The following is a 72089-nucleotide window of genomic DNA, read 5'->3' on the forward strand; positions in this document are numbered from 1 at the left end:
ATGTCTGTGTATAATTGCCTGTTTTATTAACTCTATCAGTGTCTAAATGGGTATGTAAGTGTCTGTAAGGATTGATTAATGGAAGTGTCAGTGAGTGTTCGGGTATGTATTTGTGTGTCAAAGTGGCTCTGTTTGTTTTGTGTACATAAGTGCTGTGTAGGTGTGTGATCAAATGTGTAAAAGCCTCTGTCACCCCCTGACTACATGAGTAAGGTACCCTAAGATTTTCTGAATAGATATATTACTAGCTAAATTAGTCAGTCATTGGGTTTATTCCTGGCTGTATGGTTGTCTACATCTGTTTGTAACAGACTTATTTTTGGATTCAGAAATACTTCTCTATCCCTATGACAGAATTACACAATGTCTCTATGGAGGTGTGGAAAACTATATTACTGCACTGTGTCACTTACTGTCTACCTTTACTAGTACAGTGATGATAGCTGCTTCTATAAAAGTTAAATTTGGTATCTAAGTACCCGTTTGAGTTTTTTCGTACAAAAACTACTATTCAATTATTTACTGTAATAAATCATCTAAATCTACTTTCAGAACACTTTAATGTTGTAGACATCAATGAAAAAGGTGTTGTTACTCTTTACAAATATTTCTTCCTCCTTTATTGACCACTTTACTTTTTCTTCTTTATCATGTATCCTTCCTTTACATTCCCTTTCACTATTGTTGACATCCTACACACTTTCATCTACCTTACATACACACATAGCTGTTCTAACACATTTTCTTTTCTAAAGTAGATAGTAATTCAACTTTCTGTTGAATGTGTTTGTTGGCCTGTATGTTTGCTTGTCAGTATCAGTTAGAATCTCTTCTCACTGAAAATGTAAAATACCCAGCAGAAGAATTGTATACTACTCACATACAAGAGAACAATTAATGGCAACCTCTTCAACTTTGCTTTCAGGATTGCTTAGCCAGAACACAAATCACACCCTTTCTTTCATATTTAATTTATCTTATACTACATCTGAATGGTCAGTGTTTATGACACTCCTCTAAAGAAGCCCAATTTGGCATGGGTTTTTGGGCGAATACAGTTGACTAGCTGTGCAGCTCAGCACAGCTCCCCTGTGTAAATGTGTTGAAGCGGCATCGATTGCTACCTTTGGCTGAAAGCATTCTGGATTGCTGACATCCAGACCTCATGATTGTGCTCTGTGGTGGCAATGCCCTGGGCACAGTGACTGGGATAGTAATGGAAATCTTAATGAAGGATACCTTTGGTAAATTAATTACATTTTTCCATACACTGTCTTAGTATTTTCCAACATTTGGCAAAGGTAGAATTGGAAGTGCTCAACTGAATTCTGTCCACAGACAGAAAAATCCATGAAACATGTGAATAAAACTGTTTCTGCATTACCCAGAGACCACAACTTGGGCTCTTTATACCACAACAATTTATGCATTATTATGGAAGGTATATTTAGAAAAGGTTTTTTTCAGAGCCAATTATTTTAGTAATCACAGTTTATTTTCAATTCCAATATTTTTTAACAAGTTTTAGGATCAGTGGATCCAACGCTTGTTCTCAAAGCAAAAGCACTCCTCCAATGCCTACAATTCATACTACAGTATTTCTCATTAGATAACTGAGTTGTTTCATAAGTTTAACAGTGGGTGTGTCAGTGAATGTGTATGTCTCTGAGTAGGTGCAGGAGTGTCTGTGCGGATCTGTGAGTGTCTTGCAGGTCCATGGGTGGGTCTGAGAACATCTCAGTGAGTCTGTGAGTGGGTGTGAATGTGTCTGTGTGGGTCTGTGACTGGGTGTGACAATGTCTGTGTAAGCCTGTAAGTGGGTGTGAGATTGTCTGTGTAGGTCTATGAGTGCGTGTGAGAGTGTCTGTGTGGGCCTGTGAGTGGCTGTGATACTGTCTGTGTGAGTCTGTTAGTGTGTGAGAGAGTATCTGTATGAGAGTGTCTGTGTAGGTCCATGAGTGGGTGTGAGATTGTCTGTGTGGGCTTGAGAAGATTGTGAGAGTGTCTCTGTGGGTCTGTGAGTAGATGTGACTGTTTCAGTAGGTCTGTGAGTGGATGAGAGAGAGTCTGTGTGGGTCTGTGAGTAGGTGTGAGAGTGTCTGTGTGGATCGGTGAGTGGATTTTTGAGTGGGTGTGAGAGTGTCTGTGAGGGTCTCTGAGTGGGTGTGAGAGTGTCTGAGTGAGTCTGTAAGTGGGTGTGTGGATGGGTTTGTGAAGAGGGTATGTGAGTGTCTGTGTGGGTTTGTGAGTAGGGGGTGTGAGTAGATGGGAGAATGTCTCAGTAGGTCTGTGAGTAGATGTGAGACTGTGTCTGTGGGTCTGTGAGTGAATGTGAGAGTTCTTGTAGGTCTCTGAGTGGGTGTATGAGCATGTATATATTTTTTAATTTGCAGCAGGATCTCTGGATTGGTCGTAGATTTACATGGGGCTGCACTGAGCCCTGTGGTGGATCCAGCATGTGGCAAAATAAAACGTTTGTCTGCAATTGTTGCCCATCATACCTACTTTTGGGACCTATAAAACACAAACATTTAAATTACAACCTACATTTCAGTCCCAGGGACCGTTTCCCGAAACACAAAATGATTTTCCCTCAGGTTACAGCCAGCATATTAGGACTGGATCCGCAAATGATCCGTATCCCTTGATAGCTATACTTATTTTTCCCTTAATATTTCCAAAACTAATGAACAGATTCACACCAAATAACAAAAAGTGCACTTTCCGGACCAAAAGCTACATTTATGCCAAATTTGGTACAGTTTTGGCTGTAGTCATGTCTAAAAATCCACTTTTCCTATGGAAACTAGGTCTTAACTATACCTATTGGCAACTGCCAGCCAGTATGTGTGTATATATATAGTATATGTGTGTGTGTGTGTGTATCTATAGATATATATATATATATATACACACATATATATGTCTGTGTGTATATATATTTTTTTCACTTAAAAAAACCAAAGGTTACGGGGAACGTTATAGTTAGGCTCACATTTTACATATACAAAACCACAGAAATTCACTTACTATACTTACATTTATTTCAAGTATCTATAACTTGTGCACTAAAGTAACCACTAACTCACTCCCCTTCCTTGCACAGTTTTTCTATGCATAACTTTGTGATAGTATCAATAATATTATGAAATATGCATTGAGTACTGTATTATCTGGGGTAATTAGCAGTGCATGGGAAGCACACGCATTATAGTTACATTAGGGCACACGTTGTAGTTACTTGGAATAAGTCTAACTATAACAGGTGAATTTCTATGGTTTTTTTACATTTAAAATGTGAGCCTAGCTACAACTCCCCTGAAGATCTTTGTTTTTTTTAAAGTGAACATATATATGCGGTCAACCTCCTATAACTATCCAATCCAGCGCTATGCACGGCTTGCGATTGCACACAGTGGAAGTTATCTGCAGGGCCTAGCCTGCTGTCAGGCACTGCTGCCAACTCCCTATTGCCATACAAAGTCTGCGCAATGTGTAGCCTTCGACCATGCATGGTAGAGGTTGTCCGTACAGCCTGGCCTTCAGCCAGGCACTGAACCAGCCCTTTATAGCCACAAAAACCCCGCTCCACACATGGCCTTCAGCTGTGCATGGCAGGGGTTGGCCACTGGGTCTGGCCTGCAGCCAGGCAATGCAATCAACCTCCTTTAAGCTCCAGGGCCAAAGGGGGTTGGAGCATAAAGGGGGCAACATTAAATATATATATTTGGGGGGGGGTTCAGTCCCACCAGACCCAGGAACCACCTTGTCCCCGGGCCTACATAATAGGAGGAAATTGGGGGGAGGCGGGCAGACCACCCCAGACACCAGGGACCATCACTTCCCCAGGGCTACATCATAAAAAATCTTAGGTGGGTCAAACAGACCCTCACAGATTCCAGGGACCACCACCTTCCTAGGATGACATAAAAAATGGGGGGACCACACAGATCCCCGTACACCAGGGGACACTACCTCCCAGGGACTACATTTTGGATCTATGTGGGGAAGCCGTGCAAACCCTCCCAGGTCCTAGGGACCAACACCTGCCTGGTACAACATAAACAAATATGTGGTGCCACATGACTCCCGTGCCCCAGGGACCACCACCTCCCTGGAGCTATTCTAATAATACTTAAAGGGAAGTCACAAAGTCCACCCTGGGAGAACCCCACCTCCCCAGGAAAAGATAAAAAAATATATGGGGTCAAGCAGACCCCCTCATTCTTGGGGACCACCACCTCCCTGAGGCTATTCTAAAAATATTTGAAGGGGGGGGTCACAAGCTCCCCCCAGGTTCAGGGGACCACCATCTCCACTGACCCACATTAAAAAAAAATGGGGTGACTGCACGGACCTCTCTATGCCACGGGGACAGCACCTCCTTGGGACTGGATTTAAAAAAATATGGGGGGCCGCACAGACCCCTGCGCCCATGGGACTACCACTGCCACACAGCTATTCTACTAATATTTTAAAGGTGGGGTCACAAGTAACCTCCAGGGAAAGCCACATCCTGGGGCCAAATACTTATTTTATTAAAGAAACGGGGGCCCCCCTCCCTAACCTGATTTGACCCCTGGGATACTATCCCCCAGAGCCTGGCCAAATATACAATAGTGCCAAGGGGACCCATGAAAACCTCTGAGGACCATGGGGTGAGCCTTAAGGCCTGCGCAGTCCCACCGACTTCTGGCTCCTATGAGAGCCAGCAGCTCCCTATGTGCAGGAGCAATATGTTAATCTCTTTCCCTGCGGACATGACAGTGGACAGGGAAGGAGATGAAAACTCTGCTTGCAGCAAGCAGTAGCATTTTGACACCTCCTGCTTGCTGAAAGAGGAGTGTTTGTATTTGCTTAGTGGGAGCTGTCAGCTCAGAATTGATTGCTCCAGGGACGTGGTGGTGGCTTTTAGGAACCCTAGGAGGTGGCCCTGTGCACACACCTCCTTAATTATTATATAGGTCATTCCCCCGGGACCTGGCCCACCAGGGGGCAAATTAATAAGAAGCACAGGAGACCATATTTTGGCAAAATTAGTAGATCCACTATGGATTTTTTCAAAATTTTAAAAACAAAATAAGTTTTTACTTTGGCGGGGTCCCTGTTGGTGGCCAATCAGATATCAGCCCATGGACTGTTGGATCCATGGAGGAGCTCCGTCCCTTTAATATCTTAAAAATTACTAAACTAACTTACACTAAAAGCACTCATTCTGGACCAAGAGCTAGCTTTTTGCCAAATGTGGTGTAATTCCATCCAGCGGTTCAGGCTGCAGTCATATTCAAAATCCCTATGGGAAAATGCACTGGGAAAACACATTTTGGAAACCCCCCTTTTTTTGGCCCTCGCTGTATAGGTCACCCAGAAACTTTTTAAGAGAGCATCTGAACTGACTGTTGTATTAGTTTTGTAAATTTTGTCAAGATTTGTCAAACAGCACCAAAGTTATTTTCAAAATAATAAAACACTTTTCCTATTGAAATTACGTCCTAACTATAACCACCTGTGAGTGGGATTTTTTAAATATATACTTTCAGAAATATTATGTATAATTTGAATATATTTAAATTATTAATGATTTGATACGCAATGGGGGATAAGTCTTCAATGCATATCTGTAATAGTGTATATTTGTACCTAAGTGTAGGAGTAAATTTACATGAGCAAATTTACCTTTGTGACAAGCTTTATTGTTTCTTTTGTTTTAATTTTGTATATCTCACCATATTGTTGATTGTTATGGCTGTATTTTTCTAGCAAGCATCAGTGACTCATAATCTTTTTTACTCATATTATGGCAAATATCGTAGGGCGGAAAACTGAGGAGTTACAGAAATCATTTCTGGAGATTTCACTGAATTATGCAAATGGATGTAAAATGTGCAGCCTGGACAGCAATTTAGCAACAGTAGCATGAGAAGTGCCAAAAATCAGCACAAATGGGACCATACATTTAAGAGTGTGCTGCAATTTGAGTTGATTTTGCTACAAATCAGGAAAAAATCTACTCGAGCAACAGCAAATCTACTCAAATAGCAGCTTCCCTGACCGCATCCGTTCACTTCAGCCAGATTTATGAAATGGCGCCTGAAGGCTCTGCCGTGACTGGAAATAACACTAGGGGTCTGCAAATCTTACTCACAAGTTAGTGGTGTGGAACCTCATGTTGTTCTTGCAAGGCATGAATGGCAGAATTATTCTGTCATGGGCCGATTGGAGGAAATTGGCATGGACTGCACGTTACAAGAGTAACACGGAGTAACCCAACTTCTGCTAATTAATTAAGCAAGAGGAATTATAACTCTGCCCGGGCCTAGTGGAAAACTGGGATCTTTATAATTCTATGATTGCATTACGTTATTTGGAAACGCAGTGTTCACTAACATCAATCTGATCTCCCTACCCTGTAATCATCAAACTGTTCACTTGTGTTATTCACAGCCTCGTTGCCTACTCTTTTGTTCAAGAGTGAGGCTTTGCACTTCCTCTAGTTTGTTCCTATCTTTTTCAGTTTTGTTGAAGATTTGAATGTCATGCCTCTTTATCTTCCAATTTATTTGGAATCATTTCCCTATATCTCTCAAGTGAAATCACTGACAAAATATGGGGTCTGTTTCCCACAAATTTGAGACAAATGGAGTATTCTGTGCCACCGTTATTTCAATGTATGTGGTGAAATTCTATTTTAATTTCTTAAGTAGCCACCGAAATATAGAGGCTGGGACATTGTTGCATTATTTCATACACTGAGTCTTTGTGTTGAATTTGAAAAATGGGTCACTATGCATCTTTTGAAAGTTGTTTTGTTACAATAGCTAAGGAGCAAGCCCTGCCTTTTAGTATGGTAATTCTTTATTGTAGTACCATACAGTATACATGGCAAACAAATAGACTGCACCTTTCACTAGCAGCGGTACAACAATGCATGACTAAAAACTCGGTACAGCATGTAGAGGTAGAAAAGAAAAGCTGCAGTGCCAATAGAATGGCGTTTTCAATAAATGAAATCAAGCAGTATTATACGTGTCTGCATTAATCCTTACTGTGGGTAAATATATACATATAAATCTATATCTATCTACATCTAAATGTATGTGTGTGTGTGTGTTTATGTATGCATATATTATATATAGTATTAAGTATTAGTAGTGTTTATTTATTTACATTACATCACGTTTTATTTATTAAAATCTGTAACATGTACTACTTTAAACTCGATTTATATTAAACAAATCATTTTTTTTGTTAATATATTTTTGAATGATATTAGTGTCTTCGATATTTTTAACACAATGTTTTTGAACTTATCATAATAAGTACAGGAACATGATATTGTGGTAAACAATATTTTGAATACAATATTTTTGTCAATAATATTGTTTACCGCAATATTGTGTTAGTGATCACATCTAAGGGGTACTTTTTATATGCTTCGACAATGGGGAGACCCTTCATTGGTCTCTGCAACCTGTAGTTTTAAGGCTCTCCCCATTCAACTCTTCTATTTAAGTACTGGCTGGTGGCATCTTATTCTTGTTTAGGGTACCTATTTGCACACAGCAAAATTGTTGACTAGCCTCTGGGTTTAAAATTAAGTCCAGAGTCTTGTAACACATAGGGCCACCTATATATTTAATGTTTTGAACTGAAGTTAATGTTTACAAGAGTAACAAGCAGCAGTGCTGTTTTAACCAATCACAAACATTAGAACAGAAATGTATGGTAAATGCTTTTTGAAAACCCTTGGTGCACATATCTTAGAATTGACTGAAGACATTTTCGTTGGTGAGTAAATGATGTTTTCAGGATGAATGTGAAGTACTGCCCTCAGAAGACAACACCAAACACCATATCCCACTTCTTCTTTTGTATTATTTTTCATTTTAGAACCATGTGATGGGAAACCCCATAGCTACTGTCAGAGCTGTCTCTTGAACTTGTCAAATGCTCTGGAAATTGGTTGTCATTGGGCATATTCCCATTGGTCTACTCTTTGGAACACACATTGGAATTGCCCTCTTACTCTTTTTTGAACTGAGGTATACATGAATTCTTTACGGCTGATGTATGTGACTGCAAGCTGCCCACTTCATTTAGGGTCCTGAAAAACTTCTTGCAGCCGGCTTCCCTGCTACTTCACTGTTGGAAACTGGATTATTAGTAAGGACAGATAGGTATCTACACTTAGCAATAGGTGACTAACCTCCACTTAAGGCCAGTCAAGTCTCAATAAATGAATCCCCGAGCAACCCTTGGTAGCTTGGCAACGAGCGACAAGGCTTAACTTAGGAGACAAAGGCCCTCTGTAGGAGTTTGGTGGGTGGAAAAGGCCCCCCATCAAACTACCGCAGGTCAGGAGTCCGCCAGTGCAGTCTCTTTCCCGCTGGCCCTGTTATGAGTTTCCTGCTGGCCCAGAGGGAAACACACAGCAATATTGATACCGGCTCATAATACTCAGGTGGCAATGCCATTGTGTGTCGGGTACACTAGCACCCGTCGTGCACATCACTGTCGGAAAAGCAGACAGTGCTTTGCGTGATGGGGCTGGCCAAGGGGGACCCCACTCTGCCCATACCAAGTGCATGGGCAGTGCAGAGCCCGCTTGGGGCCCCCGCCACCCAGTCTCTGCCATCATTTACATGGCAGTGAGACCACCATGTAAAGGCCAGTGGAGAGAGGGGTCGTAATCCTCAGTGCGCGCTGCTTGCATCGCTACACTGGTGTATTGGGACCACAGGCACCAACAGGCCATCTGGTGGCCATAAAGTGGCGGTGCCGGCAGTCTGACCGTGGCACTTTCACCACTGTTGTAATGTTGTGGTGACCACCTGTGTCATAAAAAGGCCCAAAGTATGTAACTCATATAAAAATCACAAAACAGTTAATAAGTAAAACACAAAACACAATAAAAATCCAACACCAATTTATAACAATAGATTATATTGGTATCTTTAAAACAACAACAAAACAATTAAAATCGGATAAGGGAAATAGGAGATATGAATTTTTAAAGAATTAATGTTCCGCAGCGGATAAGGCAACCCAAAGACAAAACAAGACAACATTGGCCAGTACCAAAAACCCACACCTCCCCCCTTAGAATCCAATCCCACAGCATCCACCCAACGTCCCCAGACCTCTGTCCCCAGGACCTGTCAATCAGCAGTGTGCTCACCTGTACAGGGACCCCAGTCCACACCTCACAGGCAAGACAGTGAGGGTCCTAGAGCCAGTGGCAGTGGCACACCGTTCAAGGGACACAGGCACAGGGGGCAAGGGATGGTCAAGGGACGGTCGGAGGACAGCTGTGCTAGGGTAGGACAGGCCCAGGCAACCTACTGTCTGGGAGGCAATCACTAATTTCCTGGAGGCTTACCAACAATCACAGGACAAGATGGGTCAGGTGATAGACAACATGCAGAAGAACCAGTGGCTGCAGAAGGCACACCACCAGGAGATCAAGAAAGAATTGCAGGCCCTGAACACCACCATAATTAGTATCAGCACCTTCCATCAAACGTTTTGACAGGTGCCATGCCCCGTGATGACGTAGGCAGTGACGTGGGTGCTCTGCACTAACCCTAACAGCTTTACAACGATTGAATGTCTCTGACATTGTGGGTCTGATTTACAGATTCCTCCCGCATTCTGTTTGTTGCAGCTGTTTGCAGGGTGATTTAACAATGCACAATTGTTTATGACTCTGCTCTTTCCTAACTCTTTGTTACTCATTCTGTGACACTTGACGGGAAGCTTTGACAAGTTTGTGCATTTTGTTTTATGGGGTCCTTTCAAAACATCCCACTTCTTTGTTTTTTAAACTCCAACTGCCCGTCCCTTTCTCTGTGTTAGTCAGCCATGAGGCACCCTGCCCATTCACACATACCCTTTGCTCTGCTGAGACAACCAGCACAGCTCTTAACATGCTCCAACAAGCCCCAGTTAGACTCACACATTGTGCAAAATGTTAGAGCTTTAATTTTACATATGGCTTTACACACCCAGATTTACTGTGACAGATCGACATACAGTGCAAGCTGTTAGGGTTGTAATTTTTCACAAACCTTTGACAGCCTGAACATTTCCGGGCACACACAGACACCAGGCGCAGGCTCTTAGGTCTATCAATCACACAGCCATAGACACATGGCAGGCACTGTGATTAATTGACAACCTCGGGCAGGGCACCCACATCATTGCCTGCCATGGCTTGTGCTACTGGGGAAAGGGCCCCAGCCTTCACATCAGAGAAGTTGAAGTGCCTCGTGGACGGGGTCCTACCCCAGTATGGCCAGTTGTATGGGAATCCAGACCAACAGGTGAGTACACCATGGGTATGTTGCATGCGACATGACTGCATGGAGATGTGTGTGTGTGCTGGCAGTGTGTCAGGTGGGGGGTAAGGTTGGTGGCAGCATCAATGCAGTGGTGTGGGTCATGTGTGTGCCCGATGAGGGGAAATGCTTTTTGTGGGCCATATGTGTGACACGCTGAATTGTCAGGTTCATGGTGTACCGTCTTCTGTGTTTCCTCTGCAGGTCAGCGCCCATCAGAAGAAGGGATTGTGGTGTGCCATCACCAAGGACATGCGGATCCTGGGTGTCTATAGCAGGTGGAGCACCCACTGCAGGAAACAGTGGGAGGACCTGAGATGCTGAGCGAGGAAGACTGCGGAGGCCTGGCTGGGGATGACCTCCCAATGAGGAAGGCGTGCCCATCAGAACCTGACCCCCCTGATGGCCCGCATACTGGTAGTGCCCTAGCCAGAGCTGGATGGGTGCGTGAGGGCATTACAGCAGCCACAAGGGAGTGAGTAGAGTGTGTATGTCAAACATCTCTGTTGCCTGGCATTGGACTTGGGTGCAGGGTACTAGTCAGTGGATGCCCCAATATGCCAGTCCAGATATTGATGCATGGTCCAGCTCAGGATAATAGTGTGTAAAGCATGTATTAGATAGCTAGGTAGGTGGGTTCCCATGTCAGGCAGGGCTTAGCTGGTGTGGTGTGGTGTGTAGCTGGCAGTGTTTGGCTCCTAACTGCTGTGGTACTTAGCCAATGGTATGCAAGTGTGGTTCATACTGACCATTTACAGTCTCAATGTGTGACAGTGATGTGTCTGCCATCTGAGATGTTGGTGCTGAGATTGACCCTATGCTCCCTTTCTCTCTCCCCCTCTCTCTCTTTTTGTCATCCTGTCCATGTGTGCATTAGCATCATCTGGTGAAGGAGCAGGGGCACCAGTGAGTGAGGGAGCTGCAGCCCACAAGACCCAGCAGGCAGAGTCCACCGATGCCGAGGGGATCAGTGGGACGGAGAGCGAGAAGTGCACCACAGCGGGGACAGGAGGTGACACCACTGACTCTGATTCGTCCTCCGATGGGAGCGCCCTGATGGTGGCTGACTTCTTTGGGACTACCCTATCTACAGGTTCTACTGTCACCCCCGTACCAGCACCACCCTCCCAGTAGCCCCCCACTGAGTTGCCTGTGCCCCCTCACCCAGGAGGGTTGGCATCTCCTTTGCCCAGGCACCTCAGGCCTTGCCCCAGTCAGCCTTGCTGGCCTCAGTGAGGAGACTATTGACCTCCTGAAATGCATCTCTGTAGGGCAGTCAACCATTGTGAATGCCATCCAGGGTCTGGCATCACAGATGCAGCAATGCAATGCCTTCCTGGAGGGCATCCACAGTGGGTTGCCGGCCTTACAGAGATCATTTCAGGCTCTGGCCTCTTTACTGACGGCAGCCAGTGTCCCTGTTTCATCCATTCCCTCTCCAACTACCACTACCCAGTCCCAGTCTCCTCATCCCACCCCAACCCCCACACACATTCAGACAAGCATGCACCTAAAACAACACACAAGAATCACACAGACAAACACAAGCAGCACACTTCAGTACACAAGCACTCCCACAGCCAGCAGACAGAGCAATACACAACATCATCCACTGCATCCTCTGTCTCCCCCTCCGCTTCCTCCCTCACAGTCACATACTCACTCACACCTGCATGCACTGCATCAACAGTCCCAGATCCTGTCATCTGCACAGCCTTGCCCACAGTCACCACAACAGCAGACCCGCAGATATGCAGTCCACACACCACATGCACAGTCACCACCACCACCTCATGCAGCACACCCACCTTACTTGCAGACACCACCACAACATCCATCCACACGTCATATTTTTCCTCACCCACACTGTCTGCCCCCTCCGGTAACACACACATGCTCACAATAAGACCCCCAACAGCCATCCACCTCACACATGCACACTGTCCATGCACCTGCACCCAATTCCAGCACACCTCCTCCTCCTTCAACCACTCCTTCTACCTCCACTCCCATCCCTCCTCCGGAATCCTACCCCATTGGCCCTAAGAAGCTTTTCCTTGCCTGCCTTGACCCCAGTCCGACTCAGCTCCACCCCAAAGTCTCCAGCTGCCACTAGGGGGCACATGAGTGAAAAGTTGGACCCCACAACATGGACATTCCCCCCAAAATGGAGGGCTAAAGTGCTGCCCCCTCCCAATCAGACTGGCAAGACCATGGGACCACCTCCAAAACCCAGGGCCAAGGAGGCCCCAACGAAGTCCCCGCCCAAGGAGGCCCCCCAGACATTCAAGGCCAAGGAGGCCCCCCAAACATCCAAGGCCAAGAAGGTCCCCCAGAAATCAAAGGCCCAGAAGGTCCTCCTGACATCCAGGGCCAAGGAGGCCCCCCAGAAATCAAAGGCCAAGGAGGCCCTCCAGAAATCAAAGGCCAAGGAGGGCCCCCAGACATCTCTGGACAATAAGACTCCTCAGAAATCCCTCGACAAGGAGGTCCCCCAGAAACCCCTGGACCAGGAGACCCACAATATAGTGGCCATGGAGCAGCATCCAGAACTAGAGGCCACGGGGCAGTATCAATGACCAGTGGGAAGCCAGCCCCCTCCTCATCTTGTGGGCAGGAAGTCCCCTCCAGAACCAGTGGGCACCTAGCCCCCTCCTCATCCTGTGGGCAGCCAGCCCCATCCTCATCCTGTGGGCAGGAACCCACCTCCCGAACCAGTGGGCTAGGAGCCCCCTCACAATGAGTTGCAACCCAACCACCAAACCCTCCCACCCCCTGAGGTGCCTGCCCATTTCCAACATGATGCCCCTGAACAGTGGATTCCGGATGTTGTCAGGAGTCAAATTGGGGCTTGGACTTTGCCCTGTGGGCATTAGTGACTTTGGACTGGCCTTTGGACCTGCATTTATTTATTTGTTCAGTTGTGCATGTTTTTGTATTTTACATATTTATACAAAAGGAATACAGTGGTTGGAACTGTGTATGTGTCCTGCTTTTATTTACTCCAGGGTTCTGTTACAGTTTATTCCTGTGCATGTGTTTCTGGGTGTGTGGTGTGTGTATGGTGTGTGTTTTGCATGTATGTATCACTCTTCCCCCTCCCACCCTTGTGTGCTAGGCGGCTGTACTCACCATCATCGTCTTCATCGGCATTGGTGCTCCAGGACCGCCATGACGTGGTACAACATCGGGAATACTTGCAGTTCAGGTTCCATGGCGGCCGTGGACTCCTATGTGTCACTGGAGGGGAGTGGTTCCTGTTAAATTATGTGTTTCTGCCAAGCTTTTGGTGTCGTAGCTACCGCCCCGGAAATTGTGGCGGTGTGCTATGTCATAATATGGTGGGCGGATCCTTGTCTTCTGCCTGCCTGGAGGTGGCTACCGATGTGTTCGGTGTTCGTACCGCATTGGCGGTTGGTGTGTTACATAGCTGTCTATGGAAGGGATCTCTGCCATGATCATAATTTGGTCGTCATTACCGCCAGCCTGTTGGCGGTGATACCGCCATGTGAACCCTGGCGGTCTTCTGACCATAATGACCATCTAAGTCACTTTTTTGGAGCGTTTTCTTGCCAACATCGGACTTCCCTCCACAGCAAGCAAATTTTGAGTCAACATTGTCTGATTGCCTTTCCAGTAGCCCGTGGTGAAATGCTGGAAGTCTGGGGCTCTGGGGCTTTTCAGTGGGACGAACGAGCAAGTCAGGCTGGGTCGCGGTTGACGTAAGCCGACTTGATTCTCGACAGCAGGTTGATCCCTTTATGGAGCTTTTTTCCAAAAGTTCTCCAGTCTTCTCTAAGCTACGGGATCTTTTACCAGAACGTCTGTGAAGGTCCTTTAAGAGTTTACCGCTCACCCCAAGGTTCCAGATGCTCTGAGTTGCTCCTTGAGGGCTAGGACTCCAACTCCCAGAATGCACCTGGTTCAAATCCAAAAATGACCACTCTCCACTGGTCAGTTGGTCATTTCCTTCAAGTTTTGATTCAGGGGAATCTATTTTCACCTGTAGCAAGTAGGGAGACCCTTCTTGAACCAGTTGAATACAAGCAAAGTCCTTTCAGTGGTGAAGCCCAAGTGTGCAGCTGGTGCAGTCCTTCAGAGTGGAGTGTCCAGGTGGCGGTCAGGGGTCCAGCAGGGTAGTCCTTCTCCTTCTGTTTATGTTCCTTGTAGGGATTTGAGGCATTGGTGCAGCTCTGAAATATTTATCCTTTCTCCTGGGGTGAAAATCAGGAAGGGCCTACTGTCAAATCACAGCACGCCTCTACCACCTTGGATGACCACTTATTGGGAAGTGTGGTAAAAATAAATCCCAGTGAGCAACATTCCTTAAAAATCCAAAATGACAGAAACTGAATTTTGGAGGTTAGGTCTGGCTGAGCCCACCCACTGATGTGGCTAAAAATCCTAAACACACCTCTCTCATTCCCTCTCCTAACCTAATCATGAGGGCACCTAATTGTTTGGGGTTGAAGGAAATGGGGGAAGTTCTGAGCTGCTCCGAATTTCCTTCCCTCCTTTGAATACCAGTTTCACTTTTCTCCTCCATCCTGTTTCACCATCTGTTAAGGCAGATCTCCTCCTTCAGGCACTTCCTTTCAGCCCAGGCCACTTCACAACTCATGAAGGCAGCATGACCAGACTTCCAGAGGCTGGCCAATCAGAGAAGGGCACTACAGAGCTGAAACTGGTAACTTTTAGGACAAGTTCTAAAACTCTTTCTCTGAACTAGTTATATTAAATCCAACAATGGCAAGTTGTGGGATCTATTATAACATTCAGTTTGATACCAAACTCGTAATATCTGGCTCTTATTGTGACTATTAATTAAAATAAAGTAGTCCCATTTAGCCTATCGAGCCTATTCACTACAGTGAGGGAACATTTAATTGGGCTATTGTACCTCACCAGGGCTTATAAAACAATTTTTATAAGGTCCCTGCTTATAGTTACATGGCACCCGACCCTAGGGGCACATAGGGTATACCTTAGGGGTGACTTATATGTAAAAATAAGGGAGTTTAAAACTTTAGAAACACTTTTAATTCCAAAGTCAACTTTGCATGTAACTTTAAGTTAAAAGCAGCCAGCAAGGCAGGCCTGCCTTTAAAATGACCTGGGCACCTCAGGAGCACACTATGGGTGCACCACCTATGATGGGGTCCTTGAACCTACATGCCTTACCATAGACTAGGAACTTTTAGGTAGGTTGACATAGCCCATTATAATTAGCCTGATTTGCATACTCAGTTTACACAAAGCACAGGCCTTGGTACTAGTTAGCAGCACCAAGGGCACCATCAGAGTCAGGAAAACACCAGCCAAAAGTGAATATTTGTGGCAAAAAGTTAGGGGGCCTCTGCAATCAGCCCAGTTTTCTCACATTCACCAGTTCCTATGCAGAAGATAACAGTGAGTGCAAGGCCCGGAGTCTCCTATCCTGCATCATGAGGCCTACATTATATCTCACCAGAGACAGGTCTCTTTGCCCCTATTATTAGATGAATTACGTAGACATTTGTAAACCTCTCTTGAATCTCCTCAAGACCCTCACCAGAGAGGAAGTTGGGTTGTCTGAGAGACTGGCAACTGCATGTGCATTAGACCAAATTGAGGTTCTGCCTTGTATGCACTATCCTCCTTCTGCACCACCTGTGTTCTTTCATCCTTCCGTTGCATTGGTCCAGCATCGGTTATCGAGCTAGCTAACCAGATCCGGAAAAACTCTCATGATTTTGTTTTGAGTCCTGTGTACCTTTGGGCTTGCATCATCAGCTTGAGTCTCTGTACTTAGACGGAGATACTGAGAGGATTTTCCATGACTGAGTCCTTACCGAAGAAGGAAACACAGACCAAAACTGACTGGCAGGATATCTGAACATATGAAATGCACTGAACACTGATTGGCATTTTGAACTGTCTCTCTACCTGACCGTTGACATAAAAGCTGGAATTCAGTTGCCTCCAGATCATTGAACAATTTTGGCTTTGGACCTATCTAGACACTGCCCTGGTAATGTATCCATTGTGTGCAACTGAAGGATGAGGGTTTTTTGCATGGACTGTATTTGGGGTTTAATACAGATATAATCAGAGAGTAGGATAGCCACATTTTTATCAGCATGGGAACAGGTTTATCCTTGAATAAGCATGGATCATGCAGTTCAGGAAGCACCACAGGAGAGTCTGTATGTTTTGTTGATAGAGGTTTCAATAAATCACAATTTATTTGCAGCTTATATTCGTTGTCCGAGGCAGTTGGGTGTTGTGAGAAAGTGAAATATTAGTTGAAGTGGATGGTAGTCTTCTTCAAGTAGTAATTAATCCTTACTATGTGCAGTTAGTTTTCTGTGGCACACAGCAGAGCAGACAGCAGTTGTGGCTCACGTGGAAGGAGCAGTGTAGCACAGGGGGGTAAGTGGTGTGAGGATCCAGTGGGAATAAAAAGAAAAAAAAATTTAACAAAACACTCCCCTCCTCCGTCGCGCCGCGCTGCTCCTCTCCTCTGTTGCTGCAGGCAGGCACAGGCTTCCAGCCTGCCCTGCGGCCAATTCTGATGCTGTTCAGAGCAGCATCGGGTTTGGTTGGGAATGCCCAGCCAGGGCACTCCCAGACAGACTGGGAGCCTGTGCAGGTCCCTTCCAGCTGGCAACTGTGTTGCTGGGCTGGAGAGAGCCTACTGCACATGTGTGTTTTCCCAGCTCCGGACAGCTGGCCAAACACACATGCGCTCTGAGGAGGAATTCTATGCACTCCCCCTCACTCCTCGTCACCTCGTGGCCCCGCCCCTTAAAAGGAAACAATATTGAACATAGTTTATTATTGTTTTCTCGTAAAAGGTTTGCAGCTGCCGCTTCTGGCAGTGGGCGACGCTCCTCCACCCTAATGGAGGAGCTGCACCTGGCAGACAGGCTTAACTTGGGAAATAAATGTAAATAATTTTTCAGAATCAAAACAGTGAATAAGCAGAAAACACAACAAAATACAACACCCACTCAGGCTGAATCTGAAGAAAGTCTTATCATTGTTGGGCAGGTGAGTACGGGATTTCAGATTTTATGGGAAGTTCAAGGCTCGAGTTGTCAACAGTGAGAAAATTCAAAGTGGGCAAAGTCCAAATTCTGTGTGCAGGAAGGACTTGTCGACCGTCCACTGCTCCTCAATGTCAACCTAGATAGAATGCTTTTATCTTCTGATTTTTCTGATAGTCAAACGTATTTTATCCGGGCAAACCAGCAAGTTGAGTCTGATGCAATGGCTACAGCTTGATGGTGGTCTGGTCGTAGCATCTGGTTCTTTTTGCAAAATGTTCGGAAAAAGTATCTAAGTATCCAGTTGTGCAGTTAGTGTAGGAGAGGAGTACACTGTAACATCAGCCAAAGGTCTACTTGGGGGTTAAGACTTACTCTCCTAGAAGCCACCAGCAGAGTCCAGAGAAAATTCAGTTGTGACTGGTCGGCAAGAGTCAGCAAAATCTTGGGTTTCTTGCAGTTTTTGTGTCCCTGGAGCTTAAGAGGAAGCTAGACAGCTAGCTATTGGAGTCCTGGGTTCAAGCCCTGGAGGTTTCTCTCCACAGCTTACAGTAGGTAAGGTCCTCTTTCTACAGTACAAATGGTTCAGTGGGTGCAGTCCTTCTATCTCTCTCAGCTCCAGCACTGTTCTGAAGAAGGTTCTGAAGAAGATACCCAGGTACCCACTGGCACACCCACAGGCCTCCCTGTCAGCCAAGTCCCTTTTTTCCCATGTCCGTGAACCATTCATACTTCCCAGTAGGCTACCAGGTGAAAGTTAATGATTAACTCTGAAAAGGCCACTAGAGGATGAAATGTAGGTAAATGCCAACTTTTGAAAAGTGGCAAATTCAAAATAGCAATTTAAAAGCATAAACTTCACCATCAGATTGAATGTTAAATTGCTATTAATTTGAACCATTAAATCATTTGCTCTAGGTATTCCAAAAATGAGGTTATGCATTATGTGTTATAATGTAACCCAGTGATTTCTATGGGAGACCCAGTCTTCCCATACACAATAAAACACGACTTTGGAGTTATTTCACTGCCACACCATTTAATATTAGGTACACAAGGCCTACATTTAAAATAGCCATGCACATTGCCTGATTGGCACTTACAGCCTACATTCTAGGATGCTGTCGCAGTTCTAGAGTCATATTTTACATGGTCACCTTGGTGGCGGCACTATTCGTGCTGCAGTCCACTAGTGACATATAACTGAAAGGCTCTGGGACCACTGGGTACAATATACTAGGGATGTATAGGTAAGTTAAATATATCTAAAAAAAATTGGGTGATCATACAAAAAGAGGAATCTTTTTACAGGCGCCCAATAACAATCATTGTACTATTACATTTTGGAAATCTCAACCAACTAGTTTAAGGCAGAGTACACCCCACCCTATGCAATGGCATTCTGTAATGGGCACTCTTGCTCTCCTCCCTGAGTTTGGGCTGATAAGAAACCAGTCAGAAACAATTTCTAGGCTTCTGCTCTAGAGGGAAATCTTGTTTAATTACTTCAGCTGGGATACCAAGACAAACGACGGTTAAAGAGGAAGAAATATTGAGTGGGGCTGTCTTTTGAGTGTCTCTTTAATACTCAGTCGTCCCTCATCAAACATTCACCACCTTGTTTCTCTGCATATATCAGTCTATGTGCAGAAATGCTTGATGTCCATTGTACACTGAGCATAGATGCCTCTGTATACCTCATAATGTACGTATGCCTGTCTGCTTGTCTTTGTTTATTTTGGTGCGTAAATGTCTATTTATTTTTGTACATAATAGCCTTTCATGTATTTTTTCTTGTCTGCATGAGAGTCTGTCTGATGGCACAGGCTCTCTTGACAAGCCTGTTCTAAGGAAAACAAATTTTGCTAGGCGCTATTTAAGTAGCTCACTCTGTTGTCTTTAAATGTATAGTAAACTGCGCAGGCGATAAGTATCTTCTCTTCCATGTGCTGCTCACAATCGCCGGGTGCAGCCACTCTAAAGTCATTATGCACACAATGCGGTCTTAAAAGTGGGTCACTCTTGTTGCCAGGTCTAGCGCAGGGGTAAAAGACCACGAAACCCCTCAGTAATTAAACAATCAAAAAGAGAAAGAAGCACTGCACACCCGGAGACTCCAACAGCCAGTATTGTTTAAAGGTCATGCAACAATTAACACCACGATGCGTTTTAACATCAAATCTTTCTCAAGTGGTCATAGTCATTGATAGTTACACGAACAGGGGCAGAGGGGGATATAGGAGTTTTATGACCTTCTCAGAGTCCTTAGGAGTCAGTGGGACTGATAGTGATTCTAAACCACTCAGCACCAGATCAGGTTCACGTGACCCAGTGGTAGCTACCAAGATCAAGCACAAGGGTTTGTTTTTTACAGGGTGGTTGATGGGTCACCCACGGGGGAGATGCCAGGACCAGCCGTGGAGCAGGGACTGAGGCAGGGAAAAGAAGGCAGAGGGAGAACAGGGGCAGGAGATCTGTACAGTTCCAGCAAGAGAACCAAAGAGAGATACAGACATATAGCCAACACTATGGATGGTGAATCTTTCCAAACTAAGTCCAACTGTGAACCTCTCTAGCCATGTTTTGTCACCAGGTTAACAACAGATACTGTGCAAGGACCTTTCTTATGTACCAACCAGGATACCCAACTCATTTAATATAAACATTGAAATTCAGCAGTTCTTTAGGATGGACTGATTGCAGCATTACTTTAACAAGATTTCTTTGCCCCACCCCCCCCCACAGTTTTTCTAATACAGTATTGTGAACGCTGTCCAGTTTCACACCCCCAGTACACATTATGTCACATAAAGTGCTTATCTTTGATATGTGAAATAGAACATATCCAAGATTATGAAGGAGGGGATAAAATCACTCAAGAACAAGAAGAATATAGTGATAAAATCAGCAGACAAAGGTGGGGTGATTGCAGTACAAAACACAGAACATTAAAAGATGGAAATCATATCACAATTAAGAGATGTCACCAACTATTTAAAAAAAAGCTCTAGGGGGACCCTACCAGAGAGAAAGCGGATCTAATTAGGAGGTTGACCGAGGAAAGTTTGGATGAAGGCGTTTTTCAATTATCTAGAACACGACTACATTAACAAAAAACAACCACATATGCCCACCATTTACACCTTCCGTAAGATCCCTAAAAGTATGGAAAAACCTACAGCAAGACCTATACTGTTGGGCTGCAGATCCATCTTGAAGCCCCTCTGTAAATATATTTTTTAAACTATGGGTGGGGTCAACGAAGGAATATCTTCAAGGTACCATGGAAACTACCAACTTGATCTTGCATTCATGCTCAATGAACAGAACTTGAATACCATGGACATTACCTCCCTATTAACCAATACCCCACAGTGGCCTGATTTGAGGTGATAGCGAGGTACTTGATAGGAGACTCCAACCCACTACTACCTTTGGACAAAAGGAGTCACAATGGGAGTAGAGTTTGGCCGGATTTGGCTACCCTCTACATGGATAACTACGAGAGCCAACACATATAACAAATTCACATTCGTTTTTCTAAGAGCATTAATGATGTTCTCATGATCTGAACAGGTAGTGAGGAGGAACTGCAGATGTCCCATTCTTGGCTTAATGAGAATTCCCCAGGCATCACATTTACTCTGGAGCACAAAAACACTGAGAATAAATCACCATAAAAGCTGGAGATGGTCACTTGTACACCACACTTTACAGGAAGGAAAATGAAAGGAATACCTTCTTGAGGTATTCAAGTCACCACCCTAGAAATCTTTCAGATAACTTACTTTATGGGCACCATCTTAGAATACAACGGAATTGTTCCCGGAAACCTGACTATTTTAAAGAGTCAGGAGACCTTTTGGCATGATTGTTATATCATGGATTCCCATAAGGGACTACTTACAAAAACGAAAAAAAAGAGTTTGGTATTGCCATAGGGAGGTCCTTCTAGTACCCAAACAAAGTTCTGCTATCTCTCGACATAGACTGATTTGTGTTACCAAATTCTGTACATGTAGTAATGATACAAAGAAAATCATGAACCAACACTGGAATCTAGTGGCGGATGAGGTCGATACGAGTGAACTACCAATGTATGTGTTTTCTAAAGGCAAGATTGTGAAGCACCGCACAGTGAGCTCTTTCTTGTATGTGACGCCTAAATTGGACATTCTCACATACTGGTATCAAAATTGTTGCCCATTTCAATTGCAGGAATTGTAAAGCATGTGCCCTGAGTATCGAGACTAATGGGCTGATTTAGAATTTGGCTGAGGGGGTTACTCCATCACAAATGTGACGGATATCCCATTCAGTGTATTACTATCCCATAATGGCCTATCGAGATCATAATGCAGTGGATGGGTTATCTGTCATGTTTGTGACGGAGTTACTTGTCTGCCAAACTCTAAATAAGACTTTAATCATGATGATTACACATATACTTTGAAAGACCATACTAATTGCTATAGTAACATGTTACCAATGTGATCAAATGTCCCTGTTGCTATTTGGGTCACCCCTGTCAAAAGGTCAGGCCCTGTATTCTGTAACACTGTAGCAGGATTAGGTGCAAGGTACAGGGGACACCACTAGTGGAACACTTAACCTAATTTGAACATCGTGTGGAGAGATTAAAATGTCTGATAATTGAGGTTACAGTCAACACCAACCGTGGTAATTTTGTTAACATATTGAACCCACACTAGTGTAAATGGAGGCACAATCTGGACACAGTATCCTGTGGTCTGAATGAGTTCAAAGAGATCGCTAGATAGGTGTCTTCTCTGAGTATTGGTTGACATTCACGTTGTACGTTGTCTTCAATGATATTCCTTGACTTTATTTACCATGAATCTTTATTGCATCACTGTTTGAATGGATACCTATAAGGTGACTGTATAGTTGTGATCCTGGCCTCATTTATATCCTTGTTGCTTATTTTGTAATTATTACTTGACTAGTTCATCTAAATGTGTGAGATCTGTGAAATATTGACAATGTCTTCATTCAAACATTATGATTTCTGTTAAGTGACTTTTGCATGAATAGATGGTTGATATATTTCATCTTTATGATTGACATTTTTCATGTGATGTTTTTAATTTAATTTTTGAGAAACTGTAGGCAATGCTGTTTTGTTAAAAATTCATTACGTTCTTTCCCAATACAGTAGATTTAACAACGCATATATGAATGTCATGTTAGCATCCTTTTGCAGCCACACTTCCTTTGTTGGCCGCAGTGGTTCTCATTCTAGAACATGTGGCCACCAAATCGGGAGTAACGCGTATGAATGCAAACATGCATGCTTACTTTCTACTTCCCATTATCTCCCCCTTCTCAGGACTGCTTGCTGTTGTACAGCTGAGAGGGAGACAGTGATATCTTGTATCAGGAGTGGTAGGTGAAGCACGCTGCTTCTGCTACTCGTTTTTCATCAGAGCTTTTGAAACACCTATATTTGTGAGGACACTATTTGGTAATTCGTTTTTTTTTATTGCTCCCTGCAGCACATTCAATATGTTTTGAATGAAGGGCTCTCCCATCCTAAATGGATTGATTTAGTTGACCTTCTGGGTGAGTACTTTTGTGTTCATTAAGCATGAAGACCCATATTTATCGGGTTCTTTGTTTAACATTGTCCTTGACAGGGTCTACAAGTTCTATTTGGCTTTCTTACAGTTTTGATACCATTACTTTGGAAGGGAATCCTTCATTTTGATGCCACATTTATTGATCATCTTAATCTTTTTTGGGTGAGTGAACTGCTGCAATTAGTCATTCACCTTTTGTATTCATAGTGATAATTTGTATTTACTAGTGGTATCTATCTCATCTTTTCAGAAGACAGTAAATGCATTCCACCCAGACGAGGAGCCTACATGCCTTGTTTTATGAACATCTAACCTGCTCAGCTAAGGGAAGGGTAGTTTATGACTCCAGGTGAGTTTGTGCACATAGAGGAGAGAGCTAAGGTGTTATTAGCAAACATGACAAATTTTAATGTATATGTGCCCATAAAGGTTACCCCACTCCTTTTGTCCTGAAGAAGACCCGTTGATAAGGTTGTTATTGACCTATGATCTCTTGGCGTCAAAACATTGACAATCTCATAAACCTTGCCTAAACTGAATTAATATCCTTATAGTAGGAGTGGGTTGATTTCAGAAAGGTGAATTGGGTGATTTATCTTTACCAACGAAAGGCTACATGCAGTTGCTTGCATGCACTGTAAATTGTGTTTTAGCTTTTATTATTTTATAGATTTACTGTCACCTATCACTTTTGCACAAGCACTTTTTCCCAGCACTTTTTTGCACATATTGCACATAATAGAGCAAGCTTTGCATTTGTAATTATTTGTATATATTACCCATCTTTAATACATTTTGAACTGTTTGCATTTTTTGGCTTTATTGCTGCATTATATTTTTTGCTTCTCTCTCCCCTTTCTTGTTTTGATCATTTGCAGAATCAAGATACTAAGAGCAACACTGTATATTCTCTGGGAGTTTGTTTCTTCTTTTTGTAGTTGCTGTTAGGACCATTTTGTTTGCTGTACCGAATTGTACCCAGTTCCTAAAGGTTTTTAGGTTACCCCGTTATTTTGCAATTGTCCTTGGAGTCACTTCAGCCTGGGATTAAGGATACAGGTTATAGTCTTAATATTTAGTTATGGCAATATTTCATGTGTTGCCCAACATTAATATACAACTACAACATTTGTATGAACATACTTAGTGTTGCCAATTTTAAACAACAGCTCCCTTTGCGCCTTATTCTAAGGCCATATTCTGTGGGCCAAGAAAGTTGTAATTATAATATTGTCCCAGTGTAATACTTATACTTTAAGGTGCGGCATTTACTGGGTGTGTGGTATCAACTCCTCAATCTGCACCCCTGAAAAACAAATCACATGGTAATATTTGAAGTTTCCACTGCAGAATGTGTGGTATTTTCCTTTGGCAAACTGTGTGGTTGATTGCGGTATTGCAGGCGTAGTTGTAATTCCAATTTGAGCGCATATGGCGGGTTGCTCTTAGAATGGGATGTAAAATGAGGCACTAAGGCCCTCATTACAACCGTGGCAGTAAATGCCATCTTCCGCTGTGCTGACGGTCGCCAACATACTGTGGCCGTGGCGGTATTCCGCTACGGGTATTATGACCCACACAGAAAAGTCTGCACTATACAGACACCTACAAAAGTCCGCCAGACCAAAGGTCAGTGATAAACTGGCGATAGCAAAATCCACACTGTTACGCCAACATGAATACGCCCACCGTATCACAACCTACGAATCACCGCAGCAGTCTTTCAACCGCAATAAACCATTGGCGGTACACACCGCTGTGCTCAAAATACACACACATTTACAAAACACCACCACATTGGACAATTCAAACTACACACACCTGACACACATACACACACCACTATAAAGCACACACCCACATTACCCACAACCCTTCCAATGAAAAAAATGATTGCCAACAGAGAGAGACACAAACCAGGAGCACCTACTCAATCTGAGCCACAGAACACCATCACCCATACACCATGCATGCATCTCACACCACACACCACAACACATCACCCCACACATCACCCCACACCTCCTCACACATATTACTCACACCACATCCACGGCACCCCAAAGACACCCCAGGTTTTCAGAGGAGGAGCTAAGGGTCATGGTGGAGGAAAATCATCTGGGTAGAGCCACAGCTATTCGGTTCACAGGTGCAGCAGACGTCCATTGCATCAGGAAGAGGTGGAACGACCTACAGGGGAAGGTGTGTTCTGTGGTTGCAAGACACTAAGTAGCCATGTAGAGGACTGGCGGTGGACCCCCATCTCCTCCCCCAGAACTAACAACATGGGAGGAGAAAGTCTTGGCAATAATGCATCCTGAGGGCCTCGCAGGAGTAGTAGGAGGACTGGACTCTGGTAAGTCAAATCTTTACTACTTTATTCCCCCCTTACCCGCATGCCATCACAAACTCCTACCCCTACCCTCACCCCATCACTACACCACCTCACACATAACCCACCATCACAACCCACCCATCCCAAAACCAAGCCCTGCATGTAACACCAATGCATGGACACCCATCACAGACCTGCATGGACAGCCATCACCACAGCATGCCCAGTAGAGAGGCAAAGCTGACTGGGAAATCACAATCATATAGGGAAACACACCCATGCACAAGATTGCGCATGCAGATACACTAACACTGCATTTGCATCCCCACAGGACCCCTAGTCAATGTCACTGGAAAGGAGGTGCCAGCTACATCCAGCCCCCCCCGAAGAGGCCCACAGTGACAACAGCAGCTCTGCACACCTGGATCAGGATGACCAACCTGGCCCATCAGGGACCTCTGGTCAGTCGGTTCCCGTGCCACAGTCCCAACCCACCACAGAGCCTCCCCCCTCAGGAAACACCAGCACAGCACCCAACCAGCAGGCCCATGCCACTGTCCCCAGGACACATCAATCAGCAGTGTGTCCGCCTCTACAGGGACCCCAGGCAACCCCACAAACACAGGACGATCAGGGACCTGGGGTCAGTGGCAGTGGGCACACGGTTCAGGGGACGGAGACACAGGACAACAGGGAAGCTGGGAAGACTGCTGTGCGACAGGGGGAGGACAGGCCCAGGGAACCCACTCTCCACAAGGCACTCACCAACATTCTGGGAGCATACCACCATTCCCAGGAGACGATGGGCCAGATACCGGCCAAGCTGCAAGAGATCCTGCTGCTGCAGGAGGGCAGTACCTGGGGATCAGGGAGGACCTCACACACATCTACACTATCCTGGTCACCATTGCAGGGGTGCTGGCTGACATGGCCAAGACCATGAGGGAGGCAGTGGCACAACAACGGGCCCCTCACACTAGCCAAACCGATGAACAGCCTTCCACCTCTGCCGGCGCTAGTGGACAGGAGGCCCCACCACAGAAAACAACAGGCCACCAGCACCCCACCCCCTGCAGAAGGAGAACCACCCCACAAACGGTCCCTGTGATCCAGGCAGAAGCCAGAGAACATTGCCAAGACCCCTGCCAGGAAATAACACTCTCCTGATTGTCCCCCTTCTGTCCCACTCTGTCACCCTGTCCACTTTGAACTGCCAATACTCCCCTTCCTATGCCCCATTGGACAATGCACCTGTGATACCAAGAGACTGGACTCTACCCTTGACTTTCCTCCACCATCTGCCCAGCCCGTTGCACATCCCCCTCTACTTATGAGCACGTAAATAAACACCCTTGAAACAAGTACTTAGCTGGAGTCTGTCAAATTATTCAAATATTTATTAGTTCACCATTATCAAAGCATTGCAAGTCAAATGTACAGTTAAATATACTTTGGAATTACCTTTGTGGGCAGGAGTATACATAGCAGAAGCCAGAGTGGGGCACAGAGATCTGAAAATAGAGATGCCAAGGGGTACAGTCAGTGGCCATAGACATAGGAAAACAGGCTGCCATGTACAATGCCCAACAGAAAAGTTAAAAGTTGAGTGAAGTTACGGTGTCCTACCTGTGTGTCACTGGAAGTATTGCTGTATTATATTGCTTCTGTTGTCAACATCTTCTTCCTCTGCCTCTTCTTCCTCACTGTCCACAGGCTCCACCACTGCCACAAGACCATCTCCAGGCACATTCTCCTGCATAAAAGCCACCCTGCGTCTCAAGGCCAGGTTGTGCAACATGCAACATGCAACGATGATCTGGCACACCTTCTTGGGTGAGTAGTACAGGGATCCACCTGTCATATGGAGGCACCAGAATCTGCCTTTCAGGAGGCCGAGGGTCCTTTCAATAATCCTCCTGGTACGCCCATGTGCCTCATTGTAATGTTCCTCTGCCCTTGTCCTGGTATTCCTCACTGGGGTCAGTAGCCATGAGAGGTTGGGGTAATCAGAGTCACCTGCAAAAATCGAGGGACAACTGTTAGACACACACTAACCCTTAGGGACAACCTCATACCCAGACACCTACTTATACTGTGTGGGGACCTTAGGCTCACCTATTAGCCACACCTGGTGCCTCTGGATTTGGCCCATCACATATGGGATGCTGCTATTCCTCAAGATAAAGGTGTCATGCACAGAGCCAGGGTATTTGGCATTCACATGGGAGATGTACTGGTCCGCCAAACACACCCCCTGCACATTCATAGAGTGATACCTTTTTATATTCCTGAAAACTTGTTCATTTCTCCGGGGGGTGGTGACAAATGCCACATGTGTACCATCAATGGCACCAATGATGTTGGGGATATGTCCCAGGGCATAAAAGTCTGCTTTCACTCTGGCCAAATCCTCCACCTGGGGGAATACGATGTATCTGCGCATATGTTTCAGCAGGGCTGACAACACTCTGATCAACACATTGGAGAACATTGGCTGAGACATCCTTGATGCCATGGCCACTGTTGTTTGGAAGGAACCACTTGCCAGGAAATGGAGCTCTGACAGGACTTGCACTAGAGGGGGATACCTGTGGGCTGGCGGATAGCTAAAATCAGGTATAGCTCCAATTGGGCACACAGTTCTTGGATTGTGGCACAATCAAATCTGTAGATTATGATAATGTGTCTGTCCTCCATTGTTGCAAGGCCCACCATGGTTCTGTACACCGGAGGATGCTGCCATCTCATATTCAGCCTCAGCGGTTGAAGCCTATGGAGGAAAACGGTGAGCAGAGTGTCATATTCACACATCTTTTGCAATAATGATGATTTTTTTCCTTTACAGAACCAAGATGTGAATCCAACAATCAGTTGCTGTCCCAATGTCTGCTGTGACGCAGTTTGGTGCCATGCCCTGTGACCCCCTGAAATGGCGGCTGCCTGACCTGTGAGGAGGGACAAGTGGAAATGAGGTAATTCTGCTGGCGTTGTGTGCCATCACTGTAGGAGGGCGAAGACCACTGCACAACATCGCATTAGTTATTATTGGGCCCTATAAGGGTCATGAGCCAATGGCGATGTACGCCGGCAGTGATGATGCGCACTGCCACGGACGTGACCGCCATTTTCTATCACTCACTTGCTACGTGACCTTCAACAGGAGAGGAAATATACTGCAAGTGCAGCTGTGACCTGTGTCTAGAAGCAACAATGGGTCATGTGTCTGGGGAAAGGGGCCCTGCCTTCATTGCGGAGGAGTTAGAGAAACTGGTGGATGGGGTCCTACCGTAGTACATGTTACTCTACGGTCCTCCAGACAAACAGATGAGTACACTGTGAGCATGATGCATGAGCCATGAATGTATGGGGTGCTGTGTGTGTAAGCCACATGTGGGGGGGCAAAGGTGTCGCGGCCAGAGTGCTGCATGTAAGGTGGTCAATGTATGTGTATCAGGGGATGGAAGGGATCTAGTGGGCCATGAGTGTGACGGTCCGGACGGTTGAATAATTCACTTTTCTGCTGTCTTTTCCATACAGGTTAGCTCCCACCAGAAAAAGGATATTTGGTGTACCATCGCCAAGGAGGTGCGGACCTTGGGGGTCTTTGACAGGCGGAGCACCCACTGCCGCAAAAAGTGGGAGGACCTACGCCGCTGGGCAAAGAAGACGGCAGAGGCCCAGCTGGGGCTGGCCTCCCAACGAGGAAAGGGTGCCCATTGCACCATGACCCCCATGATGTTCTGCATCCTGGCAGTGGCCTATCCGGAGCTGGATGGGCGCTTGAAGGCATCACAGCAGCCAGTGAGTATAGATTCTGAATCCTGACTTTGCATGCGTTAAGAGTTACCTGGGTGGAGGATGTGAGCTATGGGTGCCCCTAGGCTGGGGCGAAGATGGCAGGGTAGGCCCCTTGGTAGGCAGGCTCTGAAGCACTCCTACCCTAATAGTGTTAGTGGAAATCTACTACTGGGCAGGGTCCTGTGGTTTACAGGTGTGCAGCTAATGGCGGGAGGCATTGTACCCCATGGGCTGGTGACTATCTTAGTAACTGGTAGTGCATGGCCTAGAGCATACAGCTGCTTCCTGTGTGTTGCGTATGCCAACGGTGATGGTGTTGCTGGCACTGACCAAGTGTATGCTCTGTCTCCCCCCCCCTCTTTTTGTTTTGTCACCCTGTCCTTATATGCATTAGCATCATCTGGCTGATGAGCAGAGGCACCGGTGACGGAGGGAGCTGCATCCCACATGGGCCGGGAGGTCGAATCCACCGACAGTGAGGGCACCAGTGGGATGGAGCGCGAGGGGAGCACCACGATGGGGACAGGAGGGAAGACCACAGACAGCAAGTTCTCCTCCAATGGAAGCTCCCTGGTGGTGGCGGACACCTCTGTGCAACCCCAACAACAGGTTCAGCCACCACCCCCCCTACCAGCACCGCCCTCCCACAGCCCCTCAGCGTGTTTCCCGTGCCCACTCTCCCAGGAGGGTGGGCATCTCCTTTGCCCCAGGCACTTCAGGCCCTGCCACGTTCAGCCCTGCTGCCCTCAGTGAGGAGGCTATTGACCTCCTGAGATCCCTCACTGTTGGGCAGTCAACCATACTGAATGCCATCCAGGGTGTTGAGAGGCATTTGTAGCAAACAAATGCATAACTGGAGAGCATTCACTCTGGTGTGGCGGCCCAACAGAGAGCATTTCAGGTTCTGGCCTCAGCACTGATGGCAGCCCTTGTCCCTGTCCCTACCCTCCCCCCTCCAACTTCCTCTACCCAGTCCCCATCCCTTCAACCCCAGCCTATCACAAGCACCCTTTCAGACCAGCATTCACCCAAATCAACACCCAGAAGTGGCTCAGGCAAACAAAAGCACCACACTTCATCTCACAGACACTCACACAAGCACCATCCCCATGCAGACACACCAACATCCACTGCCTCCACTGTGTCCCCCTCCTCCTTGTTGTCCAGCTCCCTCCCAGTAGCATCTCCACTCACACTTGCCTGCACTACATCCTCATCCACTACCTCCATCGCCAGCACCCCCATCACAACACACCCCTCATGAGCAGTCACCACCCCCACATTCATGCACACGTCCCCTGTGTCCTCTCTCAGTGTGTCTGTGACCGCTCCTCCCAAAGCACCCACCCACCCAACAGCCATCCACCTCACAACAGCATCCAGCCCATGCACCTGCACCCAAACGCAGCAGACAGACACCTCCTACAACCACTCCCTCTTCCTCCACTCCCAAACCCTCTCCCTCTTCCTGCCCCAGTGTGTCTAAGAAGCTTTTCCTGGCAAATGTTGACCTCTTCTCTACCCCCACCCACCGTCCTTCACCTCGGGCCAGGGTGTCCAGAACCCAGGCAGCACCTCAGCCACCAAGTCACCATCCGGTGTGGTATCTGCAACTCACAGAAACTCAAAGGGGGCAGCCATCAGCCCAGCCAGTGTGCCACTAACCCCTGCAAAGGACAAAACCAGTCTGCCTCCCTCCAAGGTGAAGAAGGGGACAGCATGCAGAAAGGGAAAGGAGCACGAACCACCCAGCAAGGCCTCCTCATCAACTCCAGCTGCCAGACCCAAGGTCACTCCACCATCTGCCAAGGTGAGGAAGGGGCAGAAAACACCAGGCAAGGCACTTCAGCAGTCAGAGGCCACAGGTGAAGGACTGGTGGCTACCAGCACAACCACTAGCCCTGCTGCCTGCACCATGGCCAGCACCACCAGCAGCCCCGCCGCAAGCACCACCACCTGCACCGCCACTAGCACCGCCGCAAGCACCGCCATCTGCCCCGCAACTAGCACCACTACTGTCAGCAGCAGCAGTTCCAGTGGGCAGCCGTCCGAGGCTGCAGTAGAAGGGCTGGAGCCTCCCTCCACTACTGGCAGCACTGGCACCTGCACCACGGCCAGCACTGCCATATGCACTGCCGCGAGCACCGCCGCAAGCACCGCCACCTGCACAGCTGTCAGCAGGACCACTACCAGCAGCCCCAGTGGGCAGCCGTCCGAGGTTGCAGGAGAAAGGCTGGAGCCTCCCACCACCACTGGCAGCACCCCCACCAACACCGGCACTACCACCAGTTTGCAGCCTTAGCTGCCCCAGGATGGAGTCTGGCCCTGCCTTCATGGACTATCATGCACCTGTTCCCTGCAAATCTCATGCTTCAGACACCCAGGCGAGGGAATGTGAACTGCCACACCCCAAGTGTTGCTTCACTGGGCACAAGGCCCCTTCCAGAACCAGTGGAGATATGCATCCACGCAACCTATCCTTGGCAGGATGAAGCACATTGGGCACAAAGCCCCCTCCAGAACCAGTAGAAATTTGCATCCACTCACCTTATCCTAGGCAGGATGAAGCACACTGGGCACAAGGCCCCTTCCAGAAACAGTGGAGAAGCCATCCATTAGAGAGACTATGGCTTTGCACTCCCCAGGACCAAGCATTGGGCAGAGCACCCACTTGAGAGACTGTGGCCTTGCACTCCCCAGGACATCGCTGTGGGCATGGAGCCCCCTTGAGGAGCAGTGGCGTTCTTCCATCTTCTGGCTGAGGTGACCCCCTCTTCCCCATTCCCCTGAGGTGCCTGTGTGTTTTCTACCTGAGGCCCCTGCAGTGTTCTCTCCATATTGAGGCAGGAGTCAAGTGTGGGCTTGGCCCATGATTTTTGGCCCAATGGCCCACAGACATTTTGAATGGACAATGTACAGCCTTATGTACATATTGTATATTTTTGTAAGTACTGTTTCTCAAATTGTTACATATATCTGCCTATTTCTCAAATATCACTGATTTAACACAATTCCTTTTGTCCTTAAGTTTTTCCAGATGGTTACGGGGTGTAAATGTAATGTTAATGCATGTGTTTGTGTGTATGATGTTGTGGGTGAGGGTGGGGGTGTTGCGTGTTGCGTGTGTGTGTGTGTCACTCTCTTTTTCCTCCCCCCCTGTGTACTAGGTGCAGTACTCACCATGGTCGTCGCCGCCACCTTTCGTATTCCTGGTAGATGATGAGGTAGACCAGCATGGGCAGGACCTGCAGCTCGGGCCCCATGGCTTCCTGGTTCTTCGTTAAATGTCGAGAGGTGAGTGGTTTCCCTTCTGTGTACTGTTGCCACCATGCTTTTGATGGCATTGGTATCACCCTGGAAAAGCTGGCAGATAGGCAGGTTGTTATAGGGTGGGCGGTACATTGTCTTCCGCCTGTCTGTTGGCGGTGACCGCCGCGGTGTTTGCTGCTACCGCCGTGGCGGTCGGAGTGTCAAAGTGGCTGTCTGTGTTGGCGGTTTCCGCCTTGGTCGTGCTCCCATTTTTATTTACCTCCGGCCTGTTGGCGGTAATACCGCTACTTTAACACCGTCCGCCAGGGTTGTAATGAGGGCCTAAATCTGCATCCTATATTTTATATTTATTTTTTTCTAAATGAACTGAACACCAAGCTGTTATTATTTGGCTTCGTTTTACAGTGTGTTTTCGTAATTATTAAATGTTATAATTAGAAGTAAAACCCTTAATACACCGAAGAGGGCAGCCAGTCAAGCATTACGCATGATTAACAAATGTAAGAGCAATTGACGCCGACATTTGTAGCCTGTGCATTTTCTTCACATATAGTATATTCATTATGGATAGCAAGAAAAACTGAGTAGATTTTACTAATCGAGCTGGGCATGTCCAGCCGTAATCCCGCATCCGTCCTAAATAAACAAAAAATCCTATCGCACACCAGGACAAGAAGGGGGGAGTTTATAGATTAGCAATTGATTCCAAACAACGAACAATGGAACAACACTTTACAACATGAGAAAACACTGTGTAAATATGGGTCTTTACCTATCTGGTCATATTGATGCTATAGCGTCATCCTGGCAGAACCCCTGCCCTTGTGGCAGATGTTGTGAAATGCGATGCACGTGAAGGCACTGATAAGTGATAGATTTGCATCTCGGTTCCTGGGAGGTGACGATCCTTCCCTACTGGTTGCTGCACATTGATTATCCACTTAAAATCCTCCGGAGCATGCATGTTGTCCCTTTCTTCACATCCTTTTCCCGTACACGACTTGCAAGCCTGTGTGAAATGAGTGGAGTGTGATCTGTTTCTCTGAATATTTTGACAGTTCTGTGTCTTAGTCTGTGTGACCACAGCATGGAGCTGAGATGATTTGAAGAATAGAGGGAAGTGAGGTCTGATATTCGTTCTTCTGGTCGAATTGCAAGGCGGAAGTTGTAAACTATGCTTATTTGAATGTTTGTCTGGAAGAAAGGCACAGTGGTGTTTTTCACCATCTACATCAGCATCTGTACTCCTCCCAGGAAGCCCATGTGGTGAGGAGACTCGAACGGCTAGATTGATGTGACAGCTTCTACGCGGGCGAATAAAAGCATTCACCTGCCTGGTCATGCCTTGTTCACGCGTGATTGCACTCTTTCAAATCAAAATGCATTATCGGCAATTAATATCACCACCCTGCAACAATGCACATAACACACCGCCAATTTTTTATTTTGTTAGCATACTTTATTTAAAGAAATATCACTTCTTATTCACATGGTCTATAAATAACTTCACACCTGTATCTTCTGCAGCAAGCGGGGCCCTGGAATAGGGGTGATACATGGTGAGCAAGTACCTTCGATTTTCCATCAGTAAATTAAATCATGATGGAGGAACGTACAGTGCAGTAAGTTGATTTCCCCTTTTCGTGCTAAGATGCAAGACTTTCTGATTTGTTTTTATTTGGTACGATTTTTTTTGGAAGGCTTTGGAAAGAGTGAGTTGCCTGCTGCCTTTTGGTTGCCGTGGCTGTCAGTCTTCTGCTTGCTCGGATGCAGGGCAAACAACCTCATGCCACAATGCAGTTGTTAAAACTCAAGCTAATTATTTCAACATCGGTAATATTACACCTGCAAGTACATTTTACAATAACTGAAGGAGTTCACAAACTTTTAGAATCGGAGCGTCAGTGGTTGTTAGCTAGCTGGACTCACTCAGCATTTCAATCTTTTATACACAATTCGGTTCAAGATAAGGTACGAAAAGTGTATACAGAGAGCAACACTGATACTGAAACAATCTATACATTACAAAGCATATCATAAAATTACAAAAATATCTTAAATATTTCACTCTTTTCAACTAAACGGTCATTTAATTCTCTTTAAAAGAGAAGAGAAAAGGGTGGTGGGTGGGTGTGCAGAGACATCTGAACCCCGGAACAGGCTCTGATAATGAGAGCTCCGACTGAGGCTCTTTACTCTAAAGGCCCCGAGCAGACCAAACTGCCCAGAATGCACCCAGTGTGCGCAACTGCCAGTCCACATGCATTAATAGTTCTCATCTGGTCCATCACGGAATTTCTCTTCCCCTCAGATAAGGAGAAAATGCAAAATCGCGGTCAACTTCGAGTCAGTAAAACCATGGCAGTCGCTGTGCCTGAGCTGAAAGGGCCTAGAGCCATTGCTGTGGATTAGAAGCATTGCAAGTGGGGGAAGGAAGTTCTCTGAACTGAGGATATTTAAGTTCCACCCACAGATCCCCAGGGAAGTCAGGTAGAGAGAGATGCGGAGAAGAAGCAGGAAACAAGCAAGTACAACTGGAAGTGGGGGCACACCAAGGTGTGCCCCGCATAATGTATTGTAGATTGTCTTGCAAGTTTATGTTGTCAGAAATTCCAAATGGCATGAGTAAATATTATTCTTCCTTCATCCCCAATATATGAAGATAGACTTCACGGTCAAAAAGAGAAGGCCATCTTGGACATGGCATTTTCCTTAAGTGCCTTAGAGAGGATTCCAATTACCCGAATTAAGGATCATTGTTTGTTCTAAAAAAACGATTCATTGTAGGACAATGACAATGCTGAAGCTCGACCATATAGAAGTACAATGTGAGCTCTGGCCTAGCTTCATTTTTGCAAGATATGTACCTTCACTCAAGGTGTAACTAGCTTTGTTGGGCTCTTAAAAGCATATTTTGGGGTCCATTGGGTGGGGTGAAATAGGTACGGGTCATTTGACCCTTTTTGAAAACCTGAAGGCTGATACAGTTAGATATTGTATACCTTCATGGCTTTGCTGAAAACTACTTCCGGACCACCCACTCCCACTACTAAATTCACGCTCCTTCCTTCAGCAAGTCTGTAAATGCTTCACAATGTATTTATCTATAATGAAAGTTAGTAGGAAGAGGATGTGAAAGAACACCTTTTTTGAATTTTTATTATCCTTTTAACCTTGCTCAGACTGTAGCTTTTCTATCTGCAGTTGCCTCGATATATAATGTGTTTTTAATTTTTTTCTTTGTTCATTTCATGTTTGCTACAGTGCTATTAGACACAGAGCAGTTTCCAGAGAGCTGAATAATCTTATTTCAAATTTGGAAATCAATGCATATTAAGGATACTTGTACTGTTGAGAACTCATACACTGCAAAGTAGGGGGTTAAAGGATGCATCTTTGAGAACGGCCAAATGGAAGGTAGAGGACCCGAAAGAGTGTCAAATGATTTAAAACAGAGGCCCAGATTCTCAAAGGTTTAGCTCTGGTTTAGTGCTACTATGTTAATGCTTTCACAAACCAATGCAAATAGGTATTTGCGTTGGTTTGTGTGGCAAAGTAACGCAACACAGTGTTAAATGCTGCTTTTCGTGACTTTGCGCCAAGGGGGCATTACATGAGTGGTACATCGGTGTACCTGTGCTACCACCCATGCTTTGTGATGCTAAACCCTATTCTGAAACATCAGAAGAAAAAGTTTAGCGTCAAAAGATGAACTCCTTTGAAAAGCAGGCACAAAACAGAGAAATGTTTTCATTTCTACCTGCTTTTCTGCTTTTCTGCCAGCACGCATACAAAGTGGGGAAAACATTTTATCTTACCTAGGCATAGTATTTTGTATAGGAAGGGTACTCTTCTTGTAGAGGATGTATGCTAATCTCAAGCACACACCACAGCACTATGGCGCTAAGGTGTGTGCGTGGCAGACGGCAGCTGAATCAACACCGGCGCTAAGGAGAGGGGAGGCCAGTGCCATTCCTATGTGAATATGGCACTCTATTGATGTCATGCAATTCAGCACAGTTTTTTTTGACTGCTACAATGCGCTGCATGACAGATTTCAGAATCTGGGCCAGAAGGTTCTATTGTATTAATACTTGTACTAATTCCCTGCTGTATTTTAGATACCCATTTTATGCCGTGGAGTGAGAAGAATATTGTGGTCAGTGGAACAGAAGGCTGTTGATGTGCCAAGCAGGACAACTGTGCAATGCTTTCCTTATTAAAAGATTCCAAGGGAGCCATCTTTAATTTTGAACATAGCAGTTTTGGTTCTTTGTCCAAGAGCTAACATCAGATTAATGGACACCTACGAAATGATTGTCAGATGTCATTTTTTTCCAAGTTTAAATTATGACACACTTTGCCCTGTTTTTTACCAGCAAGGGTAAATATGTGATGGTTTAATATTTTTCTTGATTTTTAGGGGATTAAGTCAAATGAGGGCATATGGCCTTTTTTAAGAATGCTAGAGAAGGTGCCTTGAGCGAGCAAGGGATTAATGATATCAGCCAGAGAGGCAAGAGGGCATCCGAGTTTTCCTTATAAAAAATGGTGGTAAATGGTCTGACGACTATGCTGAGAGTTTGGTATATAATGTTATAATTTAGTTCATCTTCCGAATTAGGAGTGTAGCAAGACCATATGGTAGCAAAGATTTCCTTGATAGAGGATACTGATTGATGCCTTCTCAGAGGTCCAATGTAGAACATCAAAAAGGTCAGTACTGGAAGATCTATGAATGCTGACAAAGATTATCATTATAAAGTTGTGGTCGATGTTTTCTAGTCTATGGCCAGTTCTAGATACCTGATCACTGTTAGTGCATCAAGGCACTGGTGTTTTAATAATATTTTAAAACATGTGTAGTCAGAACACTAAACACGAATATAATCATGCAATAGGATATGGTTTGATTTGGAAATCCCCAGGACATGGGGGTGGTACATTTGGTGATTATAGGGAGGTTGCAATGCTGGCTAATAGTTATTTCAAGAGGAATGATGTGAGTTTGGAGGTAAGTGAGTTGGTCAATTTGTTCTAGGAGTGATTAAAGTCACAAAGGAAGATGTATTTGCTTGAGGTGAGCAGCTGGGTTTTCATATTTTTTATAAGATGATCCCTGAAAAGTATAATTCTACATGGGTGTGGGACATAATATTTAATCTGGTTTTCACATATGATTGGAAGACATTGTCTATTGTACAGGCTTGGATGTCTTGGTAGGGAGAGAATTGACAGGACCACAAGGCAGGGATTCTTTGGTGATAACCAAAAACTCCCCCCTCACTGTCTATGTAGATAATATTTCAGTAGGGTGCTAGTGAAATGTCAATTAGAGGTGTGCATGAGGTGGACGACCATGTGACAGCAAGAGCATCAAGCTTATGGCAGAACTACAGTTAATTAGTGCACATCTAATGGTTAGAGGATTTTGTGTTAAATGAACAGTCTTGATGCTGCTCTGATTATTAAGGCATACTGATCTTCTATGAGATCTGGAAATACGGGGTCTGGAGGCGTTTTGTAAAGGGTTAGTGGCATGACCAGAACTGTTAGTACTGAAAGGCTGTTCATGCAGATTGATGTCTGTTGGGTGTTTAATAACAACATCTAGATTCTCCAAAGGGTAAAGTTAGGTTGAGGGATTTCCGAATGGCCAATTAGGCCAGGTTTATCATTCACTTATCTAGTGTCCGGGGAATTATGTAGAGATGTGATTCCAAATCAAGATGGAAAGTACCACTCCCCACGTTAATTGACTCAAACACTTAATAGTTAGTAGTAACTTTATTTTGGTAATGTAAATGTTACACTTAAAAAACACAAATAAAACATAATGACATTAAAGCAACAGAGAAACCATCAGCACCATAATAATTGTATACAAAACAGGAAGCTTTCAATGGATATTTGGTTTACTAAACATATCCTAGTTAATCTAGAAAAATGAAAAAACTTCCATAGACAACTGAATATTTAAAAATGTAAATACCACAGTCATAGTTATAAAAAAGAACAAGCTAAGGTGATGTTCCAATATTAATAGAAATAACTAGTATGTGACAGTAAACATGAAAAGCATATTAAAGTGACTCCTGCTTCGTCTTAAAGTGAAGAGTTAAACAATACTCATGTCTGCAAAATCCACTTAATTAAAACAATCAATATCAAGGTATTGAGTGACCAACCTATAAATGTCTTCGCAATAAAATGTCAATTCAGCCAAAACGTGGGGCATCACATTATTAGCACCTCAGTGAGTTTGAGCAGGAGATACGTTTTCTAGTTAAGGCTTCCAGCCCTTACGTGAAATGCCCAATTTAAGAACCTTGATAGTGTGAAGACAATTGGTTAATTTGTGTCATACCTAAGAATATGCAGAGCCTCAGTGCAATGGAATGCCCCAGTGGCGACAGATTGAAATTATCCACTTGGTACATGGTGGGATGTACCTTGGGCAAAATAAAAAGAGAACCTCTGATTCCCTAACTGTCGGTCAAAAGAGCCATTCTCCTATAGCACTTTCTCTCCCTTCCATTTAGCAGTCAACGAGTTCAGTGGTAAAGAACCAATGCTAAAACAGATGTATACAGTTTTACCTGTGTGGGGAGTAATCCTATCCAAAGTTGTTTAAACTTTTGGCATGCACTTGTGAGATGAGAACTTATCAATCAAACCCTCTGAATGGGGTTCTCGTCAAACTTCTGAAAGGATATGGTCCCAATATAAGATCTTAACCTGCGTTCCCACATTTCTTCTAGGATTTTCCGGTTCATCCCATACATCCAGCATGTGCAATCTAAAGCAGAGCTCTTAAAACAGTCTTGCGCCAGGGTATAAAACCTATATTAGTCAAGTGCAATCAGCTCTTTCAGGGCCATTCTATAGGAATTCAGCTCAGGGGTTGCCCATAATCTAACCCAATACCTTAGGGTCCTCAAGCAGGTGATATAGTTAACCCTCTGAATGTTCTTATCCCACCTTCATGGTAGCATAGGGTGCTACTTGGTAGGTTAAGTAGTGACCTTAAGAATTCATTTCCATTTGTTTTAGCCGACCAGTTTTACTATATCTCCAGAGATCCACCCCATATAGTGCCCCTCCCAGGGCTACTGCTCTGTAAACCTCAAGGACAGGTGATACCACCCTACTAGAAGTATATCTATACTTTTTCAAAATAGCTGCAGATCTATTCAAGTTGGGGCTTCCAAGATAGGTTGTCGGAGAGTCTAACACTTAGAACACCAAATGCATGACCCACTCAATCAATGTCCCACCCACCTCTATTTTATTCTTAAATGAACAATGGGGTTTAGGGGTTAAGTTTTTCCAGCATTAATTTCAAGGCCTCTATTCTCACATAAACTTATGAATTCCTCCAACAAAATATGAAGGCCATAGGGGTGAGTGACATGAGTAAAGTATCATAAGCAAACATCAACACCGGAGTATTGATGTTTGCTATTTTTGGGGCATTGTGTTGGCAACTGTTTATCCATCCCGCTAATCTGTTAAAATACAGACAAAACAAGGTGTGGGCTTGTACGCACCTCTATCTAACCAAATAGTTGATGGGAATCCTATTAGTGAGATCTTCTTCACTGTTCCACCTGATTTGGGCACAAGTATCTGTATGCAGTTTGATTAAGATATGTAAAAGATCTTCAGGGATATCATAAGGCCCAGGATCTTCCCACAGGTATTTCCTAGAGACTCAATCAAATGTGAGGTGGTCTTTTCATAATGTGATATATTTCCAACAGATTACAAAAAACTGAAACACCTGGCCAATTTTGTTTATTTTCTCATGGAATCCTGCCTGAAAATCAGACATAATCTGGTGACCTTTCATCCAAGTCTGTAGCCCGGAGAGGATATGCCTGGGAAAGATCTTTTGTGTAATATCTATAAGGCTAAGGGGTACATAATTCTCCTGGTCATCTCTCACTCCCTTCTTGTTCATGGGAACAATAATAGCCCCCCTTCAAGACTCTGGAAGAGCTTCTCCTGACAGTACTGCATTGGTGAGGGTGTTCAAATTGGATATCCAGACATTGGGCTCAGAAAGAAACAAGTCACCTGGAATATTGTCGGGGTCAGTGGCTTTTACCTGTTTCTGAGATGTAAAGCTACCCCAGTTTCTTTAAATGAGAAAGTGCATGTAAGTATTTTAGATTCAGACAGTTGCGACCCATAACAAATGTATCTGTGTTTAGTATTATCAGGAAGGATTAGATTCTCTTTCTTTAAACTGGGTGGCGTAGCGAGCAACTCACTGATCAGCTGGAACAAATAAATCAGTTTGGGATAAACTCCATCCACTATCATAGGCAATAATTCTCCAGAAGGCTTGAGTCTCCTTTTTTGCCAGGGAATCAGTGAGTTCCACTCCACTGGGCCTCCTCCCAAGCTCTCCTATGGCACTCAGAGTTGACATATAAGCCATCCTTGCAATATTTAATTCAATTGTATTGCCCTTTCTAACGGCTCCGATTAACCCTTGCTTAACCATTCTACATTCGCTTGTGAACCATGGGCAGGATATATTTATGTTTTTTTCTTTTTTTACAAATGGGATCTCTGTTTGGCAGTCAGGTTAACCCCTGTCCAAGCAAGGAACCTCACTCCAGTCAGGGCAAAGGGGAAACATACTTGGTTAACCCCCGCTCACCCCCTTGGTAGCTTGGCAGGAGCAGAAAGGCTTAACCCAGAAGCAATGGGTAAAATATTTGTATCATCACACACAGCAATACAGTGAAAACACTACAGAATGACTCAACACCAGGTTAGCAAAATAGCCAATATTTATCTGAACACAACAAGACCAAAATGAAAAAAAATCCAATAGATAAAAGTCAAGTTATAGATTTTTAAAGATTAATCACAAAAATAGTGCTTAGAAACACAAATGCTTTGATTAGGTGATATCACGTCATTGTGATGGAGTCCTTCCCAAAATCCAATGGCGCAGGTCAGGGAGTCACATGGCCCCCCCAGGTACAGTACCTTGTGAAAATGAGGAAACAAGCTGGTGCACAGAGTCGGGGAGCGCTGCGACGCCGGGTCAGAGGTGGTGTCGGTTCGGGTTCTGTAGAGCAAAGAAGCAGAGGCATCACAGAGAGGTGTTGGGTCCTTGCTGCGGAGTGGTGGAGATGAGACAGCATTGGTGCGAAACATTGGATCCGCGCACTTCCAGTGGAGTTGATGTCCGGCGGTCACCCCATGGTGCAACAAATTCTATGGAGTGGCAGACTTTGGTGGGGCTGCAGTGACGTCAGGCCTGTGGGGTCGTCGCACTCCAACGAGGACCATGGCTTTGATTGCAGGTTGCATCACGGGATTTGGCAGCGACGTCGGTCTGGAGTAGTCCAAAGTCAGTTCACATGGTTTTCTTTGGTTTTCCACCAGATTCTCCTTTCCAGGACCTGGATTAGGCACCACTTGGCAGGGCAGGAGTCTCAGCATAGAATCCAGGTCCTGGCAGAGAAAGTCTTTGATGGCCCTGAGTCTTTAGACCAGGGGGAAAGCTCAGTCCAAACCCACAGAGATTCTTCTCAAGCAGGAAATTACCACAAAGTCCAGTCTTTGTCCCCTTTCACAGGCAGAAACAGCAACTGCAGGATAGCCCAACAAAGCACAGTCACAAGGCAGCACTTCTCCTCAGTTATTCAGCTCTTCTCCAGGCAGAGGTTCCTTTTGGTTTCAGAAGTGATCTTGAAGAAATCTAAAATCTGGGATTTTGGGTCCACTACTTATATCCCTTTCCACCTTTGAAGTAGTCAAATTTCAAGGGAAAGTCACTGTTGTTTACAGGATCCTACCTTGCCCAGGCCAGGCCCCAGACACACACACACCAGGGGATTGGAGACTGCATTGCGTGAGGGCAGACACAGCCCATTCAGGTGTCAGTGACCACTCCTCCCTCCATTCTAGCCCAGATGGCTCATCAGGATAGGCAGGCTACACCCCAGCTCCCTTTGTCTCATTGTCTAGAGGGGATTCACAAACAGTCCAACTGTCAGTCTGACCCAGACAGGGAGTCCACTACCAAGCAGATTCACAAAGTGGTTTAAGCAAGAAAATGCCCACTTTCTAAAAGAGGCATTTTCAAACTAACACTCTAAAAAACAACTTCACTAAAAGATGTATTTCTAAATTGTGAGTGCAGAGACACCAAACTCCAAATATCGATCTGCTCTCAAAAGGAATCTATAGTTTAAGAATATTTAAAGGCAGCCCCCATGTTAACCTATGAGAGATAGGTCTTGCACAGCGAAAACAAAATTTGGCAGTATTTCACTGTTAGGACATGTAAAACACATCAGCACATGTCACACCTTTAACTTATACTGCACCCTGCCCATTGGGCTACCTAGGGCCTACCTCAGGGGTGCCTTACATGTATAAAAAGGGGAGGTTTGGGCCTGACAAGTGGGTACACTTTCCAAGTTTAATTGACCATTTAAAATTGCACACACAGACACTTCAGTGGCAGGTCTGAGCCATGTTTACAGGGCTACTAATGTGGGTGGTACAACCAGTGCTGCAGGACCACTAGTATCATTTGATTTACAGGCCATAGGTACCTCTAGTGCACTTTACTTAATATGCCAATCATGGATAAACCAATCACCAATACAATTTATACAGAAAGCATATGCACTTTAGAACTATTTAGCAGTGGTAAAGTGCCCAGAGTCCAAAAGCCAATGGAAACTGGTCAGAAAAAATAGGAGAAAGGAGGCAAAAAGTTTAGGTAATGACCCTGCAAAAAGGGCCCGGTCCGACAGTCTTTCATCTAGAACAGGTCATAAAGAACGATCGTAGAGTGGCAAAAAAGTCAGAATGGAGCAAAACAAAATTACACCAAAGCATGTGGGTTAAAACAGTCAACAAAAGCATAGTAAATTCTGCCCAGTAGTAAATCAGCCCACTTTACATTCCTGAAGTTGTTAATAAGTGTCAATGATTCTATTAATGCTGAATAAGCATCAATTTCATATTCCTGAGTTGTAACAAAAACAGCACCATAAAAATCTAAAACCATGGCATTATGATCAATAGCATTCATGGCACCTAAGAAGCTCCACAGTTTTAGGTCAAAGAAGATATAGGGGGTCATTCTGACCCCGGCGGTCAGAGACCGCCGGGGCCAGGGTCGGCGGGAGCACCGCCGACAGACCGGCGGTGCCCCGCAGGGCATTCTGACCGCAGCGGTTCAGCCGCGGTCAGATGCGGGAAACCGGCGGTCTCCCGCCGGTTTCCCGCTGCCCTGCAGAATCCTCCATGGGGGATTCTGACACCCCCTACCGCCATCCTGTTCCTGGCGGGTCTCCCGCCAGGAACAGGATGGCGGTAGGGGGTGCCGCGGGGCCCCTGCAGTGCCCATGCCAATGGCATGGGCACTGCAGGGGCCCCCGTAAGAGGGCCCCTCAAAGTATTTCAGTGTCTGCTATGCAGACACTGAAATACGCGACGGGTGCCACTGCACCCGTCGCACCTTCCCACTACTCCGGCTCAATTCTGAGCCGGCGTCCTCGTGGGAAGGTTGATTTGCCCTGGGCTGGCGGGCGGCCATTTGGCGGCCGCCCGCCAGCCCAGGGCAAATCCCAAAATATCCTCAGCGGTCTTTCGACCGCGGAGCGGTATTTTGGTGGGGGAACTTTGGCGGGCGGCGTCCGCCGCCCGCCGAAGTTAGAATCACCCCCATAATCTATATGACTTGTGGATCTGCTCCATTTGAAGGTTGGTTTGGCAGGATAGTCAGACTTAGAATGCCCATTGCTTGCTCTTAACACATATTCTAAAGTTATGTAGAAGAGCTGATTGACCACCTTTGACCATTGTTTCACCACATTGTCCAATAGCTCTGGGATTCCCCAGTCCTTATCTTCTGCTAATAGCAAGAATGAAAATGCCTCAAAAGGTTTAAATTGCATTCCCCAGCTACGATCACGGGCCATTTATGCCATATTACATTAAAAAGAATTCAGAAAGATAGTAATGTTTGAGATTCTGCATTATCTTTAACTAAGCAAACATAAATATTAATCATAAAAATATGTCTATACTCCCCCTTAGGAGCTTTCCACAAGGTCAGCTTAATACCCAAGATGTCCCTGGTACCGAAGTCAAGTATTTTAATCTTTCAAATAATCACAGACTTCACCTGTCAGAAAAAGCCTCTTTGACATGGTTTGTCCACCACTTTCTGCCTGGTAATTGATGCAGCTTCAAAATTGTTAGTGCCCAGGGCCTCTGCTAACCAGGTTTCCTGGGCCAGGACTCTTTCCCCAAAATTGTTGTGATGCATTGGCATTATTGGAGACACCTTTAGCTGCCACTATACATCCCTAGTAAATGGTACTTAGGTACACAGGGCATGGGTACTAAGGGTAGGCCCCTGAGGGCAACAGTACTGACTGTGCCGCCCTCTAGGGTCACGCATTCAGGTGCACCCAGCATTGCCATTGCAGGCTTTTGTTTGATGCAAACCCAAAAGACAAACTCAACATAGCACAGTGTCTGTGTGCCCTGTCCACTACCCACTGCATGCAGTATAGGTAAGACACGCCTCTGGCAGGCCTTTCAGCCCTAACGCAGGGTGTACTACACTGTATGGGAGGGCATAACTGTATGGGAAATATGCCCCCACTGTGCTCTTGCCAAACCTGAGACATAGTGAATGAAAAGAGCAGCCAGTTTAAATGCATGTGCTGGACACTTGTCAATATGAGTTTCACAGGTAAATGATGGCCAAACTGAATTCTGGGTTGTTTGGTATAAAACAACTCAGAATGATAAATCCAAGCTGGTACCAGTATTGGATTTATTACAAAATGTACCCAGGGGTCACCTTAGAGGTGTCCCCTGCAAAAACTAGTTTCCCTGGCATTGTCACAGGCTGGTCACAACCAGCCTGTCACCACCTGACAGGAGTCTGAATCCCTGGAGTGGGAGATCCTGCTCTCTGGAATCCAGAACAAAGCCCTTCCTGGGTGGAGTTGCTAACACCCCCTCCCTCAGGAATGTGCATTGCCCTGCTGGTGAGCTTAAAAGGGCATACCTCCCTTGAAACTCGACCCTCAGGCCTGCTGCTAGCATCAGAAGGCTGCCCCAGTTGCAAACCCCCACTTTTGGCAGGAGCAATGGCAGGAAAAAAGACAAAGGGTAGGAGGAGTGGTCAGTTCTGGCTTGCACCACACCTCAGATGTTGCATGAGAGGTGATATCTCCATTTCATTTTCCTCCAACCTGTATAGAAGGTAAATAGACAAACAGGTGTAGGAAATTGACCTCTACCCACAGGAAGTGGTCACTTAGCGGGTGTAGCCACCCTAAGGTAAGTGGCCATTGGCCATTACTAGGTTCCCCCTAGATACAGTATTTAGTGGACACTCCTAGACCAACCAAGAAATCAGATTCCTTGGACAAAAGAAGACCAGCAACAAAGAAGATCCAAGGCTCGAGAACCGAAGACCTGCTGCACAAAGAAAGGTTGCCAAACCCTGCCTGCTGTACCAGGACTTGACAGTCGCCGCTGAGGGGCTGCTTGGATGTTGGATGGACTTTACAAACTCCCAGAGGATCTCCATTCTTCAAAATCACGAAATATCTCCCGCCAGAGTGAAGGCATCACTCTACAACCACAAGGAACCAAAGACCCGCTGAAGGCCACTTCACTGACTGAGTGCTACCAAGGAACCGGATGCTGAAGCCAGAGCAAACTTCACCTGTCGGACTGTGAGGACAAACCTACCAGTGTGCCGAGTTTGGTGGCACTGCAACCTCCAGTGCCCAGACCATGCAATAGCCCCTGGTACTGGTCACCTCATGTTGGACAACCAGAAGGACAGTCCTTTCAGGACTGAAAAAGGGCCAGGAGGAGGGACTTCAGGAATCACCTAGACTTCCCACCAGAGTGCCCCTGCTGACCTGCAAGCAGCCCTCAAAGTGACTTACTTCCTACTTCCAAGGGCACCTTTGTACACAGCTCCTGGCTCACTGATTCACTCTGCACCGGCCGCCCTGTGCCCTGCACTGAAGATCTGGATGTGCCCTAAGGGTCCCACACCCCTTGTGACCTCGACAACCCAAGGTGACATACTGGACTTCCCTTTAAGTCCACCTGTGCAGAACTTTTCCAAGTGGTCCACTGCAGTGGTCTGGCATCAGCTCCATCGGTGTTCTGCAGCGGCTCCCACCGGAAGCGAGAGTTGTCCGAACTTATCCAGCAGGTACAGGGTACCCATGGATGTCATCAACATACCTGCAAAAGGAGACATTGGTAAAAGCATTGCCTAATTTACTGTGAATTTTTTAAGTATTTCTTCATTGATTCATATGGTGCGTATTCGCACACAAAAATACTAACTTTTTTAAAAGTTAAAAAATTCATAACTTCAAAAGTACTTATCCAATTTTGATGATCTTGGTCGTAACAAATGCTATAGAAATCTCAAGTATTTTTGTAAATTGTCTCCAGTTATTCCTTTGAGTGTGTGTCTTGATTTATTGATACTGTGCGTACAGCAAATGTTTTGCATGTCTCCAAGATTAGCCTAACTGCTCGACCAAGTTACCATAGAAATTTGAGCTTCAGGTAGTTTGGTTTTTCCTCTGTAAATCAACAAGTGGTTACCTGCACCCCCTGCTCAGTGTTCCTAGCTTTGCACACTACATAGTGAGCCAGCTTCCTACATTTGGCGTATCAGTGGTGGGATAAGGACTTTGCATTTGCTGATACCACTTTGTCAATTTTGAGAGCACACAAATAACTCTTCAAATTGTCTTCAGCCTAAATTATTTTGTTTTGCAATTGACTAGAATTTTTTACCAATTTTTTAAATAACTCTTAGGGTCCTGGTTAGGTCCCTACTACAATAGCAAATGTTTAAAACTCCGTACTTTAGTTGGCCTTATAAAAAAAAGGGGTTCCAAATTTATAAAAAAGGACCCAGCTTTAGTAAAGTAAACATGTCAGATGCAGAGACCCAGAGCCAGGAGCTCGACTGAGCCCTTACCAGGTATTTAGTTATGACCAGTTAAGGGAACTCTGCAAGATGTACAACATTCACACTGGAAAGCATGCTAAACACAGACAAGCCTAGGCTCCTGGTGGCCCAGCATGAGAAAGAGCACCCCACAGATAAAGTAACTGGCGAAATGTCTGCGGGGGAGAAGACCCTGTGGAAAATGTGAATGAGGGTAACTCCTCCTTCCAAAGTTTAGTGCACCCACAGAAGAAGACCTGGCATTAGCCAGGCTGAACAAAAGACTGGCCTTAGAGTCAGCTTTTGGAGATTGAAAACCAAAGAAAGGAGTTGGGCCTAGGAGCCAACTTTGGTGACAGCATCCAAATATTAAAAGCAACATCTTTCAACATTAAACTGCCAAAAGGAGTTCCTTCCTTCACTGAAGGGGATGATATAGTCATATGGTTTTCTGTCTTTGAAAGAGCCTATATTAGGTGGAAAAATGAGTAAAAGCACTGGAGTACACTGTTGTGGGAGTTATTCTCAGCAAAGTGCAGGGATATGCTCATGACACTGAATGAGGCAGATTCTAAATCCTATGACCCCAGGAAGGGTACACTGATTGAGGGCTTTGGATTTACAACTGAAGGGTATTGCATATAGTTCAGGGAGGCTTGAAAAACCCGAAGCCAAACTTGGGTAGAGTTTGTGGATTATTCAATGAAAATGCTGGGTGGTTGGTTAGCTGGTAACACGGTACAAGATTATAATGGGCTGTACAACCTATTCATGAAAGAACATCTGCTAAGTAATTGTTAGAGTGAGAGGCTACATCAATAGCTGGTAGACCAAGGAACACTTTCCTCTCAAGAGCTGAGGAGGAAGGCAGGCACTGGGTCAAGACAAGGGTGATCAAAACTACCACAGGTGGGGAGTCCAAAAGAAAGAGGCAAAAAAGCTCCTCTCAAGGGAAAGATGGGAGCCAATATTAAAATAACAAACGAGGGCCTCATTATGAGTTTGGCTGTCCAACCTCCAACAGGCTGGCAGAGAAGACCACCAAATTATAACTTTGGAAATGATGCATACAGAATCCTGCCAAAGGACCGCTGGCACCGCCAGTGTGGTTAGACCACCACAGTTGATTGGAGCCACCACCAGTCTGGTGGAGACCATATTTCCGCCACACTAATTACGAGGTTGCACACCACCAAGATTTCCACTACAGTAGGACCATCACAGAACACCATGTGGAAATGAACAGAATAAAAGGACACACTCACCTCCAGGAAGCCATACTCGTCTGGAGCCACAATAGAACCACAACTAGATGTCATCCCGCCGCTCCTGCTTTTAGAATTGGGAAAAGGCCAAACTCAGAAAGGAAATATTTCTTAGAAACATGGGGATGGTCATCAGGAGGGGGTTTGGGTGTGGAGGATGAAGGAATGGCTGTCTGACATTTAGTTGTGGATGCCTTGGGTGCGTATTTGTGGGAGGTGTGCTTGTGGGTGGTGGGTGTCTGTTGGGTGGGTGAGTGAGGGCACTTATGTGTCTTGGGCTGAGGGGGGGTGGAGGTTCTGGGACATGCCGTGGTAGGTGGATGGCTGTCTGTTGGGGTGGTGACTGCAGGTATGGTGGATTTGCTGCATGTAGGCATGCCAGTGGTAAGGGTGTCTCTGGGTGTGCTGACTGGGGTGGATGTCTGAGGGTTCTGCAGGGTGCCGGTGGTGTGTCTTGTGGGACTTATGTTTGTCTGCGCTACCCTTGGATGTTGAGGTGAATGCATGCCTGTCTCTTTGTGTGCTTTGGTTGGGTTGGGGAAGTGGGGATTCGGACTGGGAAGAGTAAGCCTTACATGTGTCTGTGGAGGATTCTCAGGGCCAACGCACATGTGTTGAAAACATGACAGGTACACCTACCATGATACAAGCCACAAGCCTAGATAGACTTCCAATACTACTCACATGTGTATGTGATCTACCACACCTGCACCACATATGTGTCATTGCCAACATTAGGTTCCCAAGTAGCCAGGACTCATTTGCCACATTCTTCATGGCAACAGCAAGTAGACATAACTATTTCCAATTTTGATTCATTACTAGACCTTTCAGTTGTTACATGATGTTTATACATATATGTCAAGAATGTAACTCTGAATGGGCTACCGTTGTCTATGTGTCATGCCTACAACAGCATTCCCAAGGCAATGCTGTGTGGCCACTTTCCACTAACAGAACGTTAGCAAAGTAGTAACATTCCTAGCCTGTGGTACCGATATCTGTGTGCCCAATGAAATGTTGCAACACCTCAGTGGTATCCAACATGCATGTTGTCTACTCTGATGCGACTTCATGAATGTCTATGTACATCCCTCACTAACCAAGGGGGATTACCTTGTAACAGTTGTGAAGATGTTAACCTCGCATGTCATGTGACATGTCATATGAACATCACAGTCTCCCATGCAGCGGTCACTGATCAGAAAACATTAGCAAACTAGAGATGACTAGATTATGTCTGACTCTATGTTACACATAGACAGGAATCGTGAGACATTGCAGAGGACAGAGATCAGAGACCTACATACCTTACCACCATGACATTGGGAGGATTGACCTATTGATGGGTATTAACTATCACCAGAGTAGAAAATGCTGTATAGTGATACACATATAACATTCATACGTGCACCATTATATGCTATTGTACTGAGTGGACAACATAGTTGAGTAACATGCCTCTAAAAACACTTTTATGTGCACACCGGTGTGCTATGGATGGCTACAGTACATCAATGTATATGCAGGAGATCTGTGACACTTTGCACTTACCACATGGTCAAAGCCAAAATTCTGTTCCCTCAGTCATTCATCTGGTAAAGGGACAAACATGAGTTAGGTCTGTACTTACCCCCTTGCGGCTGCTGTGCTGCCTTCAAACACCTATCTAACTCAGGGTATGCCACCGACAAAATGCAGGCCTTCGGGGGGGTCATGGTCCAATGGGCACCCCATCCTAGTTGGGAGGACACCCCCATCTGGACCTCTGTGCTCTTCCGGGCCCAGTGTCTCAGGACCTCCCACCTCTTCCGACAGTGGGCACTCCACCGACTGTGGACCTGCAGAATCTACACTTTCTTGGGGATGCCACCCAAATCCCCTTCTTCTGATGGGCGTTGACCTGCATGGATGACATAGTTAAAAATGTATGTAATGTCCTCATGTAATATACATAAGCAGGCAGGGTTACCAACTAGTTAGTATAACAAGACAAACAAAGACTGTCTTTAAACTCCCCTCCACTAATAGATGAGCATATGCAGTCAGGCCAGATTTGAGGTTGAAACAGGCAGACAACATGCATCTCCAGCAATACCTGTCATGTTATCACATATGACCAGACAGCAAACACATTTGCAAATATTGTATTTCACGAAGAGTCTGGTATACAAACTTCACTTACCTTGTGCAACAGTTACAAGGTGGGTTAGGGAACATACATCAAACACTCTCCACAATGCCTAATGACTTAAAATCTGTCAACAAACATAAGTACATGACCAGGAGCTCATCCCATTCTATCACAACTTTGGCACCCTAAAGACTTTAAGGACACAATCAGAAACATTGCCCATCAGCCTTTGCTTAGTTTAAAAATGTATAATTGAGCTAATGAAATATTTGTGCATATGGTGCACTTACCTGCTCCTCTGGTGCACCATAGCGCTGCTCATACAGGGGTAGGACCTCCAAAACTAGCTTCTCCAGTTCCTCAGGTGAGAAGGCAGCATGATTGCTCCCAGAGGCAGCACACAGCAGCTCAAATTGTGGAGGTCTTGCTGGCAGCAGTAGAAGGAGTCAAGTGAGTGATGAAGTATGAAATAGTGGTCATGTCCACCACGTCATCACCGGCAAACATCACCATTGGTCCAAGACCACCAAAGGCAGCAATGTGTTCAAATGGCAATATCCACAGCAGTAGCATCCACCTACTGCCATGGGGACTCCTGATGGCGGACGTAGGTCATTTCCTAATGTCCAGAACAGTAGGTCAGGGAGGCCAGGCAGCGGCCATTTAAAGGTCCTTAGGTGGTCAGAAAAACATTAAAGATGTGTCACAAGGTCAACAATGTATCCACGCCATAGTTTTCAGTGTTAGCTTTGAGCAACCATGTATTTAAAATCCAAATGAATAGACATGTTGTAAGATTCATGATATGTGAGGATCGACATGTCATTCAGATCTACAGCCTGGATAGGCAGACGATCATTGATCTCTGTCGTCAGTTGGAGCCTGATCTGATGACTGTAATTCGTCATCCCAATAGCATTCCACCCAATGTACAAGTATTGTCATTACTGCACTTCCTGGCCACAGGCTCCTTTCAAAATACCATGGACCTAACTGAAGGGATGTCACAGCCTGTGTTCAGTTTGGTCTTGAAGGATGTCCTCTCAGCACTGTTGAAAAACATGGACAGCTACATCCGATTTCTTCAACATGAAGATTCAGCCCATGTGAAGGCTGATTTTTATGCTTTGTCACACATCCCACATGTGGTAGGAGCCATTGATGGGACCCATGTAGCAATGCTTCCCCCAAATGGCAATGAACAGGAAGATCTTTCACTCCATAAATGTCCAAGAAGTCTGTTTGGTGGACCTATACATTTTCCAAGTATGTGCAAAGTACCTGGGTTCAGTTCCTGATGCGGAACAGCAATATCCCACTGCTGATGAACGACAGTACACAGACAGGGCCTGGCTGGTTAGTAAGTCATATATGTAAGGTGTGTCAGTACCCTATGTCTGCTGCCAAATGTCAGGATGTCCAAGATTTATGTTTGCACACATGTAACGGTTCTTTACAGGGGATTCTGGCTACCAAAACCGGATGTGTGACAAAGCATAAAAATCTACCTTCACATGGGCTGAATCTTCATGTTAAAAATGTATGTAATCTCTTCATGTAATATACATAAGCAGGCAGGGTTACCAACTAGTTAGTATAACAAGACAAACAAAGACTGTCTTTAAACTCCCCTCCACTAATAGATGAGCATATGCAGTCAGGCCAGATTTGAGGTTGAAACAGGCAGACAACATGCATCTACAGCAATACCTGTCATGTTATCACATATGACCAGACAGCAAACACATTTGCAAATATTGTATTTCACGAAGAGTCTGGTATACAAACTTCACTTACCTTGTGCAACAGTTACAAGGTGGGTCAGGGAACATACATCAAACACTCTCCACAATGCCTAATGACTTAAAATCTGTCAACAAACATAAGTACATGACCAGGAGCTCATCCCATTCTATCACAACTTTGGCACCCTAAAGACTTTAAGGACACAATCAGAAACATTGCCCATCAGCCTTTGCTTAGTTTAAAAATGTATAATTGAGCTAATGAAATATTTGTGCATATGGTGCACTTACCTGCTCCTCTGGTGCACCATAGCGCTGCTCATACAGGGGTAGGACCTCCAAAACTAGCTTCTCCAGTTCCTCAGGTGAGAAGGCAGCATGATTGCTCCCAGAGGCAGCACACAGCAGCTCAAATTGAGGAGGTCTTGCTGGCAGCAGTAGCAGGAGTCAAGTGAGAGATGAAGTATTAAATAGTGGTCATGTCCACCACGTCACCACTGGCAAACATCACCATTGGTCCAAGACCACCAAAGGCAGCAATGTGTTCAAATGGCAATATCCACAGCAGTAGCATCCACCTACTGCCATGGGGACTCCTGATGGCGGACGTCGGTCATTTCCTAATGTCCAGAACAGTAGGTCAGGGAGGCCAGGCAGCGGCCATTTTAAGGTACTTAGGTGGTCAGAAAAATATTAAAGATGTGTCACAAGGTCAACAATGTATCCACGCCATAGTTTTCAGTGTTAGCTTTGAGTAACCATGTATTTAAAATCCAAATGAATAGACATGTTGTAAGATTCATGATATGTGAGGATCGACATGTCATTCAGATCTACAGCCTGGATAGGCAGACGATCATTGATCTCTGTCTGTTGACCGTAGGTATGTGTTGTTCTGTACAATACTTGACTCAGTGTGTTATTGGGGGGATTAGAGATGTTTGCGAAGAGTCTTTGTATGACCATCAGGCACCTCATTAGTTGCTTAGCAGTACATAGCTCAGGTGTGCATGCAAAATTGTACATGCAGTTGTGACTATCGTGATTATCTCCTTTGTTAATGTTTGTCACACTACACAATCTGTAATGCTATTGTATTTTGGACATGTCTTTATAGGTCTTCATTACCATTACCTGCTTATACCTTTTATATTGCATTTTTACTTAGCAGATTTCTTCACAAGGTCATCCTCATGTGGTTGATTCTGAATTGTCTCACATGCAGGTGGGATTTGCAGGCCTGACATATGAAGTGAAAATGAATAGATCCAGGTACTGTATGGCATCATACTCATAGTGTTTGAGTTCCATGCCCAGACTGTCAGGACAGGGGGGTGGTAGTGTACTATTCCACACAATAGACTTGTGTGCCATGTTATCTGAGTCCAATTGTGTCATATGTGTGCTCTTGTGTCTCTAACACATGTCATTCTGTAAAATCCATAACCTCAACCTTCACATTGGTTTGATGATGATACTATTTAACTTGTATGTAGCTGTCACTGTATTTCCTCATTGCAGGCCACTGTGCATGTGTGTCAAGACTGACATAGGTGAGTAGCATACCTACAGATACCGACCATGGTAAGTGAAAGATTCCATGACTGGGGACAGTTGTACTGGCCTCTTTCGTATTATGGGGTATCGTCATTTGGGAGGTATGGTATGGGTATGTGATAAGGCTTTAGCTGAAGACACATTGAACCCATCTGTTTGCTTATTTGGATAAACAAAGACTAAAGTACCTAACTTCATTAGTCTGTGCTGTGCTTGTTATTCACACCTATGCTGAAGCATTACATTATGAAGCTGTACTGTGTGATATTTGGCATGTTGTCAACCTATGAGCAGGAAAGTGCAATAAATGGGAATAAGAGTGTGTCCATTTGTGTAATTTTACATATATCTGACACAGATTCAGTAGTACATGTGAGATGGGGCTTAACAGATTTGGTACATATGTGAAAATCATGTGCATATACCACATTTCACAGTTAACTGTTCAATATAGCTGAATTATGACTCTCAATTATGATATGTGTTTTAGTTGTGTTTATTTACAAGTGCACAAGAAAATCAAAGGAATGTGAACAAATGATAAAGTGCAGGATTCAATCATGGTAGATGTAATAATCAGGGTAGCTGCTACAACATTTGGAGTATCAAGACCAGTGTTCTTGTGCCATTGCAAAATGGAGAGTGGTTGTAAAAGAGTTAACAGGGTGTATCCGTGACACTCAAGGGGAACCAATGAGTAGAGGATCACTTGCTGGCAGTGGTTGAGATCTTGCCATCTGCTTCTCCTGGATGTTATGTTGGACATCCACATTTGCGCAGGGATTCTTGAGCTACAGAGGCTCGGTAGTCTGATGCATTTCCTTCCCTTTGCAAAACCTCGATTCCACTGGTTGCCACAGATGTAGAAGGTATAGTATAAACCACAGAGGGTAACCCTGCACAACCAAGGAGGGGCTGGGTAGAAATTGTAACAAAAGACTACATTGCCCACTCTTGGACCTACTATACAAAAACAATAACATTAACATGCAGCATTATTAGACAATACTTAAATAAACTTCTTTTTATATAAAATTAAATTACATATTCACATACTCAACTCCCCTATCAAGCAAAAAGAAGGACAGAAAGAAGTGCCCAATAGGCGAGTGCTTGTGTCAAAGAAGAAAAAAGAAAAAAACAATCTCACACCTAACCAATAAAATCAAGATTAACAAGACAGCCTGTTGGTTAAACTTTCTTGGCGCATTGAATCTTTAGTATAGTTGCAAGGGTATTAAATCCCCATTAAAGTCCTTCCTTCATCCCAAAAACAAAAAAACACATCCAGGCTCAAACATCATCATCGACCCCTCTGGCTCTCGGGCTAATTCAGGGCTCACATGCGGGTCTTCATCAGGACTAAAAAGATAGGGGGCCAACTTATTATGAATCAATACACAACACCACAATCCTCATCAGTTGAACTTTACATCGCCTTATATCACAATCAACTGAAGATATCATCATTTCTTCATAGTAACACCAAATCTTTTCAAATTAATCCTTTGGAAACCAACAGCCGTTCGCTTCACTCCGTGGCCAATTGCAAATTCTATCAGTCTGATTGTGATATCAATCTTGTTTGATTTAGATAAATATTGGCTATTTTTCTAAACTGGTGTGGTGTCCATTTTGTAGTGTTTTCCCTGGATTACTGTGTGTTTTGACACAAATAATGTACACATTGCCTTTGAGATAAACCTGTCTGCTTGTGCCAAGCTACCGGGGGAGAGGGGTGAGCAGGTGTTAGCCTAAGTGTGTCCCTCAATTGCCCTGACTAGAGTAAGGGTCACTGCTTGGACTTAGGGCAAACTGACTGCCAACCAGATACCCCATTTATAACAGTAGAACAGTGCCAGCTGGGAGTTGTAGTGCTGTCAGTCCCTGTACTACCCATGCCATACACAGACACTGTGCCCCTAGGTGAGTTTAGTTGACATGCGGTATGCCATAGGTATTTGGACGGTTGGACACAGAGGTGGTGAGTTTGTTGACTATTAAGATGTCAAAAGGTGATCAGTGAGTATGAAAAGACAGGACTTTATTTTCATTGTTGTGATTAACCTGACTCCCCTCCCACAGGTATTCCTGTCAAGCCCTTAGGATGCAGGATGTCCAAGACCTTCTCCTTCCTTAATGCAAATGTTGGGGGAGCAGTTGGGGGCCGACCGCCTTTTTTGAGGACCACCAGCTGGTGCCTGCCAGCCATGGAATGTACATTCCCCCTAAGGTCGTTCCACCTCTTCCAGATGTCCTCCCATGTGCATGCATAGCTCCCTCCAGAATTTACCCTGTTGACTATTTTTTGCCATAGCTTCATTTTCCTAGCAATAGAGGTTTGTGGGACTTGGGCTCCAAATAGGTGTGGTTCTACCCTAATGATTTCATCCACCATGACCCTCAACTCATCGTCTGTGAAGCAGGGACATTTTAGTGGGGACATGGTAGTGGTGGATGACATGATAAAGTAAAATAAAAACGGGTGATGAGGTGTGGATGCTGTATTGTGAGTGGGTGACGGGTGGTTTCTGATGTGTGGCAAAAAAGTATGTGATATGTATGATGAACAGATGTGGGAAGTGTGGTATTTGGAGTCATAAGGAGTGCCTATTGTATGGTTCCTAATTTCTGTGTGTGGCCTCTATCTTGCTGTGTATGGCGTTTTTGATGCAAAGGATTGTGGGGTGTGAAGGGGTGTGTTAAATAGTTCTGTCTGTAGGTGTGTCTGGTTTGCAGATGTGTGTCAGGTGTGTGGAATTCAAACTATCCAATAGGGTGTAGTATATTACTATGTAGACTACCGACTGCCGAGGTTTGCACCGCCATTGGTCTTCCCCATGGGAGAACTGCAATTGTGACTTGTTGGTAGTAGTTGGTTCAGAGAACTTTTCACAGGCTGGCGGTGGTGGTGGTGGAACCGCCTCTTTTCCAACCTCCAGAGTCTTGACGCTGTCAGAATTTTGGCTGTGTTTAGGCTGTCCTGCCTGTGTAACTTGTAATACGGCGGTCTGTATGATCACCATCATGAAGGTCTTTTTTTGAGGCTGCCACTACAGCAGTCTTTCCATAGACTTTGCAACTTGTTATGAGGCCCATAGTCTTCTCAAGGCCCCCAAAAACCTGCACAGGAGGGTGGGTCCAGAAACTCCGCACAGTCTAAGGGTGGGCTCAAAGGTAAGAACTTTGGTCCGAACAAGGCTTTGTACCATAATTTAAAAAATAGAGGGCACCTAACTGAAGATCCTAGATGACTTTTGTGAGACTCTCATGAACCCAAGCTTCCAGAAATACAAGTATGTTTTAACCTTAATTTCTTAAAGACTATTGAATGGATTCACACCAAATCACAAAAAGCACAACGTGCAAACCAAGATCTAGCTTCCTACCGAATCTGGTGTAATTCTGTTTAATAGTTTTTGTGTAGGGCTGCCTAAAGAAGACTTTGCAAAATGCATAGGTAAATTAGTTTTTTTTTTATCCCCCCACCCCCCATTTTTTCTCAGCCCCACTATACAGGTCACTCCAAACTTTCCATAAAGTAGCTATGATGGATTTGCTTTCTTTTGGAAAGTTCTGTGAAGATTATCAAACAAAGAAAAAGTTATTAGCAAAACAAAAATGCCTTGCCTATGGAAAAGCTGACCTAACTGTAACTACTTAGATGGGAATTTGTTCAAGTATTGACTTTTAATTTTACAGGGTATGTGGTCACCAAGGTTGCTTTGTTTCCCACGTTTATTGGAAAATATATTGCTAATTTAGTCAGCATGTTCATATTTTAGACACACAAGGTAACATTAAAATGTTGTTTTGCAATATCTTGTGCATAAACCACAAATTGACACATCATATGGTTATGTCAAGTTTTGCAAGTGTTTTTCGGTGAGTCCAGATGACATTCTATCTTATTCCACAGGGCGTGTCCCTGTCCATCCTAACTAGACTGTACTGGACAGTAGGTGTAGGGAAACAGAGGAGAAAAAGTGAGAAAGAGAGAGAGAGAGAGAGAGAAGGGGTACACCAAATCTTCTTTAATATATCTCTCTGGTGGTACATCTGTTGTCACAGTACGAGTACCCACAAAGACTCTCAGAAGGCAGTTCGACTCACTAGTCGAAAAAGGTACACACTGTATTTTAATGATAGCCAGAAATACATGACATTCTAAACAAACATATAAGTATATATACTCACCATCTTCTCAAAAGTGTGTCACAGTGAATGTTAGCCTTGAACTCAAGCATAGGTTTGGGATATGTCTGTGTAAGGAAAACGACTAGTTAAACCACAGCCATACAACAACGCTAAAGCAGAATCTTAAGGCAAGATCAGTGTAACAGGGAGCTTTATGGGAAAATGTCTGACTAATAGTCTTATAATCTTTCTACACCCTCTCAAACACTTGTGTTTTCTGACTGTCTATGAAACATTAATCTTATGGAGATTTGAGTATTAAAGCATTTGGTTGAGAATGTAAAGATACTCACAGTCTTTTTAATAACATACAGAGCATACATTTATTTGAATTTAATTCATGTTGCTTACCTATATAGCTGGCTTTAGTTAGCCATGGTCCTGCACATGTTCGTTCAGCTGTGGGTGGTCCTAAAAGGAGAAAATGAGCAGTAACAACAAGGTCTGCTGCACTTGATGGTTAGAAGGTGACTGACAAAATGGCTGTAAAAAGTATATTACAAAGTGACAGAAATTATTTCAACTGATGCTTCCACACCAGATGATTGATTTTGTCAATCACGGACCATATAACCAATGCAGGACCAGATACTGGGAAGGATAAGTACAGATTGCATTTAGTCAAACATCGTCTATGGAACATATGTCAGGCATCCTTATGCTCGGTCTGCCATAATAAACCAATGTTGTCAGCATAGGATATGTCTGACAATATGGCAGACAGGTACTGCATCATTGATGAAAGCATCCCTTATCCGTGATGTTGCTTCGGTCACTAACAACTAGCACATCTACATTATTATGAACAATATATGTGCACCATTTGTTGTATAATAATTAATATTGGCAGAGTTTTCATCAGAAAAATGTAAAAGAATTAAAATAAAATACCATACCTATGTTAGGGGATAAAATCTAAAAAAAATAGGTGATATTTAAAAAATTAGAAATGGGATTATTTTAATGTGCAAATTTTTTATTGTATATTGATGAATTTTTAGTTTTTTTACACATTTTATTATTGGCTATACATATTTATATGTGTCAGAAAATAGTTTCAACCCCTCTTTTTGCCCCCACTTTTTGGCTATTAGGTAGTGGTGTAGTGACTCTTTAATGTAATGGGTGCTTCTGTCCAGGTCTCGGTGCATGTGCCCTAACACTTCAAAGTGTATGTTTAAATGGTTTACTCCCAACTGGTGCATGGTTAACTTATAAGCCCTTCATATATAATACCAAGGCTACCCAGGGCCTATAAGTTAAAGTGTCCCTCATGGACTGCAGCATTGGTCATGCCACAGAAACTGTGACAAGATACCCAGACTGCCATTTCAGGATTGTAGAGCACTTTCTAAACACCTACCTCAACTTTTCATTTAAATTTATGGCAATACACAAACCGTCCATTTTAATATACATAATTTATCAGTTCTATGGCAGGCAGGCCTACTGAGCCTTAAAAGCAGAGTTATAAGAAATTGTGTTATTAGTTGATTTGGGCAGAAGCCCCACACAAATAATAAAAATAATCCTTGTCTGGGTGAAAAAAGTCACTAAATAAACCTATGCTTAAGCCTCTGTTAGCTTGGCACAAAAGAAGTAAAACCTTATAAAACGGCAGTTAGTAAAGTATTTACACAGCATAAAAATACTAGTATAGTGAAAATCCAACACAAGAAAAATCCTAAACCATTTTTAAAAATAGAGTACATTTTAATAAATACAATACAAGAAAATAAATTAAATCCAATCAGTAGAACTGGAGTTGTGAATTTTGAAAGTGTTCAGTGAAATCTAGAATATAAAAAAATCAAAGTGCCAAATGTAGGTATCTGGTTGCGCAAGACCATGTTGGAGGCAGACATTAAGGCCAACTGCAATGGTGTGCGGTTTGCATACAAGGGGTGAATTAGGCCCAGTCTTGGCTTACCTTCAGTCTTAGAAATATTTTTTGTAAAAATCTCAACAGGACAAGGCAGTAGCCTGTATCTGATAACGAGTCATCAACAAATAGGAGCCTCTAGAGAATGTCTTGGTGACTTTGTCAACAAAGGGAGGCAAATGTCAGACAAGTAGAAACTGGATTTCCAGGCTGAGGAGGTTGTTATCGTCAATGAGGTGATGGTTGTCTTTGAGTCAGGCGAAGAGTTTTACCTAGCAGGATGAGGTTGCAGACTGCAGCAGAAGAGGGCTCCTTGAGACCACATATGATTGCTTTAAGGGCCTGCTGAAAAGTATTTGTTGGGGTGAAAGAGAGTGTAGCGGGAGCTACAGCAAAGCCAATCCCCCCAGTGATGCACCTTTGTTTGATCAACTTGCAGGTAGGTTGCAGTCTCCTGTTGGTTCTCACCGCAGTTTTTGCAGAATCATTTTCAAAGTTCCAGGTTTTAGATTTTGAGGAGAAGGCCACTTTAGCACCTAACGTAGGAGCCGTGCCCTGAGGGGGCACCACTTGAGAGCTAGAAATCACTTAAGCAAGGACCAGCAGAAGCAGACAGGTATATAGCGGGGACCCTGGAGCTCATTGTGCCCCTGTAGGTCAACCAAGAGGCAAGTCAGCTAGCCGTTGGAATCACTCTAGTAGTCCTGGGTTCAAGGGGCAGGTCCAGTCTTCCTTCCTTAGGTATCAGGGCAACAGGGCAATCCTTGTAGCAGCAATGCAGCAAAGCAGTCCTTAGTCTGTGTCTTCCACAGATTCAGAAAACATTTGAAGCGTGGTTCTGTGGATTCAATCCTGGTACCACTATTGTGGCTGAAGGTATTTTCTGTCCTACCCTTACCTCTGGTTCTGTCAAGTTTCCAAATTGTCTATGGTGAAAAAGGATGTGTTGTGTAGCCATTTTAGTTATAGCTCCATGCACGCTATTTTAACATATTAGGCCTGCCGCTGTGCACTTTAACCTAGATATATTTAATTCGGCTTCACTTTATTATTGTTACAATAGCCACTTTTACGATCTTGTTTTATTTCTGTCTGTCTAACTGTTTTTGCCTAGGCTAGCACTCTGTTCTCAAACAAAACATTCTTGCTCACTCTGTGCTTCTTCCAAGGCTGCAGTAAGATAGGTTACCAGTGAACGTTGTATAAGGTTTTGTCTCTGACATTCATAGAAAACACATTATAGCCTAGTTAGGAATTAGTCTATTGACTCTAGTGACAATATAGTAGCGTTATTTCTATGGTTTACTCTCCTTGTCACCATTTTAATCTTGTCATGCTGTATCGTCCTGGTTATTGAAGCCCACGCTTTGCTATCTAAGATGCAGTCGCTTCATTAAAATCTTATTGAAACATATACTGCCTCTGTTGGTCATTGTGTATGTGAGACTAATGTAACTGAGAAAAACAGATGAGACCTGAGTGACCACGGTTTCCCTGAGAAATCAATTATGTCATGCACTCGGCTGCCCAATCATCTCTGCCCTTGGGTAAAGATGAGGCACTGCTAGTTAGCCAGAGCAAAACCCGGATTAGGGCAACAGGTGTCACCTGTTGTGGGTCAGACTCAGTCTCCCACACCGCAGGAGATCTTGCTACTCGAAATCCAGTAATCACATTAGTAATAATGAGAAACTACGTGACATGGTGCCACCAACATTTGGTCAGGCTCTAATTTTCCAGTCCTCCTGAGTATCTCTGTCTCACTATATACAAAGACACCTCAGTACTATATATGGAGACGTCCGTGGTATTGAGGATTTCCTCCTCAGCTAAATAGGGAACACCTATCTGATGCTGGAGGTTGTTCAAGCTTGAACCCTAAAAGGAAAAATCCCCATTTGGTGTGCTAATCTCTGAACAAATCTACCATCTAATATGGCGTATCCACAACAGGTAGCAATTCCAGTCAATATGAGACAACCCCCGACTGCAGACTTATTGGCAAATGGCCTAACGGCCCAGGGGGATCCAGTCACATTTGTGGTGGATGCACATGCAGCTTATAGAACATAACATTTTTATTCTTGGGTCACATTTCCAGCAGTTGATGGGAACACATTTCATCACTATACACTTGCAAACGTACCTGGACAATGCAGAGCATGTGCATATATAGAAATACCTTTATCTTATCAAGATCATAATAATTGGCTTGATGGCGCTCTACCCCACACAATTTTACCAGTTAGGTTAGGTCCTCTAAGTAATGATGGTCCTACCTGGCCTTTATTGGCCACTTATACACCTCACCCTGCAGTAGCAAACTTAGCAGTAGCAGAAGTCCATCGCTTATATACTGAGCTGACGGCAATATATAGAGTTATTAGTACAGTTTGTAACGCAAACGTAAAACACAAACCCAGCACGTGCTGCTCCAGCGCAACCACATTTTGTGACAGCTGGTATTAACCATGCAACTGTACAGTCGATTAAGGGTAAGGTACTCACCAAACAAGATGAAATTCTGTTTTGGCTAGCTCACAAAATAACTGCACTGGAAGCAGTATTTCCCCATACGGGACCTCAGGATAAACAAAGGGTCCTAACGATGTGCTTGCCATTTGGGATGGTCCCCACAGTAGATATCTGTAATACATGGGGCATGGTATTTCCCCCACTCCATACCACTGCACACGGTACACCGACACTTGCCTACTTGCCGGAAGTGTTGAAACAAATTCCAGATGAATACAGGGCTGCCCCGGCCCTAGACTTGGGGATTCAATTAATGGGCAACTTTGCCACAGTATCCTCAATTATTTTGAGTAACCTTAAAGGATAAACGGTCGCACGAACGTGCAGCTCTGGGATGTTCCTCAACAGGATCAAGAATGCGAGCTGCCAAAGATTATTGCAGAGACCTATTCTAGTATTGGTTGAGATAGTCTAGGGGCCAGACCAACTAAACCACAATTTCAGGGTAAATCTAATAAAGATTTTTCCAAGCAAGCTCCTGAGGGTAACAAGAAACGCTGGGATAAAAAAACAACGAACTCCTAAAAAGAAAAGGGGAGAATCTCCACGTACGGAGACCCCACAGAATAGATATAGGGTGTCATTCCAACCCTGGCGGTCGGTGATAAAGCGGCGGCCAACCCGCCAACAGGCAGGCGGTCCAAAAAATGGAATTCTGACCCTGGCGGGAACCGCCAACACAGCCCGCCACTTTAACACTCTGACCGCCACGGCGGGACAGACAAACAGCGCAGCGGTCACCGCCAACAGGCAGGCGGCAGACAATGTACCGCCCACCCTATCACAACTCACCAATGCGCCACCTTTTTCGGGGCGGGAGCCCCGCCGATAAAAACACGGCGGAAACAGACTACGAACGGGAAAACGCTCACCTATACACACTCCACGAGGACGGAGGACAGCATGGAACCCGAATTAAACATCCTACCACCTATTGTCTACCTGCTCATCTACCACGAGTACGAACGCCGGCGCAGATGACAACGGTGAGTACTGCACCTACGACACAGGGGAGGGGGGAGGAGGAAAGCTTACGGGCACACACATACGCCATACACCCACCCCCCCACCCCAAATACCTACACACCAATGCAGAGCAACAAGTCAGAGTGACACCCCCCAAACCCACCGGGATAATGCAAAGACACAAATAAAATGATCTTTAAAATATATGTATAATATAGCTCCATTGAAGTCATGGGAAATATGCAATATGAAAGATACAAAATAAGGAATGAACATAGTAAAAAATATATACATAGGCAATAAGTCCTGCCCATTCTGTCAAAGTTCCATAGTCCGTGGGCCAATGTGCACAAACACAGGGGCAAAGCCCACACACGAGACCAGATACCATTGGAGAGAACACTGATGGGGCATCAGATGATAAAACTACAGGCACCTCAGGGGGAAGGGAAGAGGGGGCACCTCAGCCACATGAGTCCACGACGCCAGATCCACGAGGGGCCTCCATGCCCACTGTGCCATCCTGGGGAGTGCAAAGCCACAGTCTCACAAGTCTCTACAGTGGGTGGGTTGACCACTGTGCCATCCTGGGGAGTGCAAAGCCACAGTCTCACAAGTCTCTACAGTGGGTGGGTTGACCACTGTGCCATCCTGGGGAGTGCAAAGCCACAGTCTCACAAGTCTCTACAGTGGGTGGCTTGCCCACTGTGCCATCCTGGGGAGTGCAAAGCCACAGTCTCACAAGTCTCAACAGTGGGTGGCTTGCCCACTGTTCCATCCTGGGGAGTGCAAAGCCACAGTCCATCAGATGGATTACCGACTCCACTGTTAATGGAGGAGCCATGGTGCCCAGAGTGCTTCGTGAAGCCCTGCTCGACACAGAACCGGCACTGTCAATGGGCCAGCGGTGCTTGAGACGGCGGTGCCCAGCGGAGCGGTGCTTGACAGGAAGGGCCCAGCGGAGCGGTGCTTGAGACGGCAGTGCCCAGCGGAGCGGTGCTTGACAGAAAGGGCCCAGCGGAGCGGTGCTTGACAGGAAGGGCCAACGGAGCGGTGCTTGAGACGGCGGTGCCCAGCGGAGCGGTGCTTGACAGGAAGGGCCCAGCGGAGCGGTGCTTGACAGGAAGGGCCCAGCGGAGTGGTGCTTGAGACGGCGGTGCCCAGCAGAGCGGTGCTTGAGACGGCGGTGCCCAGCGGAGCGGTGCTTGACAGGAAGGGCCCAGCGGAGTGGTGCTTGAGACGGCGGTGCCCAGCGGAGCGGTGCTTGACAGGAAGGGCCCAGCGGAGCGGGGCTTGAGACGGCGGTGCCCAGCGGAGCGGTGCTTGACAGGAAGGGCCCAGCGGAGCGGTGCTTGTCACAGCGGGCCCCTGTTCAGCGGTGCTTCTCACGGCGGACCCCTGTTCAGCGGTTCTTCTCACGGCGGGCCCTGTTCAGCGGTTCTTGTCACGGCGGGCCCCAGTTCAGCGGTTCTTGTCACGGCGGGCCCCTGTTCAGCGGTTCTTCTCACGGCGGGCCCCTGTTCAGCGGTTCTTCTCACGGCGGGCCCCTGTTCAGCGGTTCTTGTCACGGTGGGCCCCTGTTCAGCGGTGCTTCTCACGGTGGGCCCCTGTTCAGCGGTTCTTCTCACGGCGGGCCCCTGTTCAGCGGTTCTTCTCACGGCGGGCCCCTGTTCAGCGGTGCTTCTCACGGCGGGCCCCTGTTCAGCGGTGCTTCTCACGGCAGGCCCCTGTTCAGCGGTGCTTGTCCTGTGTTTCTAGGGAGCCAGACCTGGCCAAGACTTCCCACTCACTCGCCATCCGACGTTGTGGTCGCGTGGCCCTCCTGTGATGGGGTCCTGGGCCCGTGGGTGTCGTCCGTCACAACCGGAATGGGGCTGGTGGGGCCCTCCTGGGCAGCTCGCCTGCTGCCTGACTTCTCCGCCCTGCTGCCCTTGCCCTCCTTCGCTGAAGCTCTGTGGCCCTTGCCTCCCTTTGATGATGTGGCAGGTGACGGGGCAAGGCTACTGTCCTTGGTGGCAGCCGTCTCAGGCTTGTCGCACCGGCCCTTAATTTTTCTTGTCCTCTTCCCAGGGGGTGGGCTGGCTGTCCCCTTGCTGCTGGCCGATGTTCCTGCCCTAGGAGCTGGTGGACTCCAATAGCCCTGCACTATGGTCATAGTAGATGCAGGGCTGGTGGTGGCTGAGTTGCTTTTTTTACTCTTACCAGATGGAGGGGGTGGGTCAGTGGTTGGAACGAGGTCAAAGTTGGAAAGGAAAAGCACTTTGGAAGGACAGGGACGGGTAGGTGTAGTGGGTATGGGAGTGGAGGAAGAGGATGTGGTTGTAGGAGAGTCAAGTGTGCTGTCTTTGGATGCAGGTGCTTGTGACGGAGGCTGTGGTGAGGTGGATGGCTGTTGGGTGGGTGGCTGCCTGCGTTTGTGTGGTTTGGAAGAGGGGGTGAAAGACACACTGGGAGAGGACACAGGGGACGTGTAAATGGCAGTGGGGGTGGTGACTGCACATGTGCGGACTGTAATGGAGGGTGTGCTGGTGATGGAAGTACTGGCTGATGGTGGTGTGCATGCAGGTGTGAGTGGAGACGTCACAGGGAGGGAGGAGGGAGATGAGGAGGTGGGGGACACAGAGGTGGTAGTGACTGTTGGCATGTCTGCATCTGGATGTTGCTTGGGTGAATGCTTGTGGGATCTGTGGTGCTTATGTCTGGATGAGCTGACCTTGGGTGTAGAGGTGTGTGCAGGCTGGTCTGATGGTGTGGATGGGATAGGCAGAGGAACAGGAGACTGGGTGGAGGGAGTCAGAAGAGGGAGGCTGGAGACAGGGACAATGGCTGCCGTCAGTGCTGAGGCCAGAGCGTTGAACGATCGCTGATGGGCAGCCTGACCCGAATGAATGCCCTCCAGGTATGCATTGCTACGATGCACATCCCTTTCTACACCCTGGATGGCATTCAAAAGGGTAGACTGCCCAACAATGAGCATCCTGAGGAGGTCAATGACCTCCTCACTGAGGGCAGCAGGGGTAACTGGGGCAGGGCCTGAGGTGCCTGGGGCGAAGGAGATGCCCGCCTTCCTGGGCGAGCGGGCACGGAGCGAAGGCTGAGGGGCTGCTGGGAGGGCGGCGCTGGTGCGCTGGGTGGCGGCTGTACCTGTTGTGGCGGTGGGCACGGATGTTGCCGCCACCGCAAGGGAGCTCCCTTCCGAGGACGTGTCGGTGTCGCTGACGTCTCCACGGGTCCCCGTTGTGGAGCTCCACTCGCCCTCCGTCTCACTGGTGTACTCGGAGTCTGTTGCATGGCCCTCCGGGGCCATGTGAGATGCAGCTCCCTCGTGCGCCGATGCCACTTCTCCTCCGCCTGATGATGCTAATGCACACATGAACAGGAAGACAAAGAAAATGGGGGGGGGAGAAATGAAGACAGGTTGAGTGCATGCATTGGCAACACCGTTGGCGGAGAGGACAGACACAGAAGCCCCCTGCACTAGGCCGCGCAATCGGGGTACACTACTCAGTTATTGTGACTAGGCCTACAGGTCTATGGACGACAAATGCACACATGGGTGAGGCCGGACCATGGATAGTTGTACTTGGCACCCTACAGAGGTGGGGGGTGGGGGCACAGGGCCATGCCTAACGGAGGGGCCTAGCCTACAGAATGCGCCCTGGCCTAGAGATAGCCACAGCCCTCCTCTCCCACCCAGACACCTTCACTGCGCGCAAAGATAGCAGAATGTGCTGATACTCACCCCCTTGTGTCTGCTGTGATGTCCTCACGCGCCCATCCAAATCGGGGTAGGCCACCGCCAGGATCCGGGACATCAGGGGGGTCAATTGGCGGCTGGCACCCCTCCTACGTTGGGAGGCCATCCCCAGCAGAGACTCGGCGGTCTTTCTGGTCCCGCGGCGGATGTCCTCCCACCTCTTTCGGCAGTGGGTGCCCCGTCTGTTGTGGACCCCAGGGCCCGGACGTCCTTGGCGATGGCACGCCAAATGTCGATCTTCTGATGGGCGCTGACCTATGTGACATGTACAGGGTGGTAAAGGAAATCTCATTACTTTTCTGCCTTGTCAATGTGAGTGGCCCCCCCCTCCCCAACCTTGCCATGTGGCACATGCTCTCATCTTTCGTGCGTTGCACTCCTCATTCGCTCCCCTCCCCACCATCTTACATACACCTCACTCAACACAGGCATAGCCCATTCAACGTGCACCCTGTGTACTAACCTGTTGGTCTGGAGGACCGTAGAGTAGCGCATACTGGGGGAGGACCCCATCAACAAGTTTCTCCAATTCTTCAGAAGTGAAGGCAGGGGCCCTGTCCCCAGTCGCAGCAGCCATTGTATCTCCCAGACCGAGGTCACAGCAGCACTTGCAGTATAGGTCCTCTCCTGTGGATGATCAGGTCACGAGTGATTAATCAGATAGAAAATGGCGGTCACCGCGACCGCCGGCGCACATCGTCATTGGCTCCTGAAACCCATAGGGTTCAATGTTAACCAATGCGGGTTAGCACCGCGGTCTTCGACCACCTACCGCCATGGTGTGCCACGCCAGCGCATTGACCTCACATCCCACTGTCACACTTCACAGGTCAGGCAGCCACCATTTCAAGGGCCCACATGGCATAATTTTTACTGCGTCACACAGGCCTAGGCCTTGCCTTCCCACTCATACAAGCCTTTCCATGCAGAGCGATTCGTGTACTGTGCAAGCTGTGTGAACGAACCTGTGGGTTGCTTGACTCTGTGCTCCATGTTGTCCTTCCTAGGCACCATCCGCTGGGACTTGCGAGGAGAAGGATGAATCCTCCCGTGTACCGACCGCTGGTGGACCTGTCGACAATGGAAGAACGACATATCATACTTACATACCGGCTTGACAGAGCAACTATACATGAACTATGTGCCCAGCTGGAGCCAAACCTGATGTCCCCCATCCGCCAACCCACAGGGATTCCCCCTCTGGTGCAGGTTCTGTCAGTACTCAATTTTTTGGCAAGTGGGTCTTTTCAGACAACAGTGGCCATGTCATCTGGGATGTCTCAGCCTATGTTTTCAAAGGTTTTGTCCAGAGTGTTGTCTGCCCTGATGAAATACATGCGGAGCTACATTATTTTCCCTGAGGTGGGAGAATTGGCTACAGTGAAGGTTGATTTCTATGCCCTTGGACATATCCCCAACATCATTGGTGCCATTGATGGGACCCATGTGGCCTTGATTCCCCCCAAAGAAAGTGAGCAGGTGTACAGAAACAGAAAAAGTTATCATTCGATGAATGTCCAGGTGGTCTGTTTGGCTGACCAGTACATCTCCCATGTAAATGCCAAGTTCCCTGGCTCAGTGCATGACGCGTATGTCATGCGAAAAAGCAGCATCCCTTATGTGATGGAACAGCTACAGAGACACCGTGTGTGGCTAATTGGTGACTCTGGTTACCCCAACCTGTCGTGGCTACTGACCCCAGTGAGGAATCCCCGGACCAGGGCAGAGGAACGGTACAATGAGGCCCATGGGCGAACTAGGAGGATCATAGAAAGGACCTTCGGGGTCCTGAAGGCCAGGTTTAGGTGCCTGCATATGACAGAGGGATCCCTAATGTACTCACCAAAGAAGGTGTGCCATATCATCGTGGCCTGCTGTATGCTTCACAATCTTGCTTTGCGACGCCAGGTGCCTTTTCTGCAGGAGGATGGTCCAGATGGTGGTGTTGTAGCAGCTGTGGAGCCTGTGGAGAGTGAAGAGGAGGAAGACGACGGGGACAACACGGACAACAGGGATACAGTCATACAACAATATTTTCAGTAGCACGCAGGTAAGAATCACCCACGCCATATTACATTTACTTAAGGCCTCATGCGTCTCTACTGTCTGTGTTTCCCCCCAGTTCCTGTTAACTGATTTGTGACTTTCCCTTCCCTTTTCAGAGCTGTATGACCCACTGCGTGACTTCTGCTTTGTTTGCCCATGGACTAAAGCTTATTGATATTGGTATGTTGTCATCACAAAGTAACTGGACATTATTGCACCGTTATGTGTAATACATTTGTTAAGAATACAAGCAGACTCCTGTTATTTTAAGTGCAATAAGTGATTTATTTTAAGTGCTACATATAGGTACATGATTGTAAAACGGTGATGGGTGTGGGTGGAGTAATGTCCATGGCAGAGTCCAGTTCTCAGACGCACAGGTGCATTGTCCATATGCCTGTGGAAGGATGGAGCAGGGGCAGTTAAAGGTTGGACAGGGTGACAATGTGGGACAGTGGGATGACATCAGGGGGTATCTTATGCTGGCGGGGGTCTTGCAATCCTACTCTGTCTTCTTGTGAGATCTCAGGTTCCGCTTGCGGGGTGGTTCTTCTTCTGCAGGAGGTGGGGTTCTGGTGGCCTGTTGTTGTGTGGGGGCCTCCTGTCCACTAGCGCCGGCGGAGGTGGTAGGCTGTTCCTGGCCTGGGCTAGTGACAGGGGCCCTTTGGGGTGCCACATGGTCCCGTAATGTGGTGACTATCTGATTAAGGGCCACGACGATGGTCCCCATTGCGGAACCGATGTTCCTCAGTTCCTCTCTGAACCCCATGTACCGTTCCTCCTGCAGTGCCTGGATCTCCTGGAACCTGGCCAGCACCGTCGCCATCATCTCCTGGGAGTGGTGGTATGCTCCCATGATGGAGGAGAGGGCCTCTTGGAGAGTGGGTTCCCTTGGCCTGTCCCCCCCCTGTCGCACAGCAGCCCTCCCAGTTCCCCTGTGTTCCTGGGCCTCTGTCCCCTGGACGGTGTGCCCACTACCACTGCCCCCAGGTCCCTGTTGTTGTTGGGGTGGTGGGTCAACCTGGGTGCCCTGTAGTGGTGGACACACCGCTGATTGACGTGTCCTGGAGACAGAGGCATGGGCCTGCTGGGTGGGGGCTGTGCTGGTGTTCCCAGAGGGGGTTGGGTCTGGTGTAGCCTGTGGCTGTCTGTGGGGAACCGACTGTCCAGAGGTCCCCGATGGGCCGGGCTGGTCATCTGGGTCCAGGGAGACAGAGCTGCTGTCATCGCTGGGGGCCTCTTCTGGGGGTGGGATGGACATCTCTGTACCCTCCGTGGCGGTGTGGTGGCGTTCGGGTCCTGCAGGGGTATGAAGGTATGGTTATTGCTTCTGTGTGCGGCATTTCGTGTGATGGGTGGGTGTCCGTGTACCCAAGTGCAGGCATTCCCTTGTGGGGGCTTTTGTGGGGGTGATGTGTGTGTGCAGTGGGCATGCTTTGGTGATGGGTGTCCATGCTTTGTGGTGGCATGCAGGGCTAGGTGTTGGGATGGGTGGGTTGTGATGGTGAGCCATTTGCAAGGAGTTGGTGTGATGGGGGTGGGGGTGAGGGTGGGGGTATGATTTGGCATGCAGGTGGGGTGGGGGGAATGAAGTAGTGAAGATTTGACTTACCAGAGTCCATTCCTCCGCCTACTCCTGTGAGGCCCTCAGGATGCAGGATGTGCAAGACTTCCTCCTCCCATGCTGTGAATTCTGGGGGAGTAGGTGGGGGTCCGCCGCCAGTCTTCTGCACCACAATGTTGTGCCTTGATACCATGGAACGCACCTTCCCCGTAGGTCGTTCCAGCGCTTCCTTATGTCATCCCGATTGCGTGGATGCTGTCCCACCGCATTGACCCTGTCCACTATCCTTTGCCATAGCTCCATCTTCCTGGCAATTGTGGTATGCTGCACCTGTGCCCCGAAGAGCTGGGGCTCTACACGGACTATTTCCTCCACCATTACCCTGAGTTCTGCGTCACTGAACCTGGGGTGTCTTTGGGGTGCCATGGGGTGGTGTGGATGAGGTGTAGGGTGGCGTTTGTGGTGATGAGTGTGGTGCGTGTAGTGGTGTGTGGTGTTTGGTGCATGGATTCTGTGTGGGTGATGGTGTTGTGTGCCTCTGTGTTGTGGGTTTGTCTATTCTGTGCTCTCTCTCTAGCCTTCGTCAATAATTTCGGGTCGTAGGGGTTTGTGGGTGATGTGGGTGTGTGTTTTATATTGTGTTGGGTGTGTGGGAGTGGTGTTAGTATGTGTATCAGGTGTGTGTGTTTCAAAATGACCAATGTGGCTGAGTTTTCTATGTGTGTGTGTATTTTGACCGCGGCGGTGTGTACCGCCAATGGAATACCGCGTTTGAAAGACCGCCGCATGGATTCGTGTGTCGTGATTGTGTGGGCGTATTTCTGTTGGCGTGACGGTGGAGGTTTGGTCATGGCCATCTTTTCGCTGACCTTTGGTATGGCGGACTTTTGTGGATGTCAGGTTTTTGGAGGTTTGCAAGTTGCGGGTCAGAATGACCGTGGCAGTTTACCGCGGCAGCGGCGGTGTTATGGCGGTTTTCTGAACGGCGGTAAGCGCCTTTTACCGCTGAGGTCAGAATGACCGCCATAATCTTTGAAATAGAGATAATATAAAAACGCCTGACAGATATCAATATACCGAT

This window comes from Pleurodeles waltl, chromosome 3_1 (genome assembly GCF_031143425.1).
Source record: "Pleurodeles waltl isolate 20211129_DDA chromosome 3_1, aPleWal1.hap1.20221129, whole genome shotgun sequence".
NCBI lineage: Eukaryota > Metazoa > Chordata > Amphibia > Caudata > Salamandridae > Pleurodeles > Pleurodeles waltl.